This window comes from Mastacembelus armatus, chromosome 6 (assembly GCF_900324485.2).
Source record: "Mastacembelus armatus chromosome 6, fMasArm1.2, whole genome shotgun sequence".
Taxonomy (NCBI): Eukaryota; Metazoa; Chordata; class Actinopteri; order Synbranchiformes; family Mastacembelidae; genus Mastacembelus; species Mastacembelus armatus.
The window spans coordinates 2,636,526-2,708,614 of NC_046638.1; the positions used below are offsets into that span (position 1 = coordinate 2,636,526).

Below are 72,089 nucleotides of genomic sequence, written 5' to 3' on the forward strand. Positions count from 1 at the left end.
AACCCAGAGGGCTGCTATCACCTGATGCACTTCATGTGACAGTGGAAAATAAAAGCATTGTTCACTGTTGTACACACACACACACACACACACACACACACACACATCTGTTAGCTGCAAGGTGCTAATTGGCTGCTCTGTGCTGCCCTGAGGCATCTGCCAGTTTCCTGTGCACTTACATAAATGCTGAACCATTAGAGGACCAGTGTTACCTAAATGTTAATTAGGAACATGTCATCATCACCATCACGCTGTCCTACTGAAAAGGAAGTTAGTTATTGGTTGCTGCCCATTTTTTGTTCACATCTCCTGCTTAAAGAAATGCAATTTTTTTTGGGCCACTTTGTGTCCACAGAGGAAGATGTTTTCTGTAGTCAGTTCACATCTGTGCTAGAAAAGGGTGGCATTGAAATGACAGGCTTGAATCCAACATGATGGTGTGTGGGCATCAAAAAGTGCAGCTGCTTTCACATGTCACATCTCAAAGGTTTCCCTGAATACAGTAGGTCTTCATCTTAGCACGTACAAGTGCGAGTTCCACTGGGACCATCTGAGCACGTGGACACTAATTTGGTTAATCTCCAACGTCTGGATTATCTAGTCCTTTAGGTCACTGCTGCAGTCATCACACATTTATGAATGGCTCAGGTTTTTTAGGATCTACTTGTTGACCCAGGGTCTCAGTGTTGGATTACCTCAGATAATCTTGCATGGCAGGGAGGTGTAATGACCTTAAAGGGTGGCTACAGATTAGGATTTGCCATGTTAGTTCAGTGAATGTACCTTTGTAAACCTTGACCTCTGCATGAGTGTATGTGGTGAGAGGAGTTATGAGTGACCTAGACAAACAGGGAATGTGTTGCTGTTAGAGAAGTAGGTGAATTTTAAAGTCTCTATACACGCACACAGTCGTCTTCAGTTATTCTGACTAAACCGCGGCTCGTGCTGACTTTGAAGAATGATAAATGAAATTATTTTGCCAACCTGTAACACATAGCAATATGTGGAGTTGGATTTTCTAATCTACATGTGTTTCTGCAGTATGTGTATTCTCCAAAACAGTCTGTATCAGTAGCTGGTCTCATCCTGGCTTAGGCTATATCGCCACCTTGTGGAGAAGAACAGATCTACAGTTTCTGTATGGTACTGTAAGCAAACACATTAATGACTTCGATTTGTAAAACTATTTCATAAACTGATCATTTTAGTTCATATCTGTTAATCCATTTTAGTTAAATAATTATTTTACATTGTTTTCCCTCACTGACAGGTCCTGTGATTCTTTGTGCTTCTTTTAGAGGCTTTTACTTTTTTACATGGAGGTATGATACACCATGTGGAAAGACCATATCATTATAATTTGTTATTGTTTTATGCATATCTCACTAAATTAAAGCTACAAGTGATTCCTTTTACCTTAGTTGCTACAACTGTAACTAAGGGATGCAAATCAATTGGGATCTGTCCATGACTGATTTGCAGGTTTTCAAGGCACTGTTTGTTGAGCTACCACTGGGGTTTGCTTTTGATTGCAAACCAGAGATTGCCCTGTTTATCTCCAGTCTCTAAGTCTGTTTTAAAATTATTCCAAAATCCCCAGAGGACATAGATAGTTATCATGTCTTGTTTCCGACATGACTGCAGTTTCACATAATGACCCTGTTGCAAAATCTAACCCTAACCCTTGAGAGGGTTTATGTGTAGCTAAAAAGCATGCAGTTCAACCAACAGGCAGCATAATCATCAACTGAATGAACATTTAATCAGTTTCCAAGCTGGTCTATAATGTATGAAAGTTCAAATCTTGTGTTTCTGGGAAACAGCTAAAGGTCTGCTTATCTCTAGAAAATTATGATCCAACTTTATAGAAAATTAGCATGAAAATATTTTCCAGTGAATCTGCTTGGTTGGGAATGGATTGTTCTGATTTAACAAGAATTAGAAGAGACAGTGTCCTGTGATTTTTAGCTACGCAGTTACAACATCTTCGTACTTCCAACATACGTAGATATTCAGCTGTGTGTCCGTGTTCCTCAGAGCCTGGAAGTAAAGCCCTGATCGCAACTCACATGAACCTGTTGTCACTAGATCTGTCACTGGATCTCTAATTGTTAGAATTTAGGTAGTATGTACATCAGGTTTGAGCCCCTTCTTGTTTACTGTGGTGATGGACAGGCTGACAGATGAGGTTAGACAGGAATCTCTGTGGACCATGATGTTTGCAGATGACATTGTCATCTGTAGTGAGAGCAGGGAGCAGGTGGAGGAAAATCTAGAGAGGTGGAGGTTTCCTCTGGAAAGGAGAGGAATGAAGGTTAGCTGCAGTAAAACAGAGTACATGTGTGTAAATGAGAGTGACTCAAGCAGAACGGTGAGGTTACAGGGAGTAGAGGTGAAGAAGGTGGAGGATTTTAAGGACCTAGGGTCAACAGTCCAGAGCAACGGAGAGTGTGGAAAAGAAGTGAAGAGACGTGTGCAAGCTGGTTGGAACAGGTGGAGGAAAGTGTCAGGTGTGATATGTGACAAAAGAGTGTCAGCAAGAATGAAAGGAAAGGTGGACAAGACAGTGGTGAGACCAGCAATGTTGTCTGGTTTAGAGACAGTGGCACTGAGACAAAGACAGGAGGCAGAGCTGGAGGTAGCAGAGCTGAAGATGTTGAGGTTCTCTCTGGGAGTGACGAGGATGGATAGGATCAGGAATGAGGACATCAGAGGGACGGCTCATGTTAGCTGTTTTGGAGAAAAAGCCAGGGAAGCCAGATTGAGATGGTTTGGACATGTTCAGAGGAGGGACAGTGAATACATTGGTAAAAGGATGCTGAGGTTAGAGCTGCCAGGAAGGAGGCCTAGAGGAAGACCAAAGAGGAGGTTCTTGGATGTAGTGAAGGAGGACATGAGGATAGTTGGTGTGGGTGTGGAGGATACAGAGGATAGGGTTGAATGGATGATGAGGATTCGCTGTGGCGACCCCTGAAGGGAGCAGCCCAAAGGAAAAGAAGAAGAAGTACATAATCTAATGTAATTTCACAAAGCTTCTTGACTTAAATGTTTTTTGGTCTTTTTATCATATAATTGTGCTTTAACATTCTCAATGGAAGTCCCTCTTCTTTGGCTTTATCACGAAATGAGGGTACAAAATGTCTTTGAGTGTAAGTGCAGTGCAGTTAGCTGGGCATGAGGAGATGTGTTAAACCGATTTAGTCCTTTTAATTCTCACAGTGTAACAGTAAATGTTGTCTCAGTGGTGTCTTTTGGAAATTCACATGAATGAAGATTTTGCATGTGAAAAGAAACATGGAGTGTAAACCGCTATTTACATTTGAAAGAGCTGGGGAAATACAGCCCAGGACCAAGGGGCCTCTTTGTGGTAATGGTTTATGTAGTGACATGAAGAACGTGATAAATAAGAAAATCAAAGGGAAACTGTTCAGGACACAAGACTGAATGTTTTTGAAGTTCCCAGAGATTCATCGTCACACCAGGCATCATTTCTAAAGCAAACAATCCCAAGCTGTTTCTGAGTCAGCTGGACTCAGTGTTGCACCAATACAGATTTTTTCATTCAGTTCAGTTCACGTTTGTTTGTATAGTGGAGATTTGCATGTTTAGCTTTATTTTCTTGTGGTGCAATCAACTGTCTGTGACATGTGAGCCTGTAACTCCCTACGTCAAATTTCTATTTTCCAACTGCCGAGCTTAGAAAATCATCAGCTCCCACTTTTACGACAGTAAGGGATCATGTTTGTTTTTCCCTTAACAAAAAGACAGTGACATTAAATACGGTGCGCTCAATAAAAATAAAAAACGGTGGTGACGGAGCAGCTGGAAAATGGAAGTTGGTTGGCGTGTATCGACCTGTGGGACGGGGCGGAGGAGGGTTGTGTCACTGTAGATATAAAAGACTGAGTGAGGGCAGAAGGTCATCAGCAGTGGTAACGGATCAATGAAAAGAAACATTGACAGCGTGGGAAAAGAGAAGTGACCTAGTAGGTAATAAAAGGCAGGTTTGAAATGGTATTTTTCAAACAAAACAAAAAGCTGAGTAAGAGAAAAGATCATCCTAAGCTTCATTAGTCATGTTTATTGTCACATAAATCAAGTTTTCTGAGCAGGCACATCAGCACTTCCTGCAAATATTTTCTTCTTTTTATCACAAACTGACCCCGATCACAATGTAACTCTAACTAAATGTCATCATGTAATTAGTTAACATCCCCTCTATTATGATACAGGTGAACTACAGTAACTTAGAATATGGTGAAACAGCCAAGAATCAAATCACCAAAGACTGAGCTGCTGGAACATGACACAGTGACTGATGCTCAAAATGTCTTGACTGTCTACTCTCTTGGTGAGACAGGACTCCCTTAATGACTATGACCAATTCAATATTTGTGTGATAAATGTGCTCGGCTCTGTAACGGGATCCAGCTGTCACACAAAATCAATTCAATTCAATTTTCAATTGAGTTTATTTCTATAGCACCAAATCAAAATACAGTCATATCGAAGTACTTTATAAGAACCCAACAAGTCCCCCTAACTTTAACAGAAGAAACCTCCAGCAGAACCGGACTCAGTTTGGGCGGCCATCTGCCTCGAACACATGACCTGAGCCACATGACCTGAGGTCTGAGTAACTGAAGCCTACATTCAGAGCCAGAGGGGAGATTACAAAATAACTGAGCCACTCTCTTCTTGACTGTACTACATGAGGGCGCTCCTTCATATTGTCCTTACTCCCACTGTGTGTTTGTGTTTGTGTGGAGTCCAATTAGGTCCTCAGAAGTAGTGACCTTACACCACCTGGTTTCATTTATTAAAATGCAACTTACTGCAGAGGAGAAAGTAGAACTGGAACTGATGGAGCAAGGTGCAGTCAATCCTACATTTGGGGTAAGTGAAGCATCGTTTTAATTGTCTGAATCCTTCAGTTTGGTTTTGTGACACTAAAGAAATTAAAATGTCCTGTTGTACAATATTTAATATGTTTATATGAAAGTCGTTTTTTGTGCTGATCACTCACATTACGTTAAGAGCTAAATGTAAGCCACTGTAGTTTGTAAAGTGACCAAAGTGTGCACGTGTGTTTCACAAAAGACAGGATATTTCACTGGAAGCAATAACATGGTTTCAAAATATGTGACAAAGATCAGTCTTAGGTTTAGTCGAGAAACTGCCTGAAGTGAGAACAGTAAAAAAAAGTCGGGTAGCATGGGGTGTGCGAGTGTACACAGCTGAGCCTTTCTCTTCTGCCCCCTTCAAAAAAACTGAGGACTGCACAATATAGTGCAAACAGCACAGCTTGAATAAGGTCAGAATGCATGTGAGGACCTGAGCCTCATTTATTATTATCCAGGTATTATATACTACCTGGCAGCCCTATACTCCAACAGGAGCCTTCTGCCATATAATAAATTCAAATGTGTTGAAACGAGGTTTATATATTGAAGCATTTCGGTTAAGCTTTCTAATTTTTCTCTAGATGAGGTTTTCATAATTCTTCCTTATGTACAAACATTTCATACCATCCTTTCTGTATCTTAGTTCCAGTCACAGTTTAGTATGCTTACCCTAAAACACCACTGTATTTTTATGTAGTATATTTTTAAAACAAGACAGTAATGAGGATATGTTGTTAGTCCATAGAAGCCACATGTGGTATTTCAAACTAATGAAAACATGTGTCATCACAGGAAGGCTCTTTCTGTGGCAGATTTCATTTTAACAGCAGAAATCTTTAGTTGATGCCTTTTTAAATTCTTCTACAGAAATTATATGCATTTGAGAAATGCAAGAAACCACTTCTTTAGGTAAATAGTAGACTGATTTAAACCGTAACACTGTAAAATGGAAGAGAGACTCTTATCAGGGACCTTATCTTGTCTTTAACAGTGAGGCCAAACAGTTTCTGCAGGAGCAGTGAATGTGCTCCTTAGATTGGCTGTAAATACCAGAAAGTTTTTTTATGCAGTACACTGACTTTGCAAGGATTGTGAGCTCACCAGCAAATGCGATGTTGCATTTTTCTTGCAGTTTAAACAAGAGAGTTTTTGTTTATCAGAGCAGCTCTCAGTCCAGGGGAAGTTGGGCAGTGCCAGTCCTTTTAGGGTTTCAGGTATCAGAGAATAGAGGCTAAACTCCAAAAACAAAGCCTGCCTTCACATGACCTCTGGTCATGGCAACCGTGTCATGGTACAGTAACTCCTGACTGCTGCTGTTTTTAGCCTGACATTAAGGTTTAAGGGTCATTCTACTATTTTACTCAAAGTAAATGATTCTGGCAGTGGCAAATACAAATACAAGCAATAGTTAGTGTTTTAGTCTTGTAACGCACTGTGTTGGAAACTATGCATACAAAACATGCTGCCATAAGCAAACAGCAAAAGCAGTAGAGAGTGTTGCTGTAGTTAAATATACATACTGTATTTGTGTTATCGTGTGTGCATGTTTGTGTGAAAGCTTTCAAATTAATAAGTACAAACTGGCAGTCTGGAAGTTTTCCACAGAAAAAGGCACAAGAGGGACAGCTCTGTATTTGTCGCTTCCTCCTACACCCCCAGGACTTGCCCTGATTGCCAGGTGAGATGCCACATTATCAAGCTAAATGATGAGTAAAGACCAGTGATGAGTTCAGGCATGAACTTGGTTGTTTGAGGAGCAATTCCAGGCAACAAGTACACTCCCTGGTTCAACAGAAACACACTTATATGGTTAATAGATAAAAATGTGAAACTACAATAAGCAAAAATACATAGTGCTTCTTTTTCTGTTTATTCTCTACTGCAAATATGCAGATGATACTGTATTGTATAGCTTTGCTTCATTATGTTGTACCAGGACTTATGTTTGTTCTGTGACTTTCTTAAACAATCTAAAACCACTATATGTAAGGAAGAACAGGCTGAGAAAGTTTCATGTTACTGATAATCTGATACCAAGACTGAATAACTGAATCATGATGTCATAAAAGTTCCAATGAAACGCTATGTAACTTTACCAAACTGGCTCTTTAGCTATGCTTCAGTTACTGACTATGCAGTAAACAAATTGCTGTTCCCACGCCTGTATCCGTGCCATCACGTAGCTGTGATGCTAAATAACAGCCAGTTTCAATAATCATTGACCCTTTTTACACGCCAATACTTTTAGCATTGTCTGCTTCTTAGAGGCAATATTACAAATGCAACACATAGCAACGATCCAATCTGTCTAGATTTGGCCAAAATATGTGAGAAATGTATATATTTTCTAAGTCTGGTGATGTTGCAACCCTTTGCTTACAGTGAACCCTCTTCTGAGGTCACAGGAGTGCAGCTATTGAACCACTAGATGGAGGCAAATGGCCTCTTAGTCCCTGAAGCAAATATCTGTATACACCTCCTGCTGAGAACTTCAGCTGCACTCAGATCAAAAACATATGGAAATGTGGTGTAGATTGGTCCACATGTGCATCATGTTGCAAAGGTGAGATAGTTTTGTTTGAAGTGCTGACCGAATGCCAGATTCACCACCTTACAGCAGGTTTCAGGCCAGAGGCTGCAGCATGCAGTCCTTGGTTATAGGTGCTGTGAAGTACAATCTCACAATTCAAAGGGTCCAGGTCTATCAGGGCCTCATAAAATGAATACAATGTTATGTAAGTGGCCCAGATCTATCTATTTCATGAGGCCCAAAATCTCTTACGGTGTTCCAGTGTTATATTCATTTTAACACATATTATATAAGCATTCAATTCATTATTTTTATTAACGGAAAATAAAATAAAAAACGAGATTTGAAAATATAATCTGTTGTTAAAGTGAAAGTTTTACCTGTGTGATATATACCCAGACAAAATGAATTCATAAGAAACTAATAAAAAACACTCGTCCCAATTATATTGTTCCTTCAAAAATCCACAAAATCCAGATATATAATACAGCACAGTGAACCAAAATGACCAGTCACTTTATTTAGTTTTATCTAGGGTTTAATTAAATGTAATTAAAAACATGACATGATATATGTTATATTAATATATATATATATGCTGCAAAGTAGGCAAACCAGCTTTACATAACTGAGTATTGGCACCATGACACAGGAGATCCTTGTCTAATCCTTATTGATGTCTTCACCTGCTAAGTGCTCTGTGCGTCATCTTTGTAATGTATGTGAGATTTGTTAGTGTAGCTGTTCTAAGTATTGATAATATAATCTGAGTTATTACCTGTTTGTAATCCCTGTGTGTTAAATGGAGGCTTGGCTCCCTACAAACATTAAAAGTGACACATCTACCAATTTTTAAAAAGTTTATGAAACTTATTTGTACCTTCTTTTCATGTTGTTCTACAAATCTACACCTTGTCCTGATGATGCCATTGGATATTTCCCTCCCCATCACTTCCACCCTTTGGAAACAGCTCACAGGTCACATGGGATATTCTATAATAAACTGCACACACAAATATATAATAGAAATACACAGTCATCAATATAAATGTCATGTTCACATTCACTGTCATCAGTTTTCCCCAAGGGACATAATGCTGGAATATTCAGGACAGAATCATCAAACATATTTATCATATAATATATATATCACAGTTTTCACTGTTATTGAGACTTATTTCTCTCAGTATTAAACCATTTGACCACCCAGTATATCTTTTCTTGCATGGTGGGATGAAAGCCAGTGTTGCAGAGCAGAAGACCACACTTGATACCCATTTTTCTCCCATTTGTATGATGTGCCCTGTGCTTGATCTGACTAAAATGATTTAAATGGAAAAGAAATATGCGTATATCCAGGAATAATTCTCACTCAGGGCAGAAATACAAATACGAAATGTTGGAATTTGTAAGATTGAACTGAGTTGAGTCTAGTAAAGGTTGCTGACTTTGCCTTTGACAGCATGATCAGTGAGGATGTTAATAGCTTATGTTATTTGGTTGACACTTCAGTTTAAGATGCTCACACACATATGTCTCACCCAGATGGGGAAGAGAAACCTTTGGTGCTGTCAACATCGAGACACATGAAGAGTGGTCAGACCCAAAGTTGGGGGCACAAAGGTCCTGACCTGACTAAGTTTTATGGGCTTGCTGACCTGAATGCGACCTTTGGACAGAGAGCAATTGATGGCTTGAGCAAAATCCCACCTTCCTTTAAAAAATGTTCTGGCAGTCTTCAAATGCAGGTTCAAACACGCCATTAAACTCAGCTGCGTTATGATTTGGTGTTCTATAAGTGTTGTGTGACAAATATTGTGGGTGTGTGCAAATGCACCCACCTATGCATCTAATTTGTATCCACGCTGCCTCGCAAGTCCCAAGTCGAACCAGGTTTTGGTGAATCATATATTGTGTACAACCTGAATGCACAAAAACCCCATTGTACACCCCCTTACGTCCTTACTGGAATGCAATGTGTCTCCCCCAAACCTGGGGAGGGAGCCCGGGTGCCAACCACCTGGACAGCCTGCCCCACCTCCATTAGCAGACAGTCTCTGCAAAGGGTTTGTCTGCATTTGGCTTTGCTCCTGTAAAACCTCCAGATGTTGCCTCAATGCTGCTTCCTGCTCCAGAACGTTTTCTACTAGTTCAGCTACCGTACGAGCCAGGGAGACCGCACACATGTAACCTTTATTGTTGGCTCCTCTGGCAGAGCGCAATCAGTGATTTCTCCAAGAACTCTGGGATTTTATTTTACATCCCCTGGTTTTTAATCTCTATAAACGAACCCTCTGTGGTGTCTTCAGGGCACACTGGGGTGATTCTAGCAGAGGTTACTAGACTAGAAATAATAATCCCTTTCATTTAGTCCAGCAGCAAAAACAGTGCAATCAAATAGAGCTATATTTATATTTGTGTCCAAACATTTTTTATGCTGTTGTATACAGCTTTGGCTTGAAAGCTCTAAGCTCAGTATGTTGGAGCACCACCCAGCAAACCTAGTCTCTCTTACGTCAAAGTCTGATGTTTTACTGTAATTTAATACAAGACAGGTGAAAAATGTTGATAACGGTAAGAAAAATGTGTAGGAGGACCACCAGAACAGTTCAGCTTTAAGCACCTTCATCATCTGCATCTTGATGTGATTTGGGGGAAGGTATGTTTTCATGCTACCTGCCTTCCTCCCTGTTGTCCACATGGATGCTCCCCTTGACAGAACTCACATAAATTCCATATGTTCAGTATTTATGACTAAACTGAAGCAACTCCTTTAAAAGGAGTGAAGATAGAAGGTTTTCTCTGAACTAACAGAAGTTTCAAAGACAAAGGAAAAACAGAACCATTAAAGAAACCTTTGGACTCTCTGGTATGCTCGCCTGAACAGGGAATGACTGGATCACAGTATGTTTGTGCTGTCAGAAAATGTAGGTCTGAGAGTTGGTGTCCAAATAGTCTGGGTGGAATTAATGCAGAAAATGTTATTTTTTATTTGATGTTGCTTGGATAAATGACGTTCCTGAATTGACGACTTGACCGTGCTTCTTTCCGAGGACAACGACGGTGATGAACAGCCACAGCTGACGGTTGACACTGAGGAGCTGCACACAGGCGCCCTGCAGGAGACTCTGAGCAAAGGTCTAGATCTGGTGTACTCCCTCACTGACAGGCCGCCATGGTACCTCTGCCTTCTGCTTAGCTTCCAGGTAACGTGGTTCAGGATTCACTGTATCATATTTTTGTCTTCTACATACTAGAGTGTAGCAGAAAACCTTCTATAAAACTACATTACAAGATGCAGGGTCATATTTTCATTCATAGATATTCATTCTTTTGTCCGCCCTATGAAGAGAAGTCACTCAGTCACAGTGATCATAATCGTGATAAAGTGTCATTCATATTTAGATGTTAGTGCACTTCAGACTTGGAATAACTTATACCAAGTCAGAGTAGTTCATTATGTAATTTAAAGCCTTGACTCTGAACTTTTTAAACAGCTAGGTCAGTAATCCACAGGGACTTAACAGGGGTTTAAATAACAGCTTCAGAGATTGTATGGATTATAATAAGCAGATATATAAGGTGACGTGGAACGTGTTCTCCATGGAAAATTTTCAGATTAAGAGAATATTTCCAATGTAAAAGGTGAAGCACAAGAGAAAGAACATGGTCGTACCAGTGCTAAGCTTACATAATAAAATCAGAAGGAGGTCATGAGTTTGACTTCAGAACAAAGCAACCATAATATTTTATCATGCAGTAAAAAGGCCTACAAAATCAGTAACCACCATGCTCCTGTGCATTGCAGGCCCTAGATTAAAGCACAGACAAAGGCAGAGTAAAGAACATACTGGGTTTGGGTGTTTGATTTTCTTTATTTCTTTATTTTGCAGTGATCTTTAATCCTTCCAGCGGGGAGTATGAAACAAAACGTAATTATAACTATTTGCTGCTGAATCTCTTGTTTTCTCAAACGTTCTGGTATTTATTTATTTGCGTTTCTTTGAAGAAACCATTGCACAAATTGGAGCACATCAAAGTTCCCCTGGAGGATGTTATTTGCAGTTATATAAGACATTTTTTTATTCATTGTTGTACCATTGCCCGGTGTGTTTAGGGTCACTTGCTGTGACACCTGGATGTGTGTAGAAACAGAAATATGGTGCGTCATGCCATCTGCCCTGCCAATTACAAAAATAGAGACCTGATAACATGAGATGGTCAGTTATTTAATTTTAAAACATAAAAATGAAAAAGGAGATGAGAGGTGTTTGTTGCCCACTCAAAAAAAAAAAAAAAGTTTTCCTCTCATTTGGATGCTATTAATTTTACTGCTGCAACAACTTCTTCTTTTTCCAAACGTTAACTTTGTCCAGCTTTTTAACTTTTATAGCCCCATTGCTTTTCTGCCATCTCAATGTTTTCACTTGAACACAAACCATGTTGCTTCTTTGATAAGTAGCATGTGATGGATCTGCAGAAATATTCGACAAGCAGCATCATTTACAATCCACCATATCTGAATGTTGTAGGGCATGGTACTTGGATCAGATAAAGTGAGCCATCATAATGAGACATGCTTTTGAGATGTTCTTTGAGAGAATGTAATAGTAAATATATTATATATGTATATATAGTAGTGATAGTAATGTACTTCAGTAAACTAATAGGATGGTCCATCTGCCTTGTCTACCTCTGAACTGTATGTCAATTTATTATCTGGGAGATTTGGGGAAAATACTACCTGCCCTCACAGGTTTTAGTGCATATATGTTGCTATTTCTATCTAGCATGACCATACCACATGCTCAGAAATGTCTATAGTACATAAAGCACAGCTTTGGTCGTTAACTTTCCCACCCTTTGGTCACACTACACTACACTACATGAGTGTGTCTTTGTCAGCTCCACGTAACAACATTGATGTTTACCCAGCTGAACAGAGCCACTCCTGTTACTCCTGTTTCTCTAAGATGAATATACATTCACAGGAGCCTTTGAGTCTAAGTTCAATTGTATTTTCCCTGTGTGTGTTTTGTATCAATCAGTCATTGCTACAATCACCAACACCCATCACAACCATGGGCAGAGTATGTAGGAGATAATCAAGTAAATACAAATCATATATCTGTCACAACTGGAAATGCAATACCTTCTGTCATGTGATGCACAAATGACAAATTGTTTATGAACAACGTTCTGTACGGCCGATGCTTTTAAAAGCAGGGCAGCTGAGAGAACATCCATCAAGCTGCTCATATCTGGGAGTTATTGTAGAACTAAGCAAATGTTCTGTGTCCACTGACACACAGGGAGTGGACACTGTAAACTGTGTCACGTACTGCAGTCTGATAAAATAACACATTGACACCACTTAGGATTTGTTAGTGTGTGAGCGAGACAGTGTGTGTCCAGATAATATATGAGTGCATAGCACACATCGTATTGCACATAAGAAATCTGTGAGTGCACGTGATCTGGCATGATGCTCTCTGTTATCACAGCTGTCCAAGCTTTATCGCAATCTGAAATGATGTGAGGGTGATGTGGGGAAAACATTAAGATAAAATGGAAAAATATTTATTATGTTGATAGTATACATGATAGTATAATGGTACCCAATTTTTGCATTCTGATAAAATCAGTGGTTAGATAGTTAAAAACAGGAAAACTCAAACCAAATTTGTTAGTGTTTTGAGTTTCATACAATAAGCTACACACTTTTTAGCTGACAGTGTTTATGAAGAGTTTATCAGTATGTGGTTCTGAAACTTGTTTGTATTTTGAGAAACACAAATACTAAATATTTAACATAAATACCAGTGAAGGTCTGAAGAGAAGCCTGGATTAATGCAGGCTTCTCTTCTCTTTTCTCTTTTCTGCCTCCACAGCACTACATCCTGGCATTCGGTGGCATCATTGCAGTCCCGCTGATCTTGGCTGAACCCCTCTGCATAAAAGACAATGACATTGCCAAAAGCCAGCTCATCTCCACCATATTCTTTGTGTCGGGTTTATGCACACTGCTGCAGACGACTCTCGGTACCAGGTAACATCCTCATTGTCGCGCCACCAGTGAACCAAAGCATCAGGCCCACGGGGCTGTTCATGGAGTACTTACCACATTTCCACATACTCATAATCTCACACAAACACACACGTGGTTTGGACAACTTTTACTAACCCTCTGTGGAATGATACTTATTGTGGGTGTGTGTTTGCCTTTGAAGTAGTGCTGTCAGTCAGGGTTAAGACATACCACATGCTGACAGACTGTCACACTGAAGAATGTTCCACAGATGCATTAAACTCCCATATATTCTCACAGACCTTGTGCTCTGATTACTTTGGGGACAAGGAAGTATTTCAATCCTAATTTACGGAGGATTACAAGCCGGTTTGCCTTTCTCCCTACATGCGATGCTCCTGTGATGGTTTCACAGGACGTCATGGCCAGAAAAAGCAGCGTTGAGCTGACAACAGCCTGAGGTCAAAGCTCAGCTCAGCACATGCACAGGACCTCTGTGCTGGTTCATGTAAAGTTAAACTACTACTACTGCACCTCTGGGGCTTTACCTGACACTAATAGTAGAAATGAGACTTATCCTATCAACATATCTGAAATAGTTATTCGTATAGATGCTGAACTCTACATGGTTTTATTCGTGGTTTTGGTTTCATAGCAGATGTGAAATTCTGGGAGGCATTTTGAAAGGAAATGGATACATCAGTCTCTATGTTGTACTACAGTGCAACTGCCTCCCACACATCAAGTACAACACAATAGAGTACAGGGCTCCGCACAGTTTCCTTCCCCCAAAACACATTAAGCCCGAGCCAATAACTAATGCCTTTGTTTGACTTCTCCACCTACGCAGTTTGGCAAATGCTTAAAAGGACAGAAATGAGGTAAGAGAGCAAACACTTTGACACTGAATAATGAGTAAGTTAATCCTCATTTTTATTACAGAGCCAGGGTATGAAAGTGCTTCATGAAACAAGAGAATAAAAACATGAAGAAACATAAAAACATAATGACACGCAGCCAAAAGGGCACAGAAATCCATACACAATCAAAGCAAAGAAAATAATATTGCACACGGGTTTTCATGTAAAACCACAGTGAAAACGAGCTGAAATGTGCGACCACGTCAGTTCAGTCATCAGACTTAAGAAATTATGGGTATTTTTATTTCTTATGGAAAACTGTGACAGCTATGCATTTAGGATATAAGCTAAAAACTACAAATATGACATCAGATAAATAAAAAATTGAATACTATGCTGACAGTATAAGCCATGAACCTTAATCTGCACTGAACTCTGCCCTCAGGTTAAACTACAGTGTAAGGCAATACAAGGAGAAGTGATAGATTACCTCTTCGGGCCTTCAGAGAAAGAAATATCCATCTGTTCATCTCTCTTCATCTGGTCATAACTCAAATCGTTACACTGAAGTGGTGGCATGTGCCATGAGAAAACAGTTTTAAGTGTCAAACCTGCATGATTTCAGACAATTTATCAAACTATTAGCTTATGAAATTCTGTATCTTTAAGGTAGTGCAACAGAAAAATTCTGATCTGGTTTGAACTTACCAACATTCCTGGTGCGGGGACAACCAATATGCTACCTGGAGTGAAAGTAAATCCAGTCTGTGACATCATTTGGTCCTTTAACCACTGTGTCTCATTGACTTGCAGGCTACCAATCCTCCAGGGTGGGACTTTCAGTTTCATCACTCCAACCCTGGCTATCCTTGCTCTTCCCAAATGGCAGTGTCCGACCCATAATGCATCTGCGATACCGTCCATGGTGCAGAACGACACAAGTCCGCCCCTAATGGAAAATTCTGATGAGGTCTGGATGTCAAGAATGCGTGAGGTATCAAGTTTTCACTTGAGCATGATGATTCCTCATGTTCCCCTACAGCTAACCCACATGGTCACCTTAGTGGTGCTAATGGAGTTAAGTGGAACAGACCCCATCGTTCTGTCACACCTTAATGTTTGAATGCAGATAGTTTGTTTACATCTATATGTGCAATTTAAAATTTCCCTGCGAAAAATTTAACGAAAAATGTTTGAATGCAAAACACTGAGATGCAAGTAAAAAAAAAAGTATATAAAATGAGTTTATACTGCAAATTGAATGTACATCTGTACAGTATTCAGACCAGACTGTGGTGAGGTGCATGCTGCTTGCTTTAATTCTCCTTGACGTGTGTCTAGGACTTGACTGGAGTCTGTCTGTGTCAATTTGAACCGGTTAGACACAGTTTAGAAAGACTTGTGTATATAATGTTTAGATTGTGCATGTCAAGACAAAAATCAAGTCATGCATTCCAAGCAGTTCTGTGTGGGTGAGACCCAAGCCATAGCTCAGGGTGATATTATAAAACCACTCTTTCAAGGAGCCCAGTGGCTCTGAAAGCAGGAGCAAAACAATTAAATGGTCTGATGAAACAAAAGTCTGCAGATGATTCTCATCTACGCTGACAAAATTTTGAGAGGATCTGTCAGAAAGACGTGACTAATCTGCTCAAATCCAGGTGTACAAAGCTTGTAGAGACTTGCTCAGTAAAATAGAAATGCTGCCAAAGGGGCTTTGAAGGGTCTGAATATTTTTGAAATTGAGATTTATTGATTAAAAAAAACCATAAGAACAACAAAGAATGGCGAATATTCAACTGTAGCCTCTAATGCGAACCAGAAAAGACCACCAGTACAGTCAAAATACCAAAAACAATGTACACAAGTATGTTTTGAAGTTGTGTCCCCTTTGTCTTGCCGTCCATAGGTCCAGGGAGCCATCCTGGTGGCCTCGCTGCTCCAGATTGTATTGGGCTTTTCTGGGCTGGTGGGGTTTGTGCTCAAATATATTGGCCCTCTGGCTATTGCTCCCACCGTCAGCCTCATTGGCCTGTCACTGTTCGTTGAGGCTGGAAAGAAGTCTGGAGGTCACTGGGGAATAGCTGCTCTGTGAGTGGATGGTGCTTTAAACTGATGAGCAACATAAACATAAACACATTGTCATACAAAATAAAGGAAGAATCGTTAAAAAACTTTATTTTCAAGTCAGACTCCAGTTATTATTTTAATGCATATAGAGCTGGAACTTGTTAAATAAACCAGTTTGTTACACAAGTCAGAAAGCTAGAGGCACAGGAGACGAATGTTCCTTATTTGAAGTGTTTCTGCAGAACAATTTTACTGTCTGTGGAAATCCACTTGATGGACAGGGCACCGTTCTTTGAAAAAATATTCCCCAAACAAGCCCTTCAGTTGACTTGCTCCAACAGAATCTGACATTTCTGTGGCTCTGAGTGTCTGTATTCATTTAGAATTGACTTGCCTGTTTTCAATTTTGTTTCTTTATGAAAGTAGGAGCCTAATATCTAAATTCACCTCCCCAGTCTCCACAACTCCTGAAGTCACCGTTCCACGTTAATTCTCATTGCGTTTATCTTTGCTCCTGTCCTGTCCGACCCCATGAAATTTGTTTTCATTTACCACCACCATCTCCAGATAATGCAGACTAAAGTCATTATACAGAGTGATCCTTGTGGGTTTTAAAAGGTTCAGCACATCTACCTCCCGGTGCCTTATATAGATGGTAATCAGTCATATCCTTCTTAACCCCCGGAGCAGCAGCTTGTCTACATACAAGATATCCAGCAGCTTGTAGGAACATTTATGGTTATATCTCAGTCCTCCCAGTGCAAAAAGAAAATACTGGTGGCTGTTCTAATATGTCATGAGGCATATTGCAGCGGGAATGAAGAGGTTTCTTTGCAAAACATGTGTTGTCACCACTTAAACACAACGGTACATTTAAAAAAGATGTTAATATCAGATTGACTCAGTTTGTTAAATGCTAAATATTTTACCAATGTGCATCTTTATAAGATAGAAAACTCTGCGAGAGGACTTTGTGTTCAGATTCTCAAGGCTCAGAAAATAGAAGAAAACCTTGTCACGCTTCCTCTCTCTGATGTCGCATCATGTTAAAACCAACTTCCACACCCCCCCTTCCCTCCAGACTCCAAAGGAAGCTTGTCCTGTGCTGCTACTTCATATGAGATCAATTAGGATTTCTCAGTAACTGCTTTCATTGGTTACAAACACATTTTTCATTCTATATGTTCAGCTACATACAGAGAGGTGACAGATTGCCTGACTCCTACAGTGAGAGGATCCAGTGGCTCTTTTATGCTGTGGGGGGCATGTTTCTGGCATGGTTTGGATCCATACTTGTCCCCTTAAAGGGACCAGTCACTGCAAATCAAGACAAAGCTGTGTCTGAGTGATCCCATTTAACATTTCTATCCTGATGAGGGGGGTCAGTGCCTCCGGGTCACTGAATGGTTTGTACAAACGTTATCTGGATTACATGCTGAGGTCTTCGTACTTACCAAATCTTAAGCACATCGTTAAGCACTGATGGGGATAAGTGCTTTGGGAATAAAATAACTTTTGGAAGAATGGTGCTCATCCATGCGGAGTTCAGAGACCTGTGGAATCAATGCCAGGGTACCCTGAGGTTGTTCTGGTGGCACATTACTGAGTCACTTAATGTTGGCTTTATCTTTAATTTGTCATCCATCTTGATTTACATAGACTTTTGCTTGGGTCATAACTTTAATCTGGATCAGCCTTTCAGTTACAGTGTAAATGTTTAAATCACATTTGTGTGACTTGCTCATAATTTAGAGCACCGCAGAGCTGAGAGATTTAAGGCTGCAGACTTTTCCGCCGAAATAACATGCACCATGATGTTCGTATTGTTTTGAGTGTGCAGAACTTTGATGCACGATGTGCCGCAAAGCATGTGATACCATTCAGAAGCTGAAGAACTACACAATGTTCTACCAGTCAATTTCACCACACTTATACTGTTATTCACTCAGGATCATGAAATCATGACAAGTATCATGCATTTATGCTTTTTTTTATGTAAAATTACCTCGCTCTGACCTCGTCATAGAAGTGATATGTGGAAGTGTGCCATGTTTAATAGCTGTGAGTGAGGGCCAGGCCCTGGGGGAAACAACTAAGAGTGAAACATTTTGTCTGTCTTCTGTTTTCCCACAGCACGGTCTGTCTGATCTTCCTGTTTTCCCAATATCTCAGCAAAGTTGATCTTCCAATGATTGCGTACAAGGATAAAAAGTGGAAGGTTTTCCACTATCCACTCTTCAAGCTTTTCTCTGTGAGTTGCCAAAATAATCCAGTCACAATACGTCCTGCTTGCTTTCTATCATAAAAGTTTTATTTCAGGACCTTTGGTGCCGAATAAAACCTGTTCATCCTCCTCATTTCGCTTCCCAACTATATATTTTAGTACAAATGCACTGCAAACAGTATTTGACCGAAAAAATACACTGCTAAAGTCAATTGACAAATGTCTATATTGCTTTTCTTTTGTGTTCTAGTGATTTTTTTTTTTTTTTATGGCTTTTGTTTGACAAAAACAACCACTCATGGGATGATGGGAGTTTCTCAACCTTTCAGTTGTGACTTTTATGATTATAGTCTCTACCTGTCAGGAGATTGCCTGTAGTGAGAAAGTGCTGTTTAAGCCCTGATGTTTCTAAAGATGGGTTCTTTTTAACATGCGCCCCACTACACATTCATGCACGTATGTGTTACCTTGTCAGTGTGAGAACTGACAAGTGCAACAGTGGTTCTCCACCAGGTAAAGTCAGCCAGATCAAAACCTGACAGACACCTGTTGTTTTGCATGCAGGAGTTATACATTATGTCCATAGTCCCAGGACATTTGTATATTTTTGCCCTGAGGAACAATGCAGACGATTTTCACTAATGAATAAGATTAATTATCCTTCTGTTCAAACTGCCAAAGTATGTCTAATACAGGGTGGATCGTTAATGCTCCTCGATGTGCGTTTGTGTGAACTCCATGACAGGGTAGTAGTATGATACCTCAAATGTTGACTCAATAAATAAAAGTTAAAAAGACTGAAGACAGAAACTCATCCAGAGAGCTAAAGACCTCTGAGCCATTTTGGCTTCAGGGTTCATCTTTGGAATGCTTTATGTATGGCAGCCTTTTGGCAGAATGCCTCTCATCTTGTGAAAGTTAGGAAACACTCAAACAAACAGTTTCTCGCCGACGCAGAAATTAGGAAAATATAAAGAACACAGTTTGCTGGCATGTTTGTCTGCCCTTAAGCTACTGTTTGATTTACGTTAAAGAAAACTGCATATGATGAAGACCTCTAGGTCACAAGTCCTTGTTCACACATAATCCCTGTATAAATGAGCAGTCTGGTGCTCACAGTGTGTTGTTTCAAAGTGATTTTGAAGTTATGCAGTGCAGTGGTGGAATTCATTATGAAATTAGATTGAGCCCGTACTCCAGCATCAAACAGGTCAAAGAGGTTCCTTTTCAGAAACCTTTGTACAGAAGATTCTTACCCAGCAGCCGAGGTGGACTGATTTATTGGTTTTAACATAGACTGTCATTGGCTTATGATAAAAATTGGATTACTGTCAGGTAATGTTGGCTATATGAAGCTTGGTATATAGATAAACATAATATTTTACTTAGTAGCTTTAAAGTTTTCAGTCTCCAAAACGCTGCCTCACCAGACATCAAGGAGCGGTTCAAAATAATCTGAGTACTGGAGTATTATTTTAATGCTGTTTGAAGTTCATCTGTGTATGGATTCTAGGCTTTGTTCGGGATGTGTGGGGGCTGGGTGGTCTGCTACTCATTGACCGTCTTTGACATCCTGCCTTCAAACTCTGAAGAGTACGGGTTCTCAGCCAGGACCGACATCAGGGTGGAGGCTGTGACAAACTCTCCATGGTTCCATGTGCCTTACCCAGGTATCCACATACACACATCATTTAACACTTATGTTTTGTCACATATTGATATATTTCATACACTGTGATCTCCATTGCTGTAACACACATGGGAACAAGTGCCACTTGGTTACTTCTTTGCCTGCTCTTTTATGAAATATCCCTGTATTTGTACATATATTGGAATATAAATACTTCCAGGACCACAGTGTGTACCACATAAACTCATTGGCCACTAAGGTCTAATCAGCAGCAACATGCAATAAATCAAAAAAAGTGTTTTAACTGTCAGAGGTTGTCGAAACTGCTGAGTACCGAGGTTCCTATAATTTATTCATCTTGTCTGCCAGCCACTCATTAATTTCATCTCTGACAAACATCCAAACCAAATGCAAACAGAGCACAATCTGCACTTACTTCAGGGTTGCACAACTGTTCTTTAATGATCTGCCAAATTGTTGCTGAAGTTTATGGTGTAAAAAAAAAAAAAAGAAAGAAAAAGCCTTCATTTGCCTATTACATATCTCCTAATATCTTAGTGTCTGAAATATTCCGATACTTATAGCTCTACTAAATCACATAGGGACAAGAAAACACCTGAGAATTATTAGTTGCCATGGCTTAAAATGTAACTGGCAACAACCAGTGCAGGATTTAAAAGTGTCCTGTAAATTCAAGAAATTTGCTGTTGCACATTGGAAATTGTAATAAACAGTATAAATTAAAAAAAATACAGAAAAACAAAATCAACATAGTTAAGAGCAATAAAATCTTCAACCAGAGTACACATAAGACAAGTCAATTTTAAGTTTTGATCTAATAATTAAAGTAGAGGCATTTTGAGGGTATTTGGGTATTATTAGAGAAAAGTCACGCAGTACTAAAAATGGGTTCTAATAGGGTCAGATTTACTAGAATTGGTTAGCACTCTTGTCACAGTGTTTTGCATGCTTTGTGGGCTTTTAACCTTTTATATTTATTCATTTATTTATTTATTTAGCTTCTTTTTGTCAATGGGGAAGTTAAAGGGTTAATGGAAATGTGAGCTAATGCAATGCAATATTCCTGCCAAGTGAAAATAAACACATTCATTAATGTTTCAGTGTCTGGTTTGGACAGATGAGATGATAACATAATATTACAAAGAAGAAAGCCCTCATATCGTTTTCTAAAGTATGCGATTAATTAGTTTACATCCAAGTTCTTTACAACTGACATGGCAGTAAAATTGTGATTGCCTAACATAATAGCTGGGTGAGGGGTATTAATAACTTGACATTTAGCTGTATTGGAATTTAACATTATGAAACTTAATAATATCCCATGGCAAATGAGAATAACAGATTTCAATGTTACATACATTTGAATGTAAAGCTGAATGTCATCAGCATAACAGTGAAAATCAATGTTGAACTGCCAGATAATATTTCCATTTGATGCCAGACAGAGAGGACCTAGGACAGAGCCTTGGGGGACCACCTATTCACAATGAGAAGGGGAAGATAAAACTTAATTTAAAAAAATGATCTGGTCCAATTTATGGGAGCAACTTTAACTGAGAAAACATTTTCCAAATGATCAAGAAGAAAATCAATAGTATCAAATGCTACCCTGAGATTGATAAGTAGCTGAACTGATATATGGTTATTATCAAATGATTAATACATAATTTAAAGCTCTGAGAGTCAATGATGTCTCAATAGAGTTGGCCAGTCTAAACACAGTTTTAAATGGCTCTAGAAAAGGTTTCAAAGACATGAATATGACCGTGCTACACAGAGCTCGAACAACCTTCTACAAAAAATGAAATAGTTTTTAGGATTTTTAGCAGAAATCCATTCAGAATCTTAAAAGAGTAAAATTTACAGTATATAAATTAGCATATTATGAAAATGGTTACGGATATGGTTCTTCTGTACCAACAGGACAATGGGGTTTGCCCACAGTGAGTGTATCTTCAGTGTTGGGTATGATGGCAGGTGTCTTAGCATCCATCATGGAGTCAATTGGTGACTACTATGCTTGTGCTCGTATGTCTGGTGCCCCTCCACCACCAACTCACGCCATCAACCGTGGTATTGCTGTGGAGGGCATCGGCTGCATCCTGGCAGCACTGTGGGGGACGGGAAACGGCACCACCTCCTACAGCCAGAACATCGCTGCACTTGGCATTACCAAGGTACACATCACATTAGCCTTCTTCTAATTTTTAGCTGCAATAACATTAAATGAAATCTTAAACAGAGAGTTAAAAGAGTGATAATTTTCCTTGGGTTTGCCCTAGGCTGTTTGAATTGGTGCCAGTATGCAATAAAAACATTTGATAGTGCAGCTTAAACAACATAGCTTTAACTTGATGAGCTGAGAGTTTTGTTTTTATACAAACAAAGCTTTAAACCATTTAAGAGCTGTTGTAATTGCATACAAATCTATAGACCGTAATTTAAGTCTCTGTTTACAGCTTGGCTTGTTTTAGTTTTTTTTCTTTTTAACATGCATCCAAACCTCTACCACTGCCAGAGTATCTCAGCAGGACCAGTTTACTGCATCTTGACAGATAAATACTTGTCACTACATGCCTCAGTCAGTGAAGTACATTGAGGTCTAGCAGAGTGTTTTGATGGTAAACTGCCCGCCGGCACCTTTCCCCACAAGAATCCCTGCTGCAGTATTTAGTGCAGGTACATTATAATGAAAACATAAGTAAACTAGGGAGAGGCAATACATAAATATATGCATAATCAAATAATGGACAGGTTTAGATTGAGCAGCAGTCAGTTATTATTTAATTATTATTATTTTAGGCAACTGTATGTCATGTTTTACCAAACAATGCAAACACTCACTCATATGATTTGCTGCTTTGTATGTATTTCTGCTGCACATGTGATGTGCACAGTGTCTAGTGGAAGCGAAGGAGAGCAGGCTGAGTGACTAAAGGCTGCAGTTGTTTGTGAGTCTCGTTGTCTGGGCTGCTTACTTACTTTAAAAAGACTCTTTGCAGAGCCTTTATGTTTAAACTGGTGTGGATGCCACAAACCTTACATAATAAGTCACTTTGAGATCTGTTCTGCATGTCCTTATACCTGTTTATGTTTTGCAAAACACTATAAGTCGCTAGAAATTCCACCTTGTTTAAAACTGATATAAACATATTTATGAATAACAACAGATTGTTTTGTGCATACTCAGAGGTATAGAGAATAGTGAAGATGTATACAACCAGATTAACTGGAAGACATTCTTCACTGATCAGCAAATATCAGCCTTTAGTTTCTATGTGCTGGGCATAGAAAACATAGAGGTCTCTGTGCTCACTTTTTGCCAGGTTGGCAGCAGACTGGTGCTCCAGACGACCGGTGTTCTCATGGTTTTCTTGGGGATCTTTGGGAAGTTTGGAGCCATTTTCATCACCATCCCAGACCCAGTCATTGGAGGCATGTTCCTTGTTATGTTTGGGATGATCGCAGCAGTGGGAATATCCAACCTACAGGTAAATACAATACAGTTCAGTTCAAATAAACAGAATAAATGTGTTAAGTTAGCATAAAGAATACCAAACCAATACCAATTAATACACTAAGTTAAGTTATATACACTAGCGCTGTAATTCACAAATGACCCCACCCAGGCAGCAGAGATTTCCAATATGGGGTTTCTTCAATCTTTAGTAGTAAAAGATGAAATATGGCTGCACTTTCAAGGTGCTTAGATTTGGCTGAAAGAAGATGAACAAGACATCCCAGGATCACTTTTCAGTTTTTCAGAAAAACCAGCCAAAGAAAGAGGAACTAAAGGTGATGGAACAGAGGCTAACACAGGAGAGGGCACGGCAGCTTATTTATTGATCAACAACTCTGTCAACCCCTCTCAGATATACTGCATCATGCTCATTTTGTGTAATGGGGCAGGAAACGCTTCTCTTTCCAATTAAATTAACCACTTAATACACATTCACTGACGTGGTTGCCCCCAGTCTGTCCCGTGTTTACATGTCATGACCAAATACATGTGAATCCTGCACCAAAACAGAGTTTAGTTTTACTCGGGTTCCAAACATAAATAGCTCTTTTCTGAGAGAGAACAACAAAATAATTGCTTGCATCTCAGAGTTAATAAACCACATCACATAGTCTCTCTCCTTCTGTCTCCACCTTTCAGCATGTGGACCTCAATTCGTCCCGTAACCTCCTCATCCTTGGCTTCTCTACCTTCAGTGGCCTCGTCCTGCCCACCTGGTTTCACTCCAATCCTGGCATCATTGACACAGGTGAATTTCACACAGACACACACATGAAGTACGTGTTCGCTCTTTGGCTCCGTGCTTTAAACTGGGAACAGCCCTTTTAGATTATTGAGAAATAATTGAAAATTGCTATAAGACCATAAGACCATATGACTATATTATATTGATGGTATATAAAGTGGTACATAGAGGATAGGAAACTTTCTAAAGTGCAAGGATAGTTTCAGGTGTGGCTTTGACCCAGGAGTTTAGATTAAATGATTGTTTTTCCCTGCATGTCACCAGGCAGAGAATAAGAGCAACACATCAGTAGCAGTTGGCGTGTCAAAACAAGCTAAACCTAACCTGTTCACAGATATGTTCATTTACTTTTTCTGTCATTTGTTGCTTTTATATTGTCGAAACATATCCTGCCAATTCTTTCTGTCTAATCAACAACATGGGAAATGCAGTTTATCTTTTTAGTCTTTTTAGTTCACGTAGATAGAATCAGTAAACAATGCCAAAACTCATCCAGGTTGTTAAACCTTCTGAGAGAAATGGTGTGGTCCTCCAACACTGACTGGGAGGCAGTGTATTCCCACTGCTACACTTTCAGATTACCCTTGAAAAGATGGTGGTTCTGCCAGCCTAAGCTCCTAAGGTGTTCCCAAAGCCCACAGGCCCAGATGGCAAACACTTGGTTACCTTTAGTCTTTATCCTGGATTTTATAGTTGCAAGGAGAGCCTTTCTTAGCTGAACATGAACCCTGACAAATGTGTTTGTTTTACCACACATAGTTTTAGGATGTGTCACTGCAAGGCTAAGGGCTTGTGGAAACCAGGTTTGTGCAGGTTGTTGGTAATTGTCAAAAAAGGAAGGCTGATTTGAAGAACATTGTGGACATATGAGCTGGGTCATGCGTATTCTAGTTTTTGTTTACATGGACATATTACTGTGAACATTGCTGACTGACTTTAATGGATTCTTTCATCAGGTATCTCTCGTTCTGGTAATATTTTCTAGCAGCAGAAATGACGTAATAGAAAACTATTTCTGATCTTGATTGACAGCTGTAATGTAGTAAACCTGGCTGCTATAATACAGTTCGAATATTTATCTGTGAATTCCCTTTGTGTAACGTGGTCCTGAAAAAACTTCAGGAAAAAATAAGGAGGAGGTGACAGAGGGCAAAATTCTCACATATTTCCACCCGGGTTTAATCTGGGTTTAACCTGGATTTAACCTGGGTTTACTGGTACCTGTGGGTGCTCCAGTGTACACAAATGTCAGTGGCTGCAGTGAAAAAGCTGGTGGATTGTCTCTTTTTCACCTTGTCAGGAGACAAACAAAAGTAATTATGGGGGAAAAAGTGGAAAGTATAACATTTCAATGCTGGAGATGTGAATACATCGGTACACTCATACACATACAAACATACAGGTAGAACCCAAATCCTGCCATAAAACATGTGATCATATTGGGGTTTTTAAACCCAGCTCTTATTCAGAGATTTTAGAGATTCTCAAAGATCAACCACAGGTGATCAGCTGATGAATCTCTTTGACATATTGATCCTCGAGGCCAGTTCTTATGAAGCACCACCAAAAGAGCAATCCTTAAGATTAAACAGCTCGTCTCTGCAGACATAAGACCTTGATCCCATGAGTCATGTGATGTGAGTGTCTCCCTGGAAAGTGCTAATCCAGAGTTCACCACTGGGTATGAGGGCTTGTCTGGTTTTCTCAGGTCTAGGCTGCTTATGTCTCAATCCTCTTGGCTAGTCCCCATGTCACTGGCTGTAATCTGCTAGACTCAGATAAAGCACTCTTGCCCCAGCTTCAACACACAAGAAGAGGCCTGTGCTCTGTGTAAAGACACCGCTCCTCAGCCAGGCGTCTTGGGGCGTACAGTCTTAGGAACTTCAGATCAGCTCGGTACTTCTGTGTCCTTGACTGCTGTTTCTGCTGGGCAGGAAATGTTTGTGCGTCTGAATGTGTGTGTTTGAGTGGGTCCTTTAAAACAACAGTCAACAACTACGTCATTGCTGTTTGCAGTTTTTGATTTGATGTAACTTCATTAATTAGATTATCGCCTGAGGAGCATTATGAAAGTGGGGCATCAAACACGTAGCCATCCATGTGGTTCATCAGTGGTGTTCTGGTGGAATAAATTCAGAGAACACAGAAGTCATTGTATTTGGGCCTAAAAACCTCAGAAATAACTTTTCTAAAATTATAGCTACTCTAGATGGCATAGCCCTGGCCTCCAGCACTACTGTCAAAAACCTTGGAGTTATTTTTGACCAGGACATGTCCTTTAACTCACACATAAAACAAATCTCTCGAACTACCTTCTTTCACCTGCGAAATGTTGCCAAAATTAGGAACATCCTGTCTCAAAATGACACAGAAAAACTAGTCCATGCATTTGTTACCTCAAGGCTAGATTACTGAAACTCATTACTATCTGGATGTCCCAGTATCTCCATAAAAAGCCTCCAGTTAATCCAGAATGCTGCAGCCAGAGTCCTGACATACCTTAAAGACCTCATAGTACCATATTATCCCAATAGACCACTTCGCTCTCAGAGTGCAGGTCTACTTGTGGTTCCCAGAGTTTCCAAAAGTAGAATGGGAGGCAGAGCCTTTAGCTATCAAGCTCCTCTCCTGTGGAACCAGCTCCCAGCCTGGGTTCAGGAGGCAGACCCTCTCTGTACTTTTAAGGCTAGACTTAAAACCTTCCTCTTTGACAAAGCGTATAGTTAGGGCTGGCTTCAGGTAACCCTGAACCATCCCTTAGTTATGCTGCTATAGGCCTAGACTGTCCGAGGACCATCAGTGCACTGAGCTCCCCTACCTTCCCTTCCCTTCCCCTCTCTTCTCTCCTCCCCCCTCACATGTATATTCCACCATTGAATGTTACTAACCTTGTGCTCTCTCTCTCCCCTAGTTTGTGCTCTCTCCCTCTCTCTCTGTTCTCTCTGTACCTTCTGCAGGTGTCCCTGGTCCTGGAGCTGTATATCGCTGATGTGCAGTTACTGGTCCCGCCAACCTGCAGTGTCTATTTGTTGTTTATTGTTGCTGTTCTTTTCTCTCTCCTCTATCCACTCACCCCAACCGGTCGAGGCAGATGGCCGCCCAAACTGAGCCTGGTTCTGCTGGAGGTTAAAGGGAGTTTTGCCTCTCCACTGTCACCAAGTGCTGCTCATAAGGGATTTGTTGGGTTTTTAGTTTTTGTAAAGTGCCTTGAGATGATTTGTATTGTGATTTGGCGCTATACAAATAAAATTGAATTGAATTGAATTATCATGACACACTAAGGGTCTGGTGTGTTAAATCTGTCATGGGAATTTTAATTTGATTACAAATGTTGATTTTCAGCCAAATCTGGATTTCTGTGAGCCTGCAGACTTCACAGGACCATTCTGTGAAGAGATTCATGAAGTATAACTTCATATTGTGCCTATATGACAACGTCATTTCCATTTGTTGAGGGAGTTGTGATTTAAAGTACATGGCAGGGACTTCAACACACAGAGATACAGGTCATCTGGCAAACAGAACAGAAAAGTATGAGATCCATTCAGCAGATGGATTGGAGCCAGACCATGTGTGGATTGGCAGTTACACTGTCCTTCAATATTTACAGAAAACCCCAGTTTCTGTCCGTTTTGGTATGAAGACACTTGTAGTAGACAGCTTTGGTATGTTGACGTGAACTCTGACCTCCTTGTGGAGAAGGAAAGAGCAAAGACAGTCTCCTCTCTGAGATTTATGGTTGTCACTTTGTGGTTTCCTGAGCTACTTCTGGGTAACAAATGGGATTTGTTTGTTCTCTTCTCTGTTTGAAGGAATAAAAGAGCTGGACCAAGTGATTGTAGTGCTCTTCACCACACACATGTTCATCGGAGGATTCTTTGGGTTCATCCTGGATAACACCATTCCAGGTGTGACAAAATTCTCACATCACTGTCACATTGTCACACAAGCCCTAACACCATGTGTTTTTCCAGGCACTGACACAGAGCGGGGCATCAAGAAGTGGCAGGACAAGGAGCAAGAGGAAAGCAATCACACGTGTGAGCAGTCGTGCTATGATATCCCATTCTGCAACAGCGTCTTGACACGGTTTAGATGTTTCCAGTACCTGCCCTTCCTCCCCTCTTTCAAGACCACCCAAAGTGAGGCATCCAAGTAATGCTGCTAATTTACATTGCAGCACTGGCACTGGTCTATTAGCTATAGAGCGCCAAACACTTACTGAGCATTAATAACCGAAGGAAATCTGGGAAACTGCAAATGGGCTTCCAGCCTCACGTAAACATTGTTTACACAAGTGTTGTTTGCTTTTTCATCACTGATATAAAACTCACTGTGGTGTGATGTGTTAACCCCAAAGACATCACATCCAGCTTTGTTGACTGGCTAAAACAAAACCTAAATCCTCAAACTTTAACTTTAGAACAAAATTAACCTTAAAAAACAGTTTGAATCCCATTTAAACCTGGGACCCTTTGTGTGAAGTGTGCATGTTCTCCCAGTGTCTGGGTCCTCATCCAGTCCACAGACATGCGGGATAGGATGACTGCCTATAGGTGTGAATGTAAGCATGAGTGTCTGTCTCTGTGTGTCAGCCCTGCGATCTGTCCAGGGTGGACCCCGCCTCTCACTCCATGCCAGCTCGGACTGGCTCCAGCCCAGCATGACCCTGAATTTGACTAAGAGGTATAGAACAGGGGTCTCCAACTCCAGTCCTCAAGGTTCACTGTCCTGCTTGTTTTCCAACTGTGCATGCCCTACCCTCGGCTGATTACCTGGATCAGGCGTGTTCAGCCAATCAGAAACTGCAAGGGCAGGGAGCTGGAGACACCTGGTATGGATGGATGGATGATGGATGATGGATGATGGATGGATGGATGATGGATGGATGGATGATGGATGATGGATGGATGATGGATGAGTTGGGTCACTTGGGTCATTACTACCTCAACAAGTACACAAACTTACAGGCAGTAAATTAAAGGAAGTCTTCTTCTTTAAAAAGGTAACATGTCCTTAAAACATCTATTTTTATTCATATTCATTTTAATGCTGTCTTTTTGTCACTCTATAGAAATATTTTTAAATGTGATGTTTACACATTCAATAGTGCAGTAATTTTACTAATTTTGTACTACAGCTTAAAAACCTAACTTAAAACTTAATAAAAACTTTCATCATATGTTTCACCCATTTCAAGTCCATGACTTTATTTATTTGTTGGTTTTGGTGAAGTATGTATATGTTTGTGTGTGCATCCTCTCACCCGGTTATCATAAAAACAAAAACATTGGTTGGTTTTATGATTATCATGAACATTTTAAAGAGCTCTTTAGTCATAAATAAGTCAAGGAATCCCCAGCTGCTGCAGGACCAGTTAACCAGAGCTGCCGCTTTTTGACCCTTTAACCCTTTGGCAGTTAAGATCAAACAACCCAGGTTTATCCCAGGCCTCCACGGACCACTGACCACTGGAGCAGTGTGGACTTAAAGGAACAAGTGTGTTTTCCATATATGTGTTAAATATATGTGGATTTTTCTAAACTGATGCGACACAGCAAACAGTAAAAATGAGATCTGAGAAGCTGCTGTTGTTTTACAGTTTAGATAACAGCTGAGGGGTTCATGTAATTGTTATGATTATATAGTTGTAAAGGTTAAGGTGTGGTTTAGGCGATGCATTTAGAGTAGAGTAGTTCCTTTTTTTAAAAAAACAAGCTTTAAATTTTAAGTTTGACTGTTTCGTCTTGATCTTCATCTCCTACTGACACTAAAAAGCTCTTTCTTTCTGATGATTAGGATCAATAGTCGCCTGTATCCGACAGCACAGCTTAGCATCTTTTCTCAGAAATCACAGGGGTCTTTCTTCTTCTCAGAAACATCATCTTACAAAAAAAGATCACAAGTTTAATCCTCTGTGGTATTTACTATCTGTCAGTACCATGTACCTTTACAGTATTCAGACAGACTTTAAAATGTCTATGTAGTATTGACATTTTCGGACCGTTTACATTTAAAACACAGTGAAAGGTGTGGACAGCACCTTCGTAATAATGTAGGTACTGAGTTTGAAGTGGATAAGAAATAAAACAAATTTCATACATTTAACAACTAAATTTAAAGTATGATTCCAGGTTATCGCAACCTGACACTGTGGCACTGTGCTAACCTTTCTCCATCACCGTTGCAGAGATCAGGGAAACAAGGACACACACAAAAAAATGTAAATTTGCACAACATGCCTGAGCCTCTTGTTTTACAGCTCGTAAAATAAACATTATTTTTACATGAAATGCACATGAAATGTGTTTGGCCTGTCTCTTGTCATTTTGCCTCCAACCACTAGATGTCCCTGGTCTTTTCTGCAATTCCTCAACACCTGTGTCTGTTTTGCACACCTGCTTTTCATTTCCTCATTATTTCTAGCTTATATACCAGCTGTTTTCTCTTTGTCCTTACTCAGATCAGCTCATCTGGCTGTAGCTTTGTGCTATATTCACATAATTGTGTCTTTTTTGTTTTTCCCCTGCCAGTTTTTGGCTCGTCTGTGTGGAATTATTGAATCTTATCATGTGTATGTTCTTCTGCATTGTCTTGTTACTTGTCTGCTGGTTCTGGATTCAATGACTTTGCCTCCCATTACCCCTGTCTGGTTTCGATTGCTCTGATGATTGACTATATTTATCACAACTGCAGTAGGTGAAAGAGGAGACATGAAAAATGGAGGCCGAGACAGAAACTGGACTTCAAAGCCAGCAGAAGAGGATAGCTTATGCTGCGAAGACTGGGGCCTGTTGAGTCCAGCAGTGGAAAAATAGCTGGGTCTGTATGTGGAATGTGAGCAGAATAACTTAAAAGCATTGTTCCTGGAGATCTTCATTTCACCGCCCTTCCCAAAAAGAAAAACAAAGTCTGGCTGGACAAACACTCCATAAGGTAAGAAAAACACCACATGATGGATTGGTTATATTTCCACTATGAGCTTAAACTACAATGGCAGCTGAGCAAAGAGTTACAAATATGTTGGATAATGAGTTTCAGGTAATATTAACAACTAACTGGAGTTATATTTATGGTGTCTGACGTAAGACATTAAGTGTAGAAGTTACCATCAGCTTTAGTGGCATAGCAGGTAAACAGTGAGGACCATATGTGAAAGCCAAGACTGTCACCTGATCAATGAACAAGTCAGTTGTACAGATATAAATTTAAGATGGTTGTCTAGCCATGCAACTTGGTTGGCACAGGTCTAATGGGATTACTAAATGTAATCAGGATTGAGGTGTATTGACAGATGCGAGTGTTCATTAAGTGAAGAGGCAGCTTCTGCATGAGGCATTAGAGACAAGTCTGTCCTGGGTTTTATCATCCAGTGGAAACGTGACTCATCTTATATCTGTGCCACCTCTGAGAGGAAGGGTTTGGACTTCTGGATGGAGGAGTAAAATGTGGCAAACACCTAAATTAAACAAGTCAAACCACACAGAAATCAATGCTGAATGACACAATTGGACTTCATTCATTAGCATTGATACTGCCCATGACAGAAAAGCAAATGTTAGAGATATCCCCTGTAAAAAAAAAACAACTCCTTTTTCCCTAAAAGTTCCTCAAATTCATCATTTGTTTCTCTCTAGATGGTTTGGCTCAGCTGACTTTTAGAAGAGGTACTGTGACATGGAAGCCTATTTTAAGATTTGGGTGCAATATTTGAAGCTGCAAGAAAAACAAGGACAGTGAAAGAAATTAATCCTTCAGTGCAACCAAGGCTAACAGATCAGGCACTGGAGCAGAAGATGGTGCAGGTTTGTTGCCTCTTGCTTAAGCTACTTTATGCAGCTTTACTCTAAGGTACACCATATTGAATTAGCCTACACGGCCCAGAAGGCCGGGAGCTGTAATTTATTAGTCTGAAATGGGTCATAATGATTCTGGAAAGTCTCCAAGTTGGTCAGTATCAAAAGGTTATAGCTATATTGAAAAAAGTGTTTGCAAAGCATTAGAGATCACTGTCCCCTTGCACTTTGCCCCAGTAATTTAGTGAGAGACATCTAGAACTGACTGGTTTCTTCTCCAAAGCAAATACAATCTTCAAGGTTCGACTGAGTGTTTTTACAAATGAACTGTACTCCTAGCACCATGGACAGGGTTTTGTTGGGCTTTGAATAAATCAGGAGCTTCCTCAGTCATATTTGCTTTACAAATACACGTACCAGCTATTTCCAGTAGTGTGTTTGATTGTTGATACTATGAAGATGATAGAGGAATGCCATAAGTCACTCATCTGTATGATGTTCTCCTAGTTTGGTATGGTTTTGAACATGAACCTGTTGTTTAAACTTCATCCTGCTGCTGAGAAATATGGAACGATGGCAAGGATTACATTCACTTGTTACATCACTTTGTTTCAGTGCAGGAAAATAGTGAGTTTTTCTTCAGGTCATATTGTAGGAAGAGGTCAAGGCTCTTATTTAACAATCTCCCCTTGAGTTTCCTGACCTTAACCACTCTATGACCCTCAGTGTTTCCATTACCTTGAACATCCATTATTAAATGTGGTACAACATTATTATTATGGGCTGGTGAAGGCAGCTACAGAGCCATGTATTTGTTGTGTTCCTAGACCTCTTCCCAAAAACACTGACATTCATTTTCACATTATTCACTGCATCCACAAGAGTCAAGAAAGCAGCATGTCGTCGGTTGTGTGTGTTATCATAAGTCCAACGATATCTGGCTGGACGCATGTAAACTCAAACAACAAATGTCATAATATGTAACAGGTCGTGACATGTGTGACAGGTTGTTTGGTTTATTACTGTAACAGAACAACAGCAGAGTATTGGGCACATATTTCCATTGTAATAACTGTGAACCTTAAAGGGTCTGCAGAAATAAACACATTACAGCACTTGACAAATGTTTATACATGATATGGTGAAATGAGCCAAAACGGTACATATCCTGCAGATATAAAGGTTATCGCACTTTCTAAATGGCCCAGGCATTCACTGATAATCCTTTATTAAATCATCACTGGCCATCTCAAGCAGTCAGTAATCCAATGATGTGTAACCCATGTGACTTATAATCATTTAAACAAATCAGTGGATAATAACATTAACTATAGAAATCATTCCATGGTACGGTTTTCACAAAAGCATATTGTGTAGCTGGACTTTGTTTGAACTTTTCGGCCTGATCCAGACCCTAAAAACTAATCCAAGAATTTGGATAATGCGCGTTCCAGCTGCTATTTTTGTTTTGCGATTAGACAGATATGTAGATTATCTATATATGTTCTTTTAAAAACCGAGGGATCATACTTAATGCAAAGGTGACTCATATAAACTCATGAAATCACGTTTCTCCACAGAATATAACCATCCAGTGTCCTAAACCTTAGAGATTACTCCTGGAACATCTGTGCATCTTATTTGTCTCTAAATTTATTCTGAATGTTATATTGACGGATGAAGGAGTTTAGATTTCCAGTGCTTGCAGGGAAATTTACAAGCTCCAAAACACAGAAAGCATATTAGTCCTGGAAGAGTAAACAGCAGGTCCACTCAGGATGCACTATCACTGGATAATGGAGGGGAGAGGGGCAGGATCAATCAGCTTGAGTTTCTCTTCCAGCATCCAGGTTGTGGCTTTTCCCAGGAATGCAATTATTTTGATGAGATCTCATAACAGCAAGAAGTGCAAAATACTGAACTCGACTGGATCAACTGAAAAATGCTAAATCCTGAAGACTGAACTATTTATGTTACAGTGCAAAGTATATTCTGCTCACTGAACGAAGGTGTTATCAGACTCCTGGCTCCAGACTTCTGGGGGAAATTGTGAAACTTTGTCGTAAACTTGTTTGTGCAAACTTAAAATATCTTTTAGTACTAAAAACCCAACAGCTTTTATCTGGTACCAGCTGTGCGATTGGACTATTCCCTGGTTTCTGGCTTCTGGTTGTAGTGATAAGTGACAATGACAAGCATCAGTCGTTTTTTTGACTGTGGTTACAGAAGGTTCTGTGTTTATACTTTGGCAGACTGGGGCTTTCCTGTGTGGAGTTGACATGGTCTCCCTGTGTGTGTGTGTGTGTGGATTTTGTCCAGGTACTCCGGTGTCCTCCCACAGTCCAGGAACATCCAGGTTTGGCTATTAGGTGACTTTAAATTGCTTATAGGTGTGTGTTTGTCTGTCAGCCCTGTGATATGCTGGTGATCTGTGCAGAGTGTAGCCGCCTCACACTGCTGAAATAATAATATAATAATAATACAATTTATTTATAGAGAACTTTCCTAAACATATATTACAAAGTGCTTTGCAATAAAAGACATAAAAGAACAACAAAATCCTAAATACTAAGGAGGACTAGAGGTCCTCCGCATTTAAGGGAGATGAGGAAAGGCTTGTCGGTAAAGGGTGAGATTTAAGGAGAGCTTTAAAAGGTGGTGCTGCATCAGCGGATCTTATTTCCTCAAGTAAGTCATAACTGCTAAGGCTTTATCACCTCTGGTTTTCATTCTAGCATCGGGGATACATAGATCTCTATCAGAGGAACTCAGGCTACGATCAGGCTCATACGGCTTTAACAGCTGGGATACATAACTTGGAGAAAGGCCGTGCACTGCTTTAAAAGGTATTAATAAAATCTTAAAATGAATCCTAAAACATATCAGGAGCCAGTGCAAGGAAGCTACAACAGGAGTGACATGGTTAATTCTGGTTAAGCGTCTTGCAGCTGAGTTCTGGACTTGGTTACCTGGAGCCGGTTGTTCGACTTATGGCACAGGCAGGTAAACAGACTGTTGCAACAGTCAAGGCATGAGGAAATAAAAGCATGTAAAATCACCACCGTATCCTTAAATGATCAAATTGAGCATATTTTGGGGATATTTCTGATGTGATTTAAAAAAAACATGTCTGAACAAGCTTTGTTGACATGATGCTCAAAGTTTAGTCTGTTATCAAACCGAACACCAAGACTTTTTGCAGCAGACGTAGAGTTACTGTATGTAAAAGAGGATCTGCACAGGGTAGAATATGTTTGGTTATATGTTGTGAGCCAATAACAATACTATTTCTGTTTTACTAGAATTCAGTAGTTTTGAGCCATCCAACCTTTTATCTCAGTGAGACACTCGTGTAAGATGGCGAGATCTATTTATTTAACTACATCCTTGAAAACAAATGTCAGAGTTTGCATCTGTGCCAACTTCTGATGCATTGTTTACTGAGAATCCCTCGTGCACGTGCATGCCGTGTCAATGGAAATAGTGCACTTCACCAATAACACTGCAAACTACTACATGAACCAGAAACTAATATAAATAAATCTATTCAATAGGCTGAGCAGAGTCGATATCAGCCATACATGGTGTCAAACACTGGATGTGTTATGACGAAAACTTCAGAAGATTATAACTTTATACCTGTATTTAACATTAATGGTGTCGCAGCATACAAGGTGAGTAATAAATGTAGTTTTCCATGGCTAATTATTTAATTCACAGAAAAATTCACACGATATTTATTCCAACTCATTTCTCTTTTCTTAATGCCAGTAGTTGCTACTGATGATTGACCATGCAAGACTTTTCAATTAGAAATATACCACACATTTTTACAATTAATAGTCAATAATGACGTTGTACTGGCCAGACACAGTAGAATAACCAGTTTCACTATAAACTGTCAAAGTTTAAAAATATAAAGTAACTCAAGTCAATTACAAAGAATTGGTTTTTAAGTCTACTAGAAGTCAAGTGGTTCAGTCAGCACAGACTCAACTTTAAAACCAAAACAAGACTAGATTATATCTGAGAGTCAAGGAACACACAACAAAACGAAGTTTCCTGGAATTCCTAATTGTCTCTCAGAAACATCAACATGCGATTCAGAGGAAACTGGCAGGTAGAATATTGTATTATAGGCAACGCACGTCTCTGCAACCAGGAGTGCTTAGATAAAGGTCAGATTAACATTACAATGGTTAAATAATTAGGTTTTTAGTCTACAGACCATTTTCATATTTCTCGCTAAGGAGGCTGGTGTTGATCTCATGATAAGTTGTTATTTTATAATGATGCAGTATTTGGACATTCAGAATTGGACTTTAGTTATAAACAGACTTAGTCGTCCGTCTTCTAATAAATTGGATGATGCTCATGATTTATATGTGATCAAATGTCTTTGTAGACCAGCTCAGGCAGTGAAATGAAACAGTTCAGCTTTGACACAGTAAAAACTGACTGAGGCAAAGAGTCAAAGTTGTTCTCATCAGAAGATTTGTCAGGGCATTGACATATTTTATGTATTTTAATTTTTTTTTATTTTGACATGCCAATATTGTGTTCATTACTTACTGACGTTTTTTGTTGCCTTTTTAATACCTGGCCTGGGATAACAGATGAAACCTTATTGGCTGACTTTAACTGTCCCTGTCAAATAAAACAGAAATACAAATACAACGCAATTTGGGTGTTGAAAATTTTCTTTTTGTGGTGCATTTTGACTGAGTCCTTATTTTCCTTGTCTGCATGGACGACTAAGGCGAATCACCATAACCTTAAAAGGAAGTTCGTATTGGAATGTGTGGTTGCACCTGTTGATGTCATCTCTGCATGCCGTGGCAAAACAACAAACAGAAACAACTGGTCACCTGGACGTAGAGCATCAAAAACCTGCCATCCAATTTGTTCAGTTAGTTATCGGTGTGCAGCGTTACGCAGGTGATCTAAAGACAGTGGTAAAAATAAAGAACCACATATATAAGATCTGGTCCCATATTTAGTAAGTATATTACATTAGGAGCAGAAGGAAGCATTTAATCAACATTCCTATCAATCTCCACTGAGGGGTGGGAGAGCTCACAGGTGTCCTAACAGGTTAAGGGTAGGCAGGAAGCCGCATTCAAGGTAGAGGGATAGAGTCTAGTCTTATCTGTGCAAGGTTGTATTAGTGTGCGTGGGAGAGAATAGCTGCAACTGTGCAAGGTTGTCACAGGATGTGTGTGATAAAGTGTGTGTTATGTCCTAAACGGCCTCTCTTACATTAATTGTCTTGGAAAAGCTTCATGGCTGAGCTTGTGAGAATAATGACCAACAAGGGAATTCATGGAAAAACAAAATCCTTGATTCCAACAGCTGAAAAATAAATGTGCTGTATTTTTATAGCTACAGTAACAGAAAATGAAATAAAAATCAATATCATAAAATTTTTTAAATGTAACGTAATTAGAGACAACAAAGGATTGAAATGCACATGATCCACCCCTGAGACTTAATACGTTAAATCAAGGCCAAATGTTATTGCGATCAAGTTGTACTTCAACTAAACCTGCCTGTGCACGGTCCGAGCCCGGCCTCTAACAGCAAATACCCGAAAGCTGCAAAAAGAGGTTTAAGTTAACCTATGTGGTCTCTCGATGTAAAGCGATTAAACTGCATTAAACGGTTCATGACCTCTAGTAGTTAGCCGCAGCAGTCAACATGTACCCTACCTCAGGTCCAACAGCAAAGCCCATGGCAGCTTTAATGATAATCTGTCTCAGCTCAGCGAAAAACCCACTGATGAACTGGTCCCACAGGTTAAATGCCAGTAAATCGTAGTATCAACACTGAATTCCAAGATAATTGGAGTAGTGTCGAGAAGGTTCCTGTTGAGAGAAATAAAACATATGTTGAGCATTTGGTTTAATCAATCAAGGTTTTTATTTTATTTTTTAATCCACTGACATCTGATATCCAGAAGTTCTATTATATGTGGCAATCCAAACACAAAAATAAAAATGTTTTGTTTTAATGATTTCTTAAGTCATGTACAGGAAATCAGTTCCAGCAGTGAGAGCAGGAAGAAGGAATTAGATTTTTTGCATTTTGGGTTTGTTTGTTTAATTGCTCTAGTTTCTTTTACACATGCAGCAGAGTAAACCTGAACAAATCTGAAATATCAGGTGGATGGATGCTGACTTTTTTTTTTTTTTTTGTCTGTGTTTTCATTAGAATGATAAAAGACGTCGCACACGTCCCGTCAACACCCAAAAAACAAATGCTTGTATACAATAAGATTATAGAGAAGAAAGGAAACAAAAGAGCAAAACCAAACCAGCAAAAAATGTTGAGTAGATCCAGACATGCAGTAAATCTGTCAGACAGATAGGCCTCAACCCAACATTAAAAATCATACATTTCAGTTTTCCAGTGGGCTTTAAGGTCTGTATGTGCAATGTTTGTTTGTTTTATTATTATGCTCATAAAAAGAGAAAAAGAAAGTGTTGAAATAAAACACCTTTGGTGCGAATCAGGATTTTGCAATATCTTAATCAAACTGTGATGGTAGTTGCAGTGTGTTATGCCATGTTACCAGCTGCTGTCAATCAAATCTTATCAAACGCATCCACACAACGTTTGTTTTCATTCCACGCAGGGACCTTAACGTGAGTTATGTTCATTTCCTGGAGACTTGTCTTAACCTTAACCACAACCATCACCGTTCTGACCGTAAACTTAACTTCAACCTAACCGCTCCCTAAAATTCATTGTCGTTTACACGCTGCGAACCAGCATCTGGTCTCAATATTGTGTGTAAACAAGCTTCTAAAAATGTGTGTAATACCACACACGCACACATGTTTTGTTTTTTTTTTGTGAGACTTAGTTTATTGCAGACACATGATGTCTGTAAAATAATGCACAGTATGTTGAAACCCAGAGTCAAGTTCAGCTAGGTGGTCCTTCCGAATGCAAACATAGGGCTGAGATGGTGTTTTGTAGAAAACGTGCTCTGTGAGAGGCCTGCGTGGTTCTCCCCTGGAATCTGAAGGTAAAGCTTCTCATAAAAGTTAATGTACCTTATTAGCCCACAGATGTTACTTGTCAGTTATTGCTCTGATATACAGTTTGTGTCTTCTTGCTCAGGTCAGAAGTCTTGATGGACCTGAGGGCCCAAACAGTCTGAACCTCATGCAACATGGAGGACACAATGTTTTTGGTGTCATGGACAGTTCTTCACTGTGTCCACTGTGTGTTTTTTTTTATTGTTACTGCAATTTTCAGTTTTACTCCTTTCACAATAACTTGATGTGCATGATGCCCCTCTACTAGTTTCCAAGGGGAAAACGCAGCAAAGCACAAACACTGGTTTTAAAGGATAGAACACAAAGGGAAGGTCGTATGGATGTGCCCGTCAACGCCGCTGGTTCTTTCCTGGAGGACTCACTACCTTCTCTCTATTCTCCTGCACTTCTCCTGATTTATGACATTTCACACCTTTTCCCCCTTTTTATCACCACAACCTTCTCCTGGTAGTGCACATCATGAGAGCAGGCTGTTTTTAACACCCAGAAATTACAGCTCCACCTTCTTGGCATGTTCATACCTCTTCCTCTTGCACTGGGTGAGAGAGAGAAAACAGCGAAAGAAAGAAATATTATGCAAATTTCAGAAGTCGTGGAAAGAAGAGTTCCTGTTTTTCACGGAACGTTTGGTAAATAGTTTGCAAAGCAGGAGACAAGTTAACTTTCTTTCACATTAGCTCATTAACATTGCACTTATTTTTCTAAGACGTCTCAGGCTGCTGTCCTAAAAAGGGTCATTTGTGTTTTCAGAATGTTCTTTTACATCATTTATTTGTTCTTTGTTGTTCACTGGTCTACTTGAGACTGAATTGGGTTAAACATGCCCCGTGAAATAAAATGAGTCTGCCACCCCTCAACAAATGGAAACTGAACTTTTATTTTTATGCCAGAGTTCTTGCTGAAGGTGTGGTCAGACCAGCTTAAACGATAAAGTGCAGCTGAGGAAACACTGTAAATGAACAGAGCTTCTAAAAGATGTTTTGTTTTGTTTTAGTCTCCTGAATACGTGATTCAGATTAAAAGTTCCAGCAATGTGAAGTTATCACTGCAGCCACAGCAAACAGGACGGGGGGTAAAAAAAAACACAGCACTGATCCCTGATTAGATCAGTCTGACCTGCCTCGTATGATCATTTATAATCATGGAAACTATTTCAAATCGGGCTAAATCAATCAAATTATAAGACTGCATGTGAAGAAGGTACATCTACAACGGTTCATGAAATAAGGAAACATGTCGAGCAGGTAACAGAAACCAGCAGACAGGACTGGAAAACTACAACCACTGTTGGACATTTTCTCATCAAGCGTACCTTGTAGGAGGGCACCGGAGACAGCTGAGCGGGCAGGTGGCTGTAGAATGAAAACAAAAACCCGCTGAGATATGACAGCAACATGAAAATGCACACCAGGAACCAGGACGGGGGTGGGTGGGGGGGGGGCATGCAGAACTATCACATCAATCTGATATTACTGATATCTTTGACTTGGAATGAAGCTAAATTGAAACTATGTGGTTTGGAACCAACATGAGCTGTAACTGAAGCTAGTTCTTGACCTTTGGAAACACAGTAAGAAAATAATTTAAGTTCAAAGGTTCCGTGTCGGAGGCTGATGAGGCAACTGGAGACAGGCGACTGTGTCAGATGGGCTCTAGATGGGTTTGCTAATTAACAAAGCATTTCTTGAAAAAAGATCAGCATTTTTGATAAAGCTGAAAGAAAAACATTTCAACCGTGCATGGGAGGCTTTGTTATGTTTATAGGAAATACATTTATGACAGAAAACCTACTGAAAGATAAGGTGGTTCTTGTTTTTCATTTGCCTCCCAGTTTTCAAGTCCTGGCTTTGATTCAAGTAGTAGAACTAATGAAATCAATAATAACCAAACCTCTTTAGTACAGGCCTGGTGTTTTGTTTTGTTTTTTATTGTAGGGCTCTCAATATTATAATTATACATAATAATAACATACTTATTCACCTGTCCAAGCCAGCTTTTCCAAAAAAAAAAAAATCTCTGTAGGTTTCCCAACATGTAGGTAATAGTCATACAGTCTTTGAATAGTTACGCTGTTTTTTTTTTTTTATTGGTTTAGGTAAAATATGTACTTCAGACTAATCCACCTGTACTAACAGCAGTCGTGTCTGGTCTGAGGGAGTCGATCATACAGCTAAAAGCCCAACATACCCTGTGGGCTCCAGCTATCGGTCTACACACCGAGCTTGAATTGGAATTTCAGGACCTGCTGCCGCCCTGAAGTGAGTGTGGTGTATTTCTGTGCAGTTAATCTTGATGCTTGTCACTATTGGCCACTTCCTGTTGACAAGAGAAAATAGGATATAATCTGGCGTAATTATAGACATGCAACTGTATGGCTTTTTTGTTTTTTTTTCCCCCACAGTGTAACTAATGTTATAGGATGAAAGCAAAATACAAAACAATGGTAAAATATTTCTGACAGAAAAAAATGAATGAGTACATTGTACTGTAGTAACTTTCTAGCAGGCCGACGGCTGCGCCTCGAGCAACAGCCTTAATTTACTTATGCAAAGTTGTCACAATGCTTTCAGACCTCAGGCTTTGTGTACGGGGCCGGGTTTATACTTTCTCTCTACACAAACCGAACCAGGTAGACTGCAAATGCACAACACTGCATGTATCTGACGATGCAAACACCGAGGTGTGTTCCCACAGAGATTATTAAATTACAATCGGACCCATGCAGTCTAATTCCTATTTGGCTGCCCCTTCAACTGATTTGGTCACAGTATACAGCCCTGTTTGGCTTGTGCATTTCCTCTTGGCGTTCATCCTAAGTCTAAAGGGGGAAAAAAACAGAAGGGCTTTGGCTCAACTTTCAGCGAGAGAACTTTTGTCCCAGTAAATCAGTTAAAAAAGATGCTGTCGGTGAGAAGTGAAGCTCTATTTGTGTTACTTTACACGCTAATTACATTCTTTCATCCTGTGAGGTTAAACAAAATATCTGTGTTTAGGCTTTGATTTACACACCAAGCCCAAAGGTTCAGTGCAGTTTCAGTACCGTCTAAATTTTCTGCATGTCTCTGAGCTGTCATAAGGCTGAAGAGAAGAGAGACGTGAACTCTGTACGGCTTATGAATGAACTTTAGTGTGGCAGAAATGTGAGGGACTTTTGAAAGACTTTGTTCCCCTGTGGCAGCTGCTATTGAGGATTACCTGAATCCTAATTGGACAGATTCAGTTTGACAGTTTGCAGCTCCAGGATGAAACTGTTGCTGCAATATAGCTTTGGGACTTCATTTTGGGATTTTAAAAAAACTTACTTTTCAGTAGTTTTCTGAATGAGAGCTCACTCCTCACTGTTGATTTGTAGTGAGGATATAAAATACCTTGCCCTTATCTTCATAGAGCATAATCTGGTCTGACCACACCATTAACAATCCTCTTTTATAGCCCAGTATAGTAATTATCTAGTAGTTTAGACCTGTTGACCTGCTGATCCAGAACCTGTTCTGCCTCGTCTTGTCAGTGACACTTTTACCTTACCTGTTTTGTTTCCTGCTGCTCTCTGTCAAAATAACTACAGACCTACAATAATAAAAGAAGTTTTAACTGAAAGACAGTTTTTACCACCAGGCTGTCCGGCTCTGCAAAACCACTGTCTGTGCAGTATTTTTCATACTCATCACCTGTGCAATATTAATATTTCTCTCAAGAACTCTACTCACTGCACTATCGAATGAATACTACTACTTCGTATTCATGCACATTTTTATTCAGGTACATACATCTCTTCACTCACGCACACACACACCCTTTCTTATATCTTGATAATGCCCTTACACTCTGGACCTTGCACATGCTCGTGGCTAAATTTCTACTGATTAGATTTATTTACTAGTGTTTTATTATTAGTGAGTTAGTTGGTTCCTTCTTGTCTGTATAAACATTTGATTGCATTGTTAACCTGCATAAAACAAATACAGTATTTTTAACCTGTATATGTGCTGGTCGAGTTGCAATGAATTTATTTTTACTGAATTAGTATAAATTAGTTTTATTTTTACAAATATCCAGTAGTTGACATATCGCAACACAATCCATCACGAGCGTGTACTTGTTTACTGTAGTTCATGTGCAATGTCTCCAAAACTGTCCCGAGTGCCGTTGTGCACCGAGGCTTGCTATTAAGATTGACATCTGAAATATTGTGTTTTCAAGGATTTACATTGAATATTGTGTTTTCAAGGATTTACATTGAAGGCACCTCAGGGCCTGTCTTTTAGCCAAACCTTTGCATTGCCTAATTGTGCATTTGATTGTAGCCACTCGGCCTGATGGAAGTAATAGTAATGAGAAGCAATGACATGTAGTACACCGAAACATGCCCCATTAGAAGTAAGTGTTGCTAAATCAGAAAAATGATGTGATCCACTAGAGTGAAGATGTCTCACTCTGTCTGTGTCTCTAGACACATTCTAACTTCATGTTGTGAAGGTAGTATTAAATGTTCAATAAAGTAATACTTTTTTACAGTAATGTTAAATTGTTGTCACTCAGTAACTTTACTTTTTGCACAGTTATGCTACTGTTAGCTGTTAGCTTCACTGATTGGCGATATGCGCCTTTTTTAGCTTGTTCGTATTGGACCTTTTTAAACTGGTAGCATGTCAACCTACACGCTGTACACTTTTTGTACAAATGAGATGCACACTATCCCTGGTGGCCATGGTGCTCCAGGTCTGCACTACTAATGCGACTTCTGCATAGAGTGCCTAGGCCATTTTTTTTTCCAACCAAGGAGTGTACATGCAGGAGTAGCTTCACTCCCAGCCACATTTTCCAGGAGCGTTAGTCTGACAGAAATTTGATTTAGTGTTGCTGCTCTACAAGGCTTCTTTCAACTCACTGTTTTTGTGATGAACTAAAAGCAGAGTGAATATCATTACATGTCAGTAAACCGGAACTGCTTGTTTTAGAGTTTTTCTGGCTCTTAGTGGCCCAAAATCAATGAATGCAGCTTTAATGCACATATAGTTACCAGATTCTGGAGACATTACACATGGGACTCTGATTGTAAGCACAGGAAATCCTGCTTCTTGCAAGTCTGTATTAAATCTATCAATAACAATCCACAGAAGTAAGGTATTTTACAGACAGATTCACTGAATAAGCGCATCATGTGATTACATCTCCCAGACTGCTGCAGCATGAGGGGCAGAAGGGCAGCGTTTCTCAGTGTAGGTGGTAGGCATTCAGTGCACAGCTCCATATCTGAGTGTTCATCCTGTTATTTCTCTGCAAACCTTCCAAGGTGTTATGCAAATTCTGCACAAAAGCTTTTGAAAGCTCAGTGTGAATTACCTGCAGGTCATCTGCGCTCAAACAAAATCTCCATACACATGCCTCATTCTTTTCTGATGAGCCCCTGCCAAGCAGGTAATGACAGAGCTATGCTTGAAGCTCTCACATGTAACAAATTCTTAAAAAACTACTGATCACAGAACCAGTTTTTTTGTCCTTAAGGGCACTCGGGGCTCTGCTGCCAAATGCTTGAGTAAAAGATCCTGTTATTATAGGGTTTTCCTCAGGCTCAGTAAATAGAATCTACATATATAAGGTATTTAGAAAAATAAGCAGAAGGAATAACAAGTCATTAAAAAACCATCACTTTAAACTTGGTTGTTTACAAAACAGATCAAATTTAATTTCACTGTGTAATTTAACTGACATCAAGGCCATAATGTATGTAGCAACAAATTGAATCAGAGCAAATTGCATGTTTTAGATGATAAATTACTGAAAAGCATGCTATGATTTGTATTTAATGGTAAAATGGTCGTGCCAGAGTTCGTCTTAAAGTGTAAGGAAGTGCTTCAGTGTGGGATTGAAATAAAAAAACAACAACAGTCTGTATCATTCCAGTTTCTGTAAATCCAGAGCAGGCAGTGGGTTGAACACACCGACATGTCCTCCACCTGTGTGGTAAAGATGCGTCATGTTTGAATGAATGCAGAGCCTTGTTGTAAGCCACAGGCTTTTAGATCCAGCCTTTAGATTTTGAGAGATAGTCGTCAATACTTTCTGGTGACGTTTGTCTCAGACGGAAGTTTATATATATAACACGTTTGACTGTATGCAACTGATGGATGAAACGGATGTTTGGTTAAGGATGAGAAATATTATGTAGATTTTTTTGTCCACTAATCATCATGAGCACACACTGACCTTCTCTTTTATAAGATTATTGACGACCGTCGGGGTTTGTGAAGTAGTTGTGTGAAAATGTCACATGCAGGAGACGGTCTGAGTAAAACAAACATCTGTATAATAAGGAGACTCTGGAACTCATCACGTTAATTAGACTTTCCAGACTGCACTACCATGGCCCTGTCTCCAAACCTTTTAAAGCTTTCTGTGCACATTATTGATGTTTCCTTCCAACTGGTCAGTACTTCGGCTACTTCCAACTTCTTGAAGAGCCTGGATGGTAATATTTGAAAGCAGCTCTTCTCTGTCAGTACATGTTATCTGTCAACATGTACAACCTGCTGTTATTACGCTGACACAGACAACGAGACCTGGGAAAGAACCAAATGTAACAAGAATATTCAGCAACACTCCAAGTTTCCCCTAAAAGTGCAGCAAGTACTTACAGATGAACCTGAGACAAGGTATTTACGGCTCTGTGTGCTCGGGGCCTTTGAGGATGACGAGCTCGGCCTTATTAAACTGTTAATTACTTTTTTTTTTCCCCCTGTAATGGTCACAACCTGTAAAACAACCTGACTCTGGGCAAAACGCAGTACAGGGTATTGTTATTAGTACATTAGTATTATCAGAAACATACAGTGACTGATATTGATGCAAAAGAAGAAAAAGCCTGGATGTAATATCAGCAAAGCTGTTCACAGCTAACACTGGTTTAAAAATTAAAAATATCCTGCAAATAATTACAACAGGAAATGCCACTAGGCGGCATGAGTTTGGTATGAAACTCCTTTTCTTTTCTTTTTTTTTAAACAATAGTAACACTATAAAAAAAAATCTATAAAACTGTGAGATGCCTTCACTTACACTGTTGTAAGTCACATGCCCAGAAAAATGACTAGAGGCTTTTGTGTTAGATGTACAGAGACTGTATTCAAAGAGTCACGTTCCTATAAGAATATAATTGTCTACAAAATAAATAACACCGATCATTTTATGTTACTCACTGTAGATTCTGGTGCTTTTAATTTCCCACGGTTTTGTAGCTGTTAGTGACCAGGGACTGAAACTTTACAGTTTACTGTCAAACTGCCCATTCAGCAGATGCTGTGACTCACTTTGAGTCATTCAGTTTCCCAATCACTCATTCACTAAATTTCTCTCTCTCTCACACACACACACACACACACACACACACACACACACACACACACACACACACACAGTTGGAGGGCACAGTATTTTACAGCCCGAAGGCGTTTCATGTTAAATCACTGTTATATTGTAAATGTACAAAACCTTAATATAACAATTTATCGTCATTTTGAAGATGAAATCACTTTAATGATGCTAATGCATGTTTGCTCCTGTGTATGAATGAATAGTCAGGAAAAGTAACTGGCAAAGTGTCTGACCATGTTTTCATTCATTTCAATACTTGGTTCATTCTGTGTATCGACTTTAAACGTTTATCATGAGAAAGGAGCAGACTCTGGGTGTTCATGAGTTAATGCCTAGTACATCCACTACAGTAGGCAGTAAAATCACTATTGAGCAACCAGCTCAGAGACGCTGTGAACCTGTTTTCACGTCTGATCTGTTTACACTGGCAGCGGTAACTCTTAGTACCGCCACTCGTCAGAGGGCGGCTCTTTGACTGCTTTTTACGCATCATTATAAAGGCTTAACGCCCTCCCTCTGCGCGCTGTCCGCCGCTGCGAGCCCTCAGTATATGGATCTATGTTGTAGATAGACTGGCTAGATGTCACACGCCACTAGCCTGCAGGTTGCAAAGGTTGAAAGTACACATTTTTGTCCTTCTTTTAATTCTTTTTGGGGCTTTTTTTCTCCGCTGCTTGGATACTACTGACCTACACGTTGGATATGTGCACACAGGATGATGACAGCCCCTTTCGTCCCCGTAGAAGTAAAATAAAATAGGCTTTCGCACCCAGTGGATTTACTCCTGTCGTTCCATATGAAGAATTCAAAAGTAAGTGATTGTTTGTTTGGTTTGGTTTGGTTTTTTTGGGGGGGGGGGCATGACGCAGGGCAGCGGGCTCGATCCTGTTACTCTCCAGTATTTAAAGTTAACCACAAATCCTGTTGGATTTGTCACATTATTTTTTTAAAAAGCGCCTCAGGTTTTGCATGTGGTTTGCACATTTTAACACCAACCAGCGTTATCCAAGCTGGTCGTTAGCGCAGCCTCTGCGTGGCTCAAATGCGCCGCTTCTAACTGGGGGCAACGTGTTAATCCGACTTTCCTCCTTAATTTTCCAAAACGCTCCACTGCAGCGTTTCCCACATTACGCGTCTTCCTTGTTTGGCTGCTCCCCTGATCAATTAGTTTATCCCAGCCTGGAACTGTCACTCATGACAACATGTTTTCACCCTGCACAATAATCATTTAATACCAAAAATCACTCCTTAAATGATCTATTATTCTTTTTACTTATTTATTTATTCTGCCACTTTCTGTCATCGTCCATCCAAGTGTCCAGGTCAGTGGCTGGTGTTAATCGGTATAATGGGAGGTCACGGCGTCAACCAGATTATGTGAAACCCCCGCCTGTGTTCTGAAATTGATCATTATCTGTTATCTGGAGGATTAATCTACCTGTCCTTTCACCGGCTGTTCGCCCAGACCTTCGAGTTATTCATCAACCTAATTTGCGCGGCCACTGTCAGGAGCTGCAGGCCAGTTACGGCTCTGGGTCTGCAAGTCCCGACGCCACAATCTCTGTCTGACCCAAAACATGGGCATTCACTACTGAAAGCTTCTTTCCGCACACAGAGGGAACTTTGGCATCTGCATTTAAGGGAAAGGCCTGTATGTTTTCCTTATTTTGAAAAATCCGTGCACTTCTTCATTTCTTCAGGTTTGTAATGTGAGAACTGATGCACATAAATTAAATATGTGGATTGAGCGCATAAAAAGGTGTATAACCTTAATCTATACAGGTTTAACCTGCGCTCCAGCTCCCAGGCTGAACCCTGAATATCATCTGTCTCACTTTGCTTGGCAGAAAAACCACAACTGAGCCCCATTAACGCTGATTATATTCGATGGTGTTGTGTGTACACGCATCTGGGAGTAAAAGTATTTGAAGTTTCCTGGAGGAAGGGTGGCCATATCTGCGTTCCTGCTGCTGTTAATGATATTTCCAGCTGACATTCCTTTATGCTCATTCAAAGCAGGCATACAGTAACTTCTGCTGTGTGTCTGCCTGCATTAACACACACACACACACACACACACACACCTCTAATCTTCTATTCACTGTCCTTGACACAGCTCATGGTTCCTCACACTGTCATGTAACTGTATGTTGACTGTAATTTGCCATTAAAATAGAAGTAATGTTTCATTTTAATCAAGGACGTACTGCTCCATATTCATCCCTCTCATATTTCCATAGTGTTTGGAGCGTATAGTATCACAGTGTGTGCTGCTGACTGTCTGTCCCCGGTGTTTGTGATAGGTTCTAATAAGAACTAAACGGTGCAGATGGGTTCTAAAGAAGATGATTGTCCAGCAGACTCTTTCTATGGAAAGAGAGGAAGAGCAGGTCTAGTCCTTCACACCTTCACAGAACATTTAGCACCAGCAGAGAGCGCTAGTTTTCTAAAGCCTGCACAGTGTTGGAGAGAGAAGTCAGACAGGTCTTAGTGAGACATGTGGGTGTCCCCGCCCGCCAACACCCCTGTGCTCCTACGGAACAGAGAAACAGACATCTGAACCTAATTTAGCATAACCTGCTGCTAATTCAGCAGCAGTGAGTCATGATAAGCAGTCAGATAAGTGAGAGGAATAACAATTTAGGTTTTATTTTTTCTTTCCCTCGCCTCTTGCTGTCCAGAGTCAGAGCTGGGTGATGATACAGTTTGCTACTTGTTGACCAGCTCAGCTTTTTGCCCACATTTCCATCCAGGTGTGTGTGACACAAGGCAGGTGAAGTAGAGCAGGAGCGTACTGGTAACACACACACACACACACACACACACACACACACACACACACGTAGTTCAGCTGGAGGAGGCCGTCTCCAACACAGGGCGTAAATCCACAGGCTGCCTGTTCACATAATGTAGTCTCAGTTTGCTTCTGCTTTATTGTTGTGGTCTCTGACCTGCTGAGGACCCACATGCAGCATCAGACCCCCCCCCGGCCAACCACTAAACTCAGTCATTTATTTCTCCTGCGTCGTGTTTTCCAGTGTGCAAGTGCAGGCTGGGAGTGCAAGCATGAAAAGAAACAGGCTGCTCTCCATCACTAGATTTATGTCACATGTTGTGGAAAGCATACATGAGGGGTGTGTCGCAGCAAAGTGGGGGCGATATATCAGAATTACACTGTCCAATAATCACAGCTGGATCAGTTAAGGATTTGATTAGATAAATGTTACATATAATAAAGACTTAAAACTGCTTAAGAAGTCTTAGGTTAATGGTTTGTTTTGATAGTTTATCATGTGATTCCACTAATAAGAGGAAAGCAAACGCAGCTTCCACGTTGTGTACGTGAAGACGGTGTTATTGCACTGAATCCATTAATTAGTTCAAGTAAAATGAATCCTCTAACTTAAAAAAACACATTTAATCCTTATTGGATTTATTTTGGCTTTTCTGACATCTGACAACCTCAGCTCCCACAGCTGATTTATGACACCCCATTGGAGCCAGAGCCATGGAGGAGCCAGAAAAGCTCCCCAGGATACAGTCAGTTACATTCTCTCACTGTCGAGAGATATATCAGCAGCTTACATCTGTGATGGATGCTCATTTGTCAGCGCAGTATATCAAAGACACCTGATGACTCACGGTTTAATCACAGCCAAAGCTTGGCTGAATTTCTTTGCACAAATTATTCACTTTGTGTTGGCTGTGATTGATCACTGTCTCATTACTGTGTGTCAGCTTAATTGCTCGAATTCACCAAGACGTCTCTTGGAATTAGTGTTTCCATCCAAGATGTTGTTTCATGGCTGCAACATTTATTTAAACAGATGTCTTGGACATCATCAAAGATGTTTCTCTGTGATTCAGCTCAGCATTAAGAAAAAAAAAACTTTAGAAATCATCAAAAACTCATCTTTTAAAACTTCCCGTTCAAGCAAACCTGGGTTTTCTCATCTAACCTGCTGTTCTCTACCTGTGCTGGCTGATCTCCACAGTCACGTGTTGTTTAGTGTGGTCATGCAGTTTCTTTTCATGCCGTCTGGAAACTCGGAATCTGAATATTTAATGGTCTTCGAGTGCAGACATCCTTTTTGGCTGTCTGTTATCGGGACTATAGATGTGGAGTAGGAGCAGCATACTCCATCTCCCCTCTGGCACAGTAGCTCAATGTATCATTGTACAGTTTGTGAACAGTTTACACACAAAAAGTACTTGGTTATGTTTAGGGGAAGAGGCTGCAGTTTGGACTTATAGAGGCCAGATAATGGCTGTGGTAACATTAGAGATCTGCTCTCTGAAAGATGAGCTAACGCTCGGTTTGACTAGAATTTTCTTCTAGGCCATTTGATGTTCTGGTTCTGCAGCGAGAGAGAGAAGGGCCCATTTGCACACACGTTCCACCTAAACCTGCCTTAAAGATGCCGTGACTCTCAGTGAGCTCATGCTGCAGGATCACCAAACGTGCAAGCTTGAAATTACCATTTGGATCAGTCCAACGCTTTATTAGACCTGGGCTTCGGCTTGTCTCTTTACAAAAGGCACAGTGAGTGGGTGTTATGTGATTGTGACCATTAGTGGGGAAATCACTGTCACATGGATGCTTCACACAGCCGGAGCCAGGCTCATGGGTCTGTTCCGTGGGTTGGCAGGGAGTGTGAACCAGAAGCAACAGTCACATGCAATTATCAGCACAGCAACGTTTTCTCTCCTTTGAAGCCCAGGGCTGTCGTACATCGCTCCCTTTATTCTTAATGCACTATGTGAAATTTCTAACATTATTTTTGAGTCAGTTCATGCTCAACCTATGGCACTGAATGATCCGTGTCTAAACATCAATACATTTTTCAATACGATCGCCCTCTAGTTTGTTACTAATCTGAAACATTTTCTGGTTTCCTCTGTTTTCTGTCACCATAAGTGATATCTCTTGTCTTGAGGACTCTGACATCAGGTAGTCCGACTGCTTATTTATATAATCAACAGATTAATAAATAATAAAAATCATTTCTAAGTTGATAATTTGAGTCATTTCATCTTCACTGTACCTGGAGAACATAATACACACAGCAGCTACACCACAGCTTTTATACGTTAGATTTGACGAAGGGAATTTCAGATGTCCCAGCTCGGGTCCAGTTTACTGCACTTACTTGATCCATGTATGGGGCTTTCATCTTATTTCCTCTTGCCCTGTATTAAAAGCAGGTGTTTCTCTTGAACGGAGTTTGATTGACTCGGTGAGTGTGCAGAGACACTGCCATTAGAAGCTTGGCGGCAACTTGAGCAGTTGCATCAGGGGTTAATGTAATGTTATTATATTATCACCATTATTCTCAAGTGGCTTGAAACAGAATAAGAACGTGTATTTGTGGTTTGCGCTTTGGCCAAAAGCGAAGAAAATGCATAGAGTGAAGCAGCTCTCCATAGTCTAGTCTTGTGAAACATGTAAAACACTCACTGCATAAACTCATAAAATTGATGGCAGTCAAACAAAGTCAATAAAGTCTGTTTTTACTGGTCCTTGAAGAGTTGACTTTTGGGGATACAGGGTTTCTCAGCATAACGTTTTTACTTAAGTATTATCAGAAAGATGCAAATAAAACCCTCTGTTGGGAGATAGTAGAATGAAAATACTGTCATTCTGGCCCAGAATTGAAAGTCTGGATATAATATTACATAAAAAGTTCAGACTTGACAAATCAAAAGCTAATATCCTCTTAGAGTCTTAATTCTATTGACTTAGAGGATTTTCTGTGTTTATGTGGTGTTTGATGTGCTGGATAAACATGGGTGTTGGGGTAGGGGGTGGGATGGGTTTCATTCTCTGAAGCAGAAGCCTGCTGTCACAGAGCAAGTAGACACACATTGTCTGGTGAAGCTGATGACTTCTGAAGCAAATCACAACGTGACTGGCAGATTATTTTGCCCCCTTCTGAGATGAACCATCCGATGTGATTAGCAAACTCCATCATTCCTGTGTTTGTGCTAGTTAGTTCACCTCTGGTCTGTGTGATTGACATGTTGCTTTAAACCCTCATCATTAACAGAAGCTAAAGGTCTCTGACACATCTGGGGCCTCTACATATTGTTATAAGCTCAGAGTCCTCCTGAGTGAATACCCCCCCCCCCACTGAGTGATCCTAGTGTACGTCTGACTCGGAGCAGTCTCGTCTGGGGGCATTTAGATAAGATGCAGGAATCTTCCTTCTCACTCAACACATCTTCATCCCAGGGCGTGAAATACAGATGTTATGTAAAGTTCACCTTGAGTCTAATGCAGATGCCAAAAGATACTTTGGGCATGTGCGAACCACTCACATCAGCAGCTCTTCTTGCAGTTTGAGAAACACTGAAAGACGACTGATACGAGAACACAAACGTAACTGCTGTTCAAAAACGTTGAGGTGTGCAGGAGTCTTTGTCCTGGCCGTGCTGCTGTTGTGCAGCCAACTAAAACAGTTCCTCATGCTTTCCGGGGCTGTGATGTGCAGTCTTGGCATGACTGATTTTGACATGGTATTTCCATAGCAGCAACAAAATAACGTTCTCTTCTCGTCTGTGTGGGTTTTTTTTTTAATAAGACTGCATTTTACCCTTTAAGGGGGTCTTCTACTGCACAATATTCACGTGTTTTCAATACATTTCTTTGAGGAACATGTTCGATTTCTAAGGACACGAAGCAGCTGCAATTAAAAAGATATGATTTAAAGCAAAACCCGTGTGATGAAAGAATAAAAACACATGTATCCAGAGCTAGTGCTGGCGTCTTGACAGTTTTCAGTTCTCTGCTGCAGACACAATTTTTCTGTGCCAGAAGGTGTCGAGGTTCAGCGAAGACAGCGATCCAAACAATTCAACGTGCAGCAGAAACCAAAAGGTACCTCGTAAACTTGATCTTGCGGTGTGAAGGCAGACTGTTTTTTTTGGCACGTTCCTTTCCTCCTTACCTAATCTCCGCCTCACTCATGGTTCCGTTCATTACCAAAAATAAATGAGCAGCAGCATTTTTGCTGTTTGTGCGATCAAAGACATAGTGGCATAATATATGGATTAGATTTGAATTAACTTCAGTGACAGTCATTACTGACCACAGTCATACATTCCCAGGATGAGTCACAGGATCAGAAATTCAAAGAGGAAGAGATTTTTTTTTTTTTTTTCCCCCACTTCAGTGTAATTTAATGATTTGGAATAAGAGACGGGAGAAACTGAACTTGTGTTGGTGAGAATTTGTGAAGGCATCAACAAATCAGGATATCCTTAAGGGAATTAAATAAAAATAAATATGCACAACTTTCTTGTCCAAGCCAAGTTCCTAGTTCATATTAGCATCATTAGATCTCACAGTTATTTGTTGACTTAGTAAGTGATGTGGGTACATAAAGGGACTGGAAGCGGCTCATAAAATAGTCCCGTTCTTTTCCAAGGACAACAACAGGGAGCACACAGTGATCAAATGCATTTTGTCTTCATCCTCCCGCTTTCAAATGTTCTCTGGACGTGAGATCAGATTTCCTGCTGGACAACAGCGGGACGTGATTGCAATCAAAGCATCAGTGGTTCAAGTCAATAGTTCCTCTAAGGAGGCAGCAGCTTATCTGGACAAATTACGGCAGGGTTCTCTCATAAGTTTAACATGTGAATCCCAATCTGTAGCAGAATGATTTTGCATACAAAGACTGCAGATTTTCTGATGAAAACCCAAATCAAGCGTTTATTAAATGTAAATTAGGCCATAACTCTGGGAGTCTCGGGTCAGGACTCACAGACAGCAGACTGATTAAGTCTGCACTCACCAGTTTAGTCAGAAACTCTGCAAAATCCCTGTTTTCATGCTGTATTTCTCATTAGCTGTGCGGCACCTCGCACTTTGTTATGAGGACCAGGCCATCGAGTAGTTTAATGGCTCTCAGGCCTCAGTGCTCAGACTGTGTCACACCAGTGGAGGCCACGTCTCTGTGTGAGGTCTTTATATGTTCTTCATAAGCTGCATGTCACATGTCTTCTGAAATTAGTATCTTTACTTTGCATTTGTTCGTCAATAAGACAATCAAGAAACCTTTCCCTTATTTTTGTTCACTTTTTGCTCACCTGCTGTTTGCAAGTATGTGCTGGCCCAAACTGCTGGATCTGGTTTGACCAGATGTGCACACATCACATATCTCTTCTATCCACATTAGACACTGTTTGTTTTCATCAATGTCATTATTAAAAAGACTTTTTCTGCTCTAACCTACATTAGCCCATTAGCCATCAACACAGTTTTTAGCCCCACAGCTATGCCTGGTGTTTAATAGTCACTGTAAACCTTATCAGTGAAAGCACAGCTGTTGTAGTGTCAGCCCATGCATTCCCATTAAAGTTGACAAAGTGATGTTGACAGTTTAACAGGCTTTGACTGGTCTATTTGACGTTCAGCACGGTCCTGAAAAGATCACTTTTACTGTGTTATGTTTTTCTAATATACACTATTCACCGTGCTCATCCAGAAATAATGGCTTATTAAAGTGTGCAACAGTCATTATTGCCAAGAAACACCCCAGACTTGTCAGACAAGTGCCTCTTAAGCTTCTGCACAACCAGTTGATTCTGTGCAGCAGCGTAAATGGCGCCTCGCTATTACCTTGAAGTTGATTTTGTTTGCGCCAGCAGCTGAAAGGCAGAAGCAGCAGCAGCAGCAGACTGAATTCTAGATGCTAATCTGATTTACAGAGAAAGTAAGTGAGCTCTAGTCGCTTGAACTGTGTCTCCAGCTGTGTTACATCATACTCAGCTTCATGACATAAACTGCCTCCTGTGTATTAGGCCTTTTATACTCAGGTCCTTGCTGGTGATCTCTGACCGGGCCGTCCTTTTAAAGTCTGCCTCGCAGCATACAAATGTTGGCACTGTCTATAAAGTACTGAAAGATATAAATAATGAAACAACGTCATAATAAATACTGTAATCATTATTCTTATTGAGGGGATAAACATATATGTGATGGAAATATTTCCAAATCAGCATAAATCAGGAAAAGAAAACACCATTTGAACAAGGCACTCATTTGAAACTTGTGGTTTTCTTAGCCCGGATCACGTCTAGAACATCTGGACAGCCACAGCAGCATTTTCTCTGCACAGCCTTCATCATCTGCCCCGTTTTAATCCTCATTATGAAACATGGGAATTAATATCACATGGGAAAGTTCAAAACAATGCCCCAGGGAAAAGATTGGGATAAAATATCCATCTATCTGACAAAACAATCTGCATGATGACTAATGTCATGCAAGGTCCTGTGTTCTGCTTTTATGAGATTATGTGGTTGCGGGACACGAGGCTGGTAGTCTGGAGAGCCTGTTCAGCTAATGATACCTCAGGTTCAAAGTGGTGGTGGAAAATGAGACGTGGGTATAATCATGCTCAGCATGAATATGATGAGAGACAGCAGCCCTGCAGGCCTCAAGAGCGGTAATCCACCTGACAGTGGCAGACAAGATGGCTTTGGATTGCACCTGACTGTTCAGCTGATCCTACTGTTGAAGGACTGAAGGTGGTTGATGCACTTTATGTCGGTCAGAGCAACATGATTTTCATTGCTCCTGACCAATGTGGAGACTGGTCACTGAGTGTGTGAGCTGAAGTCATTTCCCCTGTTCTCACTGAAGCCTGTTGTTTATTGATATGTTTGGCCCAGGCTGTGAACTGGGATTCCATCAGCATTTTTGGAACTTGTTAAAACCAGATTTGTTTTTGCATGAGTGTTTAACCGAGATGTTTTCCTCTCCGTGTCTTTGTGCAAACAGAACGGCTCATGATGAGCTGGGAATCATTGTTTCATCTTAAGTGTTAGTTTAGTCAAAGTGTGTGTCTCATATGCCGTTTTATGATGAATTATGTAAAGGCTGTTTAACCAACTACATTTTGAATGAGTGACAACCAGCACTTAAATTTATCGTCTGCTTTTATATACTGGAAGAGCTGTGGTAGATAAATAATGACGGTTTCTCTAACCACTGTAGCTGTAACTTATTTCAGTGAAACCAAACAGCAGCATTTTCCTGCAAACCTGCAAATGCACGACACAGAGCCATGACTCTGTTAAACCTACATGAATATTAACAATACCAACATTTATGAGATGTAAATGTTAAAAATATTACTCTGACAATAAGACTGGAGGAATTGCCATCAGTTTAAAAAACATACCACACTATTAGCTCTGCTAGCTGGCCTCTTGTTTAAAGCCTGAAGAGTGCGGTATGTGAAGAACCGACCCATGGGTTGTGTGGAACACAGTACAATATGATTTGTTCTTAAATGGAAGGATTTTGTGACTGGTATGTTTCTCTCTGACCTCGGCTGTTTTCTTGTCTATGCATAGGCCTGTAGAAAGAACTGGGGCTTCGATTGTTAGTGTTTCCTCTTCAGTATCTGAAATCATTGTCAACATTATGACTGGGGTCCAACCTTTTCTAATGCTCATGAATATTTTAGGAAAATCACTGCTGAATAGATGAATATGGAGTAAAACTCAACTGCTTAACAGTTTTTCCTTTATGATTTCTATAATAACAGTAAAGTATATCATTGTACTCTTGCACACATTATTGATGTGGGCACATTGTGCACATTCAGCTCACTGTGATTCGTCTTTATTTCAGTGATAAAACAACATTGCATTGTCCAGTAAGTTTAGTTTTTCTCTAAAGTTACAATAGTCGTTGGTCTGATCACGTTTGCTTTGTGCTGCCCTGCCTGAACTCGAGATTTAAATGTCTTTTCATACAATCAAGCTGCTTCTAGAATTGATCAAAACTTCAGCTTTCAATGCAAATAAGACGTAGCATCAAGAGTAACCGCAGATTTAACTACATTACATCCAATCAATAGTGCTGCAGATGATAACTGCAGGTATGAGATCAAGAGAACATAGTGTTGTACATGTTAGGAGGAGGCTTTAAATAATCAAACACTGTAGACAGATCAATATTGTGATAACCCCAAAGTTTTATGAAGAGGCCCCAAAACCAGCAGATGGTTTTGCCTTTTGTGTGAAATCCTTGCTCTCTTTGGATTTAATGCAAAGAGGTTTTATTTCCATCCCTCAGTTTAAATGTCAACATCTCAGAAATGTATGAAAAGGTTGTTTTGTTTTTTTTTTATAAAACCTGCAGAACTGATTAGTCTTGGAACAAGGAAACATTCAGTTTTAGCATCAATTACACAATAGATTTTTCTGACTTTGTCAATAAAAGAAGATTATAAATTATTATACCTGCACATTCTCAGCATCTGCAGAAAGGTAGTATCACATGAAACTCTTAGAGAGAGTGCAAACCTGCCTCAATGCTGTACAAATAGTTTGGAAGTGTAAAAACACCCGGCGCCTTTCATCAACTCTGTCCGGTGAGAGTTGAAGCTGTGGCTTTTAGGCAGAAGTCATGACGCTAACGTCAGTAGCTTTCATTTGGCTCGTTTTGTGCTCTGTGAGTCCGTCCCATTAAGACCCGGGGAAGCCTACGTGAAATTGCTGCCATCACTCACATCCTGCTCTGTTTGCTGCTCTACAAACAGTCTATGCTGGTGCTGTGTATGAAATCACATGACCCACCTTGCTCTCACGAAAACAGCCCCAGGACTCACTGTCAGGTTTAAAAGAACAGGATCCAGGTTTAACGATTAATAGCAACTACGTTTTCTGCTCTTCGTCCAGCATGAACAGGTTCAGATATTCAGAATGTTTGAACCTTTTACAGGAGAGAGACATTAGAGATGTGGATCTTCGGGAAATGTTTGTATGTGGCTGGAACAACTTATACTTTTCATTAAATTTTTTTTCCCCAGTGATTCCATTTGTTATGGTTTTCCAGCCTGCCAGTGAAGCATCTAATTTCATATGCAGCCTGATGTTTTTGTCATCAAGGCATTAGCTGTCACTGCCTCCGTCCTTTAAGCAAACTCACACCTAAAGCAGTGAAGTGTCAGTGAAACCAGATACAATGAAAATGTCAGTGTAGGTATGAAACGACTTGCACAGTACAGTATATCGTGGAAATGCTCCAGAGATGTGCAGGTTTTTTCTTGCTTCTTCCTTAATCCTTCCATTAATGTTTGCATAGTTTCTTGTTCTGAGATTAAGGCATTAGCTGCCACCACCTACTTCAAAACCTGAATCATTCTTTAAACAAACTTTCAGACAAAACAGGGTAGAATCAATAAACGTGTTGAGTGAATTTACCTTTCACCAGATACAGTAAAGGTGTCAGTGAGGTTATGAAACAGATGTAAACCACCAGCCCTGGTGCTTTGTTGCAACTTGAAGTGAGTTTTAAAAAGATGGTTTATCTGACGAACTGAGACAAAATATTTAGTGCTAGTAGTAGATGTATGTCCAGGTCATATGGGGAAACCACATGCATTTTATTCATCCATGCATTGTGACACAGGTCTCCATGTAATTGATTTTGATACAGCACAGTTAGTTCCTGCTGAAGCAGTGAAGTGGCATCTGGGTCGCCATATATCAACTCAGACCAGAAGGTTAAAGCACTGAATGTAAAAACGGTTTAATATATAAACCTGGAACTATCAGGATCAGGAAGTTTCTGATATCAACTGAGAGCGTTTGTGACTTTTGGTCTTTCACCATGTTTGGACGGTCCAGCTCAAATTACCCCACTTTTTTGTTTAGGAGAAGACAAAGATCTTATTGTTGATACGTGCATCACTTCCTGTCTTTTAAAAAGCTCTTTCTTTGCTAAACAACCTGTGACATGGCAACTTGTAAAATTCCTGATTGTATTTAGTTTAATCTGTGGCATCTTTAATCTCATTACCAAACTAGAAATGCTGTCGATGACACGCAGAGGTTGAGCCATAACTGATGAATTACAGGACGGTTCACACGTTTGCCTGTTGCTGATCTAAAACACTGCATCACTGTCCCAGTCTGCAACTTAAAGAAAGATTAGTGTTGGTGAGCGGCAGCAGAAGTGAGACTACACTGAATTACACCCATCTGCTCTTTACATGCTGCTTTTCCTTCAGCCATTTCCTGCTGTTGATGGATCATTGTTCCATTCTCTTCCTGTTGTGGCTCCGTATAACAAATATATAGTAACAGGAGGAACGTGGGTGGTGGAGCCAGCCTTGAACATTTGAAAATGACCGATGTGAATCGCCAAACTGGCAGGGAGAGAGAACGCAGCGACAGTATGAGTGTGTTCGACTTTGAATGAGACCAAGAAAAGGCGTGCATGGCCTTTTAAACCATTGCTTACATAAACTATAGCACAAAATCCTGCTGTACTGGTTCAAGTGCCTGAAGATTAGGCATGGTTCAGTTTATTATGCTCTTTTGATCCCTGTCTTTGTGAAACAAATAAATCACACAACGCTTTATTCACCAAAGTGAAGAGTCACTTGCTCGTTGAGTTGTTTTGGGTTGGGCTCAAAATGGTCCTAATCATCATCATTAAGAGAAATTGTGGATAATATGGTCAGATTGGCACAGAAAGAAGGTAGCGGTGCCAAAAAAATTGCAACTGTTAATGTATGATTAGCCAATAATGCAACTAACGATCACATGCCTGCGCTGCAACCATGGGAAAGAAGTCCAAGTGGTCCCTGTTCCTTAAAGAAGTATCAAACGTGCCCCTTAGTGTTTCCCCTGTAAACAGAAGTTCTATTTATATTCAGTGCCCTTTACTCAAACGCATTGTTCGGTCTAATAAACATAGTGAGAGCATTTCCTTCCACCCTGAGCCATTTTAAAAACATTCGTCACCTTGTGCATCTCTCCAGCCGTCGTCTGCGTCTCTCATCAGTGTATTACTGTGTGTTGGTGCGTTATAATCACAACTGTTAACAGCCTAAAAAGATAAATTGCATCAATTGCACTGCCCGCTGGCACAGTACTGACGGTTTCTCTCAATACAGTAATGTTCTTTTTGACCTGGCAACTAGCAACATGACAAATAAACTTCAGGTCTCAAACTGGTGCCATCAGCTCAATGAGTTGTTGACAGATCACTCCATGTTCAGGGTGTTTTCACGCTGTTACAAGCTAGTAAAGAAACAAAATGCATCAGATTACTAGACGTGCACGTGCAGATCTTTGCAACCAGATCATATTCATTTCAGTCTGGCTTTCGTTCCTATATTTATTGTGCTGAACATTTTTCAGTTGCTTGGCTAGAGTTCATATGCTTTCACACGGAAAGGAACCCAAATTAAATGAACCAGAATTATAAGGAATCGTTAAATGTTTGAAAATGGCAGCAACCCAAAAGTCCTAACAAAAACTAGATCTGAGTGCAGAAGTAAGTGTTCGTTAGTGTCTGATTGGACTCTAAAAGGTGTTTTTCTGGGAAGATATTTCAACATGTCACAGCAGGAAAAACACAGGCCTAAATAATAGACGTAATGATGCTAAATTGTATTCAGCTGCCGTAGTTTCAGAGTCTTGGTGCAGGCTCGGTCACATTGTCATGACTTTCTGAGATGCTAAATGGAATGAAGCCGTTGCTAATGTTATCAGTAACTCTTTGCTTTATCTATTGTGAGACGGCTGTGAAAAGGCATATTGTCTCAGTGCTGCTACATTCAAAACGTGCACCGGTCCACGTCAGCGGCACAGGAGTCTAAGGTTTCTCTCTTGGAGCAGTGGCATTTCTTTTTCTGTGGCATAAACACAAACAAACAAAAAAAATAAATAAAAAACACACTCATATTCAGTAGCATGAGGAATGTTCAGTTGGTAAAATCCCTCTGTGGGTAACAGGCACAAACTATAACATGATGAAGGTGCATTTGATGATCAGGTTTTCAGGCTCTTTCTTGGACACTGTAATTGGTTCTGTTTGGTTCGATCAAACATTTGCACAGAATTAAACCTCACAGGACATATTTAGTACAATATTCATGAATCACTCACCTGGTCTTTGCACCACTGCTGTGAAACACACTGTATAACACTGAGCTATTCCCATCTACATGTCTAAGCTTCTGCAAAACCACTGTAAATCACACAGTCCCCTTGTTTATTTGTCCAACACAAATGACGGTGGTTTGGGTTTACAGCTGTGAGCTCAAGGCCTCGGGTCTTTTGAGACTAATTACCTGCACAATCTTCTATTCTTTCTGTGATTTCCTGTTTATTGTTGTTTGCAGAGGAACTCAGAGTCAGGAATCTGTGTTGTGATGAAGTTTGATGGCTTATATGAAGAATATGGGACTGATAGTTCAAATGTTTTGTGTTGTTTTTTTTTTCACCTGCAGATTAGGATACACGCCTGTGTCCATTTACTGCTGTTCATCGCGCTTGGGGTATATTCAAGTAAATTTGACGTGAACCCAGTGACAGATGACATCTCCAGACTCTCTGTTTTGGTAAGGACGACACTGTAATTTCATTCTACTAAAGGATCTGGAAGGATGTACAGTTTTAAATTTCATATTCTTTTCAAGTTCACTTTATTTATTACCAAATTTATGGCGAAATATTATATAATGTTAGGACAAAAAAAATATATGAGATTCAGAAAGAGAGTAAAAAACTTGACTATGCATTTGACTGATGAAATAAATGCTACATGCTACGCTATTAACTTGATTTGAATGTAATGTATTTTTTTTGTTTTTTGTTTTATTCTTTCCTTCCACAGAGACAAAATATTCCTAAAGATTATAAAATTCCTGTACATTACATTCCAGAGGAAGAGGTAAGATATCCGGCCACAGGAATTCATAGAAAATAATAAAGACGGGGACTAGCGGCGGCTTTTGTCCGTCCCTTTTCTGGCTTGTCTAAATGTGAAACGTTGCTTTAGTCTTTCTCCAAAAGGAGAAATCTTTCATTTTCAAATAAGCGTATCTCCTGCTGTCACTCATGCTGTCACTAACGCTGCATGTGTTCACACCAAAAAGGAAGAAACTACTTGACTGTGGTGACCTTTGTCTTACTTGCACCTTCACACCAAATGTTGGTCTGATTTTTCAGTGTAGTATAAATATTGTGTCATCACAGTGCTAACCGTCAAAGTCACGTATGACTGGGCGGGTTATTAAACTTTGGATATGTACTGAGAGTAGAATAACGGGTCATGTTTTTATTATTATCATACAGTGTTTGCTGTTACTGATTTTTTTTTTTGCCATATGTCTGCTCTGTCTCTTCTAGGGTGGGATGTGTTGGGTAAAATTAAATGTCTTCTATTTGGAGGAGAGTTTAAAAGATTTAGCGCATAAGTTTGGAAACATTTCATCCAACAGAAAAGATATTAGCATATTCATCCAAATGCTCCAAGAACTGCGGCTCAGCATGGGGTCAGTGGTAAGTTCTTAGTGTGCTGGGTAAAAATGTGGACTGTGTGTTTATTTGGCCTTCATCATGAAAAAGGCTTTTGAAAATCTCAAATAATGTCCATTGAGCTTCTTAAATGCATGTTTGGAGTGGCCTCGATTTAAGCATTCAAAGCTAAAATCCACACAGAATGAGGTCGTTTCAATTATGTTCAAACACAATAATAGCGGCGTCCTTCATGCAGGCTAATGTTACAGCCTGGGTGGGCTGACGTTACTGGCATATTGATGCCATGTGACAGATACAGCTTACACTAATTGTGTAAGCAGATTCCCTCCAAGGCAGATACACAAAATATGGCTTTAGCAGGCTAAGAAGGAAGCATGACTGACAAATTAACATTATCTAAAGCCTTGTACTTCAATCCACACATGACTAGTACGGTAATTGCACAATGACGTTCAGTGATCTTAGCAGCTACCTGCAGATTTTCCTTGTTCATGTGCACATTGTCTGTGCGAAGGCAGTGAAATTGCCTTTGGTCATGAATTTCAGCTTTAAAGGCATTTTATTCCTTCCAAATGTGACCTTGAAATGAACTGCTCAAGCACAAGCATTTCTTTGACCCACGTTTGTCTTCGCAGGAGCCGGTCATGTATGATTTTGAGTGCCACTACAGGGAAGAGAGGTGGCCGACAGCACGATACTTTGACTTTGTCAAAGACTTCCTTATAGCTGCACAAAATAGAGAAGACTCAGATGACTGTGATCCTCCTCCTTGTCCCACCCAGCCGTACACAGTAGATGGACAACTGAACACAACAGAAAACGGTAACTGTTTAACGTCTGTCGTCTACGTGGCCTGTTTGTTGGCAGGAAGAACTATACATAAATATACATTTGGAAATAAAATTAATGATTATGAATCATAATGTTTGGTATCACAACATATTCATTTCCAAAAACAACAAAAAAAAAGGAAGTGGCTCAAATATGAAATATGAACTTTCATGTACATATTACAGCACTTTAATCAGGTTTTTCTACATTATTAGAAAACCTGGCACTTCCTCTGTATATTTGCTCTTGACTGGTTTTACTGGATGGAAGTTTGTTTTCTTGGAGCAAAGGGCTGTAATGTATATTAATGTATATGACCTTCCCTGCTGAGACAATCTAATGGCTTCAGAAACACCAAAGTGCATAATACAGATGAAATACAAATAAAACAGACCTGATACATTTGCTTCTTGTGGACAAAAGCTCAGTGTCACATGTCATCCATCGACCCCAACACAGCAATTTGAAATTAGTTATAAATCATTACACACACACACACACACACACACACACATCCCATCGGGTGTGTAATGCCTCAAGTCAGAGGATGCTAAGATGTAAGCTAAAGATGTAAGACACTCTATTCTTTCCTGGATCAAACTGATGTTTTTGAGATTGGACTTCACACTTCATGTGACATGGGGAAGGGTCAGGACTCAACACATATTTTATTTGGCAGTTCATCTGCAGGGTGTCAATAAGTAGGATGGAGCCTCGTTTTGTGATCAAACTCCCATAAATAATAATCTCCCTGCTCATTACCGCCCCATAAAATATTATGTGCTCATGACTAACTACTAACTAACTCCTAAAGATACGTAAGCTAGAAAAGTGGGTTACTCATAGAGAACCAGGGGTTTAGTGATAAATGAATGAGTCTCAGTTTCTCTGTTCAGTTCAGGTTGGAATATAAAACTGGTCCATGATTCTAGCAGGAGAAAGATAACATCACATGAGTGGCTCAAAGATAATCCTGAGAAGAAGAAGCTCTGAAAGTGTCACAGAAAAATCTTCAGTCAGGTTTGTTCTCCAGGGAACAGTGGAACAAATAAAACACATTTGCATCGAGGCCTGTGGATTATCTACAACATTGTTTCTGGTGACACATTTGTCCTAAAATCATTTTCTGTGAACTGAGCACTACAATCAAATTCCCCTACGCTACTGTCATGTTTGGGTGACAGATGTGAAATTCCAGATGTGGATGTCTCAACATCTTGGCGAACTGTCTTCATGGCCCGTTGCCTCCAGTGATAAGTGAGAAAATGTGTGCCTTCATGGTTTAGGTTAACTAACTCTTTAGGCGTTTCAAGAGTTTGTTGTTCCCACGTAAATTTTCTGAGCTGACCCACAGATTCAAACCAGCAGCATTCCAGTCACAAGCTCACGTCTATTCGTAAAACCACCACCACCCCTTTTTTTTTTTTTTTGGACTATTGAAAACAGGCTCTATTTAGGACAAATCTCAAGTGGCTGTTTCGAGAAGCTTTTAATCCAGGAACCATTATTTGTTCACAAGAACTTTGTGAGATAAAACGGTCTCAGTGCTTAGACGGCCCATTGAGACACAGCTGAGTCACAGGACTGAGGGAAGATGTCCCCAGGTAGCACATGTGAAAAGGAAGAAAAGGGCCGAAACTCGATTGTATACGTGTTGATTACAGAGCAATCTTCCAATCTTCCCAAGCGCTTGGCTTTTCTTTACCTGAGTGGATCACATCTTTTATGTGTGTGTGTGTGTGTGTGTGTGTGTGTGTGTGTGTGTGTGGGAAGGTAAAAAAGGCGCCGTTGAGGTGACTTTTTAGCACCTGACAATGAAATGTTTTCATCATCATGTCGTAACACTCCACCCTTTTGCCCGTTTTTCATCTCTTCTCTGATTTTTGCTTGTCTCTTCTCGTAACCCTGAACTCACCAACCCATTTTTTTTTTTTTTGTGTGTGTGTGTGTGTGTGTGTGTTGTGCCATTTGTTCCTCCAGGCTTATCCACACCCTGCAGTGATCGCTCAGACCGTCCAACAGACTACAATCCACGTAGGTTTGCAGTTCTCAGGATTTCTGAGAAAACAAGTGACATGTCTGTGATTGGGTTGCAAAACCAGTCCAGCTGGTGTGTCAAAGTGGCAACTTTTGCCAGCTACACCATTTCTCCACATTCTGCAGCGAGTCGGCCTATTTCCCCAGAACTGATCCCTTATCACATCTTATGTCTGCTGCAAAAAGACTTCTGCACCCACCTTGTTTAGACACACTTGCACAGGTAGTTTTGTACAGAGATGCACACACAGGATTAACACACACACACACACACACACACACAGCGTGAGAGTTTAAAGAGCTGTGATAAACCATCAGTCCCACCGTGCTATAACCACAGCAGTAACTCTGAAGTGAGTTTCCTTCATGCAGCAGTTAAGGAAGCTGTAAAATAGAAAATAGTAGTAATAGTAGTTGTTTTTTTTTTTTTGAGGGGGTCTCTGGTGTTTTTAATAACTTTATAGTCCCTGTGCACTCAAAAGTGTGTTTAGCTTATTTTTTGCTTCTCTTGTTGATGTTTGAGCAGAGGCACTTTTCACCTTCCTGCTGAAAAGTTTTAAGACATCTGGTGTCCAGCAGTTAATCTTTTAAAGGTTTTTAACTTTTTTTTTTTCTCAGACAGAAATTATTATTATTATTCATAACAGACTGTGTCTCAAACATATGTCTGAAAGGAACTAGTCTGATGTCTTGATGTCCTGTAATGGCCAACTGGCCAACATTTCATTGCACTTATACTAGAAATACTTATTGAAACATAGATATTAAAAGTTAGATGAACCATGGAAGTAGCACAAGAATTAGATTAAGTCTTAAGTCGTGTTGTTTTTTGTTTTTAGACCCAAGTAAAGGACCTTTATTCCTGCCTGAAGTGGTGGAACGAAGCCTTCTCTCCTTACTGTTCATTCCACTTATAGCCCTCATCTTATTGTTTGTGTGGAAGGTAAGCAGACTTTTGACCCACGCCGCTAAGTAGATTAACCTCCAGAGGCGTTTGTCGCCTGTTTTATTGTCGAACTATAGTGCTTTTGTCCAGGGGATTTATGGCAGCTGGCAACAGCCATTCAAGCTGAAGTGTCTGTACTAAATATGATTTCCTACCATGAAATAGGTCAAATCACGGAGGAATGAGGGCAATCCACAGACTCCTGGTGAAGATGGGCCCTTCACAGGAACAGAAGGGACTGCACCTCCACTAGATGCTGAAATATCAGAAAAGTAAGCTGTTTAATTACATTTTAGCTTAGTTATATGTTTAATGGAAAGCCTTTGTCATCGGTTTTGAAAGAAGTGGGCATTTAGTAGGCAGAAAGACACTATGTTGTGTCTTTGCATCATGGGAATTGTCTTTTCTACCACTTTCTGAACGTGTCTCATAGAAGAGATTATGATATCGTGGCCTTAACTTCTTTGGCCCTGATCATCCTGTTTGTTTTCCGTCTCGTGTCGGTCCCTTAACTTCACAGATGTACAATACTGAGGCTCTGCTGTTACCTGTTTTCTCATGGTCGCCTGTTTGCCCCTAATCGGTTATTACAGCTCTGAGTCATCATATGCATTGCTATGACTTTGGCTACCCAAATAATAATAAGCGAGTTTCTGTAGACGTAAATACAACTGAACTCTTGGTTCATTTTGTCTCCAGAAACTAAACAGAAGTTTGGCTTCATGGAGCTAATTCACAACTAAAACATGGGAGCATCTAGAAGGGGATGGTCTCCTGGCAGCTTCTGACCCTGAGAGGTTAAACCGTGATAACAAACATGTTGAGCGTGCACACATCGGTCAGTCAGTCCAGGCTGTGATGGACATTAAAGCACATGATGGAGTCTTAAACTGCATTAACAGTTTTTTTTATAGTTGAGCTTCTTAAATTGTGTTTATTTTGCAGGATGATGTCTAATATTTTTTTAATCTTTCCAATTACAGAAACAAGTTGAACGTCATTGAAATGGTGTAAACTTCTACCCCGTGATGTTCCTCGGCTTAATTGGTAAGATTTTTCAGATTACATCAAATGAAAGTAAAAAGCAAAACAACTGACACTGAGCTTTAAAACCTCTTCCCACCCTTGTCTCTCACAGGGCTCTTCTCTTTCCTTCTGTTGGCATCCAGAGGTGATAAATAAACAAACATGAAGCTCAATCCCATAGTTTAATGTCAGAGGTGAACGGCCTGTTTTTGACTGCTCTCCAGTGGCAGATATTTTTTTCTGGTTTAACCACACCTGCTACCATATGGATAAGCTTGTCTTTTATTGTGAGACTGCATTAACCCAATGCTGTGAGATTTCCCAAACCCCCCCCCACCCCTACGAAAACCCACTGGATTCTCTGGCTCCTGCGTCATGAATCGTGAACCTTTTGGGGAAAACTGTACCTCCCTAACAGCACGTTGCTGCAGTCTGCCTGATTATTTTATTTTATTTTATTTTATTTTTGGGCCAATTCATCTTCAAACAGGAACACAGCGAGTGACTGACACTGGTATGAACTGACAAATCAATTTACTACCTCCAATGACCCTCATGTTAACCACATCCTTAACTGCTCTACACTTTCCTGGGATTTCTCAAAGAATATAATGTTAAACCTTGTAGTTCCAGAGCGTCGTCACATTGTTTGGTTTAGCCATGTACCCGTCTGGGGTGTGTGATGTATTTATTTATTGGTGGTAGCACTGAGCTGCCGCTGTTCATACAACTGAAATGTTTTAAGCGATCATTTAAGAGCACCTTTACTAATGGGTCACATTTAAGAACGATCTGTAGACTAACACGTTGTTAACCCAAAAAAAAAACACATTGCTGAACAAGTAACATTTTCTTGTGTTGATGTTGTTGATGTTGTTGGTATCTCTGATTGGGTGACTTTGGTTGTGTGAATGGATTTCATGAAACAAGAAACATAAATACAAAATATGCTGCTTTGACTCACTTACATTTAGACCACTTAAACGAACACCGACATTCTGCTAACGAGTATCAGGGACAACGTCTGTGGATCCAGGATCTTTATTTTAAAGCAAAGGTGAATGAAACATATAGTAGGTGTCAGACACAGGTAAAAACAGTGATGGGCCTCCCGTCTTAGCTAAACAATGCCTTTATTTTTTTAATTAACTGGATTTAATTAGGAAAAGATTTATAAAAGGAAGAGACATGATTTGTGAAATGAAAACGACATAGAAGATATTAAAGTTATATAACGCACCATTTTAAATCAAGTGATGAATACTGTTCAAATAAAGTGTACTCATAAATCAAACACATCAGCACAGACTGTTCACTCACCAGGCCTGGTCTAATGTGACTGACCTGCCTTTGTCCGGTATCAGTGTTGAATTTGCACAATTGAACCAACTAGCGACAATCTGACAAAGCTCGTTAGTGCATTTATCACAGTCCACAGAGCTCACCACATTCCTAAATATCAAGTTTGCCTTAAATTTGCGCCTCAACACCCTGCCCAAGGAAGTGCACTGTCATCGGCTTCACGTCCTGAGCTGTAGCACGTTGGTGAAACTTTAAAAAAGACACTTTTTGTTTTTAAAGAAGCCTGGCGAGATTTAGACCAAGTGAAGAGCAGGAAATCTTTTACCTACAGTCAAACACTCGAGACCGATGTTGTTAAATCCACACGTATCCGGCTCAGGCCCATCATTAAATCAATCCTGCCTCCTCTGCTTTATGCAGTCTCAGATCTGATAACGGACCTTATCAGAGCTGTGAAGAGGAAGGTAACACGTGAGGGGTTGACTCCCATGATACCTTGCCCAAACTCTGTGATCCAAGTCAGTAATGTGCTACAGATATTAAGACGATTATTGAGGTTATTGAAGACAATCAGTAAAGAGTTAGGAATGTGAACAGGGCACACATCAGTCCCGTCAGGCCTCCCTGCTATCTGACAATGAATTCTGTATCTACTTCGAGTATGTTCATCATGTTTGTGGTCTTACATTGTACCATGTCCATTCTTTGGTTTGTGCCTTGTTTAATTAGTGTGATTGACTCTGTGTGTTTAAATACCCGACGCCTGTTTATGTTTCTGTGTGGTAGCAGAAAGTGGAGAGATCATTACCAGGCAGATTCAGATACTCTCACCACAAAAACCTAACAGACTGCCCCCCCCCTCTCTCTTTATTTTTAAAATAAACTCAAAAACCATGACAATCTAGTCAGCTTGACCTGTTCCCAGTGGAGATTTGGAAGACAATTATCTGGAAAAGCAGTGCTTCAGTATGTGAAAACTCTATTAGCAGAACAAGCTTCGATGGTTGTGACATTTCTGTGCAAAACAATACATTTTAGTCTTTGTAACCTCTAGAAAACTGTTCAACTGGTAACTGCTTGTTTCATGTATTTGGGACTATATGCTGGGACTTTTTCTTCTAGGAGACAAGAGTATGTTGTGCAAAATTGAATCTGTGTTTGAAAAAGTATACCACATTGGTGTTCCTATAGTTCAGAACAACAGTACCTTTCAGCATCAATAGCTGGAACTCTTTGGTGTGGTAACGTGTTGTCTGTTGTGTTGAACTGAAAACATAATTTCATTCATTCAAAAATGCATCTTTGAGGACCACTCTGCTAACAGTGATGTATTGTCTGTGCCATATACGCTATGGCGATTTAGAGCCGAGTCTGTTTTTTAAAAAAGTATACCACATTGGTGTTCGTATAGTCATTTAGTAAAGCAGCAGTATTTTTTAGCAGGAAGGAAAGTACTGTTATTCTAAAGCTTTTAGCCAATTATTTCTATTCAAAAATGCATTTTTGAACAATATTGGAACATACTTCAGTATCTATGTCAGTTTAGACCTGAAACTTTCTCTTCGATCATCCTTAGGTTTCGTTTCTCTACGTGAAGACTGTTATATGCAGTGCCCAGTATTCTGACAGAGACGCAGGCTAGTCTAGCCACAAACAGGTCAAAGGTTACCTTTTAAACATAGTCTATGAATATCTGCAACAGGTCTAAGCTGTGAACAAAATATATAATAATGGTCTCCCATTTTCCTGTCTATATGAGAGCCACAAACAGTCTGTGTACGTCTGATGCGTGGATGCCAGAAACCAGGCAGTTCCATGCACGAGCTGAGAGAGCTGCCCTTAAACACTGTTCCTGTGTGGGTTGTTGTGTGATCTGAGACTCTGCAGAGTTGCATCCTGAGCAGTGCTCTCAGGCTCGAGTGATCCAGTCCATCCCACTTCACTGGGTGAATCAAGTGGCTCTAGGCAGGAAATAAGTCTGGGTGCCAAAAAGCAAATGTAATTATTGCCCAGTTGTTATTCTGGGTGAATCCTCTACTGTATTCTGTATTTTTGTAAAAAATGTAAACAAACATATATGAGATATGAATAAAGTACACATATCCAGCTGCTGTTTATTGGCTGCTTGTTGTTCAGGAGTTTTAATCAAACTAAAATTATCAGCAGGGCAGAAAAACTCTACATGCAACTGGGAAAGAAACCTTGCAAAGATGTTAGTGCTAAACTGAATGCATTTGATAACTCTATTGCCATCTGAAGAACGTTTCTAATGGGCGTTCAGAGCTTCAGGTTTGAGTCCAAGAAAAGCTTATGCTATTGAGCGGCGTGCTTTTTAACATCTTTTGCCTGCTTCACTGCTTTTTTTAGGCAGATTAATGTTCTTCGGTTGTCAAATTTTATTCTATAAATCACACGGAGCTCCAAGGATAACTTGGGAGAAAAGCTGCCTAAAATAAACTATTATATGTCAGGTTGTTAAGATAATAAAAAATAAATATTAAAAAAATATGCCTCTCTGGTAAATCACATCTCTTGCCTTGAAAACTTCAGCACACCCAGAACAGTACAAACACAAAATGCAATTTTTTTTTCATTTTATTAAAGCAATAGCACCACAGGGAGCACTTGGCCTCCAGCCTTTTGTCTACAGCCACTTCCCAATGCTGCCAATATCTCACGCTTCAGTACGACCTTGAGTACGTTTCTGCTTTTATGTAACATTTAGCATGTTCTGCATAAACGCACACAGAAGCTTTTCTTGGTAGAATGGTACATGGACAGAGAAACTGTTTACCTTAGAAAGAACTTCATGGAAGTGTAAAAATGGCTTGTGTTTTTGTCATTAAATAAATCAAAGACGCATTATAAATCCAGATTAATGATGATGC

At 40.0% G+C, this 72,089-nt stretch overlaps 2 protein-coding genes and 1 long non-coding RNA gene across 4 annotated transcripts; all 3 read left to right on the top strand.

Annotated features, from left to right (window-relative positions):
* The first annotated feature begins 4,522 nt into the window (after positions 1-4,522).
* Positions 4,523-29,731, top strand: LOC113132601 (solute carrier family 23 member 2). The gene is made up of 12 exons (XM_026310845.1): positions 4,523-4,896; positions 10,488-10,640; positions 13,326-13,483; positions 15,136-15,316; positions 16,232-16,413; positions 18,526-18,643; positions 20,130-20,286; positions 22,191-22,444; positions 23,594-23,758; positions 24,427-24,535; positions 28,345-28,440; positions 28,507-29,731. Exons 1-12 carry the CDS (start codon positions 4,825-4,827, stop codon positions 28,689-28,691), a joined length of 1,830 nt encoding a protein of 609 aa, XP_026166630.1. The 5' UTR covers positions 4,523-4,824; the 3' UTR covers positions 28,692-29,731.
* On the top strand, positions 4,903-9,804 carry LOC113132602 (uncharacterized). The gene is made up of 2 exons (XR_003295911.1): positions 4,903-6,582; positions 7,287-9,804. It is a non-coding gene; the product is annotated as an uncharacterized LOC113132602 (long non-coding RNA).
* A 17,548-nt stretch (positions 29,732-47,279) lies between the features above and the next one.
* kitlga (kit ligand a) lies at positions 47,280-71,307 on the top strand. Of its 2 annotated transcripts, XM_026311852.1 has the most exons (10): positions 47,280-47,574; positions 62,027-62,137; positions 62,413-62,469; positions 62,928-63,080; positions 63,695-63,881; positions 65,871-65,924; positions 66,767-66,870; positions 67,039-67,145; positions 67,857-67,920; positions 68,012-71,307. In XM_026311852.1, the coding sequence occupies exons 1-9, from the start codon at positions 47,560-47,562 to the stop codon at positions 67,885-67,887; spliced, it is 819 nt and encodes a 272-aa protein (XP_026167637.1). In that variant the 5' UTR covers positions 47,280-47,559; the 3' UTR covers positions 67,888-67,920; positions 68,012-71,307. The 2 variants fall into 2 exon arrangements, with proteins under 2 accessions (XP_026167637.1, XP_026167638.1); XM_026311853.1 differs by lacking the exon at positions 65,871-65,924.
* Positions 71,308-72,089: the final 782 nt, after the last annotated feature.

Coding starts and splice junctions, on each gene's coding strand:
- kitlga (XM_026311852.1), top strand. Junction 62,470..62,927: donor ATTACATTCCAGAGGAAGAG/GTAAGATATCCG, acceptor TGTCTCTTCTAG/GGTGGGATGTGTTGGGTAAA. Junction 63,081..63,694: donor GGCTCAGCATGGGGTCAGTG/GTAAGTTCTTAG, acceptor TTGTCTTCGCAG/GAGCCGGTCATGTATGATTT.
- LOC113132601 (XM_026310845.1), top strand. CDS start 4,825: ATGCAACTTACTGCAGAGGAGAAAGTAGAACTGGAACTGATGGAGCAA. Junction 10,641..13,325: donor GCCTTCTGCTTAGCTTCCAG/GTAACGTGGTTC, acceptor CTGCCTCCACAG/CACTACATCCTGGCATTCGG. Junction 22,445..23,593: donor CTGCACTTGGCATTACCAAG/GTACACATCACA, acceptor ACTTTTTGCCAG/GTTGGCAGCAGACTGGTGCT.